Source organism: Gastrolobium bilobum, unplaced genomic scaffold (genome assembly GCF_033153095.1).
Source record: "Gastrolobium bilobum isolate Gb01-03AN ecotype WA unplaced genomic scaffold, APGP_CSIRO_Gbil_v1 utg7904, whole genome shotgun sequence".
Classification (NCBI taxonomy): Eukaryota; Viridiplantae; Streptophyta; class Magnoliopsida; order Fabales; family Fabaceae; genus Gastrolobium; species Gastrolobium bilobum.
The window spans coordinates 357,997-429,509 of NW_026899548.1; the positions used below are offsets into that span (position 1 = coordinate 357,997).

A 71,513-nucleotide genomic window follows, 5' to 3' on the forward strand; every position below is an offset into this window, starting at 1 on the left:
ACTCCGCAGACCCTGGACCTCAACTCACCCTGAACATAGCTGAGGTTATGGTAGAAGGCCTGCACCATCAGCTCTGAGTAGGGACACAACATCTCAGCCAAAACCCTCAGATGTGATGCCTCCAACAATCCCACAATCTGAAATCCCTCCCCCGCAAAAAATGTTGTATCCAATGACTTCGGAGGGCATAAGGGACGGTTCGCATGGTCACGTACAAATGCAGCGTGAACCGACGGGTCATCATCAAACAAGTATTCATACGGGAGGTCGACAGGAGCAGGCTCTTCGTCTTGTTGCCTTGACGAAAAGGGCCGGTCTTGACGTTGCTTTGTGCGTCTCTCAACTTCGGCATTTTCTAGTCTTCTACGGGGAGCCATTTCAACAAGCGTACCTACAATGGAAGTGGAAGCAATGGTCAAAATCAGCCAATTAGAATATCCAAAATTTTCAAAAATCAATACTCATGCATACTAAAAAAAAATTAATCATAGAGCACAAGTAATCCAAGCTATACAAATAAGCTATTAAACCAAGCTATTAATAACTAAACCAAACACAAGTAACCGGTGGCTATGGAAAATTTTAAAAATCAAAACCCAACCCCAAATGTCCTTCATTACATGAAACACAAGCAATAATTAAAGACAACAAAAATCAACCAACGTTCTGCCATATAACACAACAAAAAAAGCAGAAACGAATTCATGTAAAGGAGAAAGAAATAAAAAAAAAACTACACATAAAACACAATGCAAGGGTTTAATCGTTACCTACCAACTCAGATTCACAAGGTAGATGGTTGACTTGGTGTAATCGGACGGCCAATGAAAGGGGCTTCGATTGGTTCTTCAAGAGGTGGTGTCTTGGTGTCTCTTAATCGACTAGGGTTTCTAAATAAACCCCCTTCGCGAAATGGGGTTTTTTTAAAAAACTCAATCCGCGAAAAGTAGTCGACTAAATAATGGGTGTAGTCGATTAAATCTTCAAGACATTTAATCGATAAAGCTAAATAAGTAGTCGATTAAAACACGGGGTTCATAATTCCTGAGTTTGTGCAATGTGGTCGACTAAAACATCACCTGAATCGACTAAAGGGGGGCAGGATAATGGATAGTTCTGGGGGAGCGGCAAATTGGTTATTAATTAATTAATGAGGGGCAAAAAGGTCAAAAAGTCCCATTTTATCTATCCCTCTTAGTATTATTAGATTACAAGATAAAACAAATTCTTTGACATTATATTATGTTTCATACTTGCTTTAGAAATTATTATTATTTTAATTATTGAATAAGTGCAAAATGTGGCCTAAAATAAATGATGCATTAAAAAATATTTCAAAATAGCATGATACGATTCTCCTTATATATATTTTCCGCATAAAAGTTAATTATATTTTTGTTATGATTACAAGATCTTAGAAAGATTTTACAAAGGTATCAACAAGTAAATTTTATTATCTTATCATTTTTAAACGTGTTTCTATACCGGTAATTAAAGATTTGAAACATTTATATATATATATATATATATATATATATATATATATATATATATATATATATTAATGTTCTCCAAAAATTGCATATTCATATGAGATTTCCAAGATCTTTTTGGTGATTGAACGTGTAATAATTTACCCTGAATTTATTGACAAATTATATCATGTGTTCAGCTTCATTTATTTTATTTTATATTTTTTTTAATCATTGTTTGTAAATCTGTTTCGCAACTGTTTTATGATAACAAAGTCATATCATTCAATATAAGATTTAAATACTTATATATGGGCTGATTGATGCCTTTATCCTTATTTTTAATAAAAATATTATTTTACCGCTCTTCTTAAATGTATATACTAATTTGTCCTTTTTCAAAATTCCTTTTACAACAAGAGATTATTACCAACTCACTGTGTGTTGAATAGAGGTGTCAAAATGGTTTAAATCTTATGGATTAGCCCGTAAAGTTTTATATTTGGCTCTAATCCAATAGGATCCTTTTGTAGTAGGGTTTTATTTAGTCATAACTCTTAAAACCCTATAATTTAGTGGGCTGAGTTAGGGCTGTCCCGCGAGCCAAAAAATTTTCTTCTTCAAAATTTGCATTTTTTCAAAAACATAAAAATTATGTAAATTTAAGTATTTATAAATATAAGATAAGTTATAAACAAAATACAAGTGAAAATTATTGTGAATTTGATAGAAGATATAAGAGAGAGTGAAATATGAAAGAAAATAAAGTGAATAGTATAAAGAAAATAAAAAAATAAAAAAATAAGAACAAGTATGAGCTTTGAAAATATTATTATATTATGAATTCATCAAGTACCACTTTTTTATACAAGATATGTCCTTATATAGGACGATAAACATAATTAAGGGAATAACTACAATTCAGCACATCATCAATGTGATGATTATAGAATATATCAAAGATTATGAAAAATAAAGAGTCACGTGTTATGAACCATGTGAAAAGTCATCCATAATATTTTATAACATTCCTTCTTGGATGTATTTATAATTCAACACACTATTAGTGTGATGGTTATAAAATACATCAAATGTCGTGAAAAACAAAGAGTCACATGTTCTGAATGTCATCCATAATATTTTATAATACTTTCCTTTAGATGTATTTTGCGATTCAACACACCATTAGTGTGATGGTTATAAAATACATCAAAAGTCATGCAAAATAAAGAGTCTCACCTTATGAACCATGTGAAAGGTTATCCATAATATTTTACAACACTCCCCCTGGATGTATTCTACAATTCAACACACCATTAGTTTGATGATGGTTATAGATACATCAAAGGTCATGAAAAATAAAGAGTCACGTCTTACGAACCATGTGAAAGCTCATCCATAATTCATATGAAAGGTCATCCATAATATTTTACAACATTCCCCTTGTATTTATTCTACAGTTCAACACACAATTAGTGTGATGGTTATAGAATACATCAAAGGTCATGAAAAATAAGGAGTCACATGTTATGAACCATGTGAAATGTCAACAATAATATTTCACAACAAAAATGAAATATTTCAGCAGTGATATATATCAACAGAGAATTTCATTTGCACATCAATAAAAATAAATTTTTCTATTGACATCTAAGCATGTTATATATCCAAAAATATATTGAAATATATTGCATACAACACTCCTTAGTAATTTTGTGGATAATTATAACTAATATATGTTTGTAATGATAGCAATTCAAGAAAATCAATAGTTTTATTTTCAAATATATAGTTTACTAAGAGCATTTATTCAATATTAGTATTAAGATCATTTTTTTAGTTTTTCACTAGAGTTGTTGTATTCAGTTATGACACCTGATGAGAAAATATATATTTGATGACATCCTTTAATAATAAATTTAGTAAAGGTAATAATTAAAAGTTCACTTATATTAATATTTTGTTTACTTTTTTACTTGTATATTTTTGTACAAATATTATTTTATTTAAAAAATTATAATTTATGTAAATATGTTAAGAAAGTTTTAAATATTTATTTTTTAAAATATTTTTTAATGAATTGAATATCATTTTTTTTATGAAATTATAATTTTAGGTTATACACGGGTTAGCTTTAACCTATAATGATTTCGACCCGTATCAACTTTTATTCTTGAAATTCATTTGACTCTACAAATTTTTTGACCCTAATTCACTAGGACCAGAGCCGATAGGACCAACTAAATCATTTTGATAACTCTAGCACATGGAAGATACGCTCGATCGCAACATTGTAACTGGCAAGATAGCAATTTGCGCCAGGGGATATTAAAATATTGCGGTTTTGATTTCGTTGTGGCCTCGTACAGCATTATTAGCTAGAACTTACAAATTACAATGAGTTCAGTCAGATATTAAATTTGTTCACTGTTAAGATGGTTAATAATTCAATGATTTATTACTTGATAAACAACTTGGAGTGAAAAATATAATATAAAACCCTTAGACATTAACCTAATAGCTTAAATTTTTAGATTAAATTGATTTTTTATATATTATTAGAGTTTTATTAAATTGATCATGAGTTCAATAATCATCATTCTATCCTATTAATAAATATTATAAACATATTTAACATAAATAAGGCTGTGCGCTTCAACCCAAAAGTCCATTGATTCTTAAGTTGAATTGGTGATTTACAAATATTTATCTTAACTTAGCTATGCTTCCCGGCTAAATGTTATTCACTGACTTTTGCCAGATCATAGCAGAAAACAAACATTTGCATGTCCTATTAGATCAAAACTTGTGGTAATGCCCCTTGTGTTAATGCCCCAATTAATGACTGAGCTCGTAGGTGCGAAATGAGAAACTCCTCACCAAGTAACCTAAATGTGGAAATGGATCATCCGTGTCTCTTTTTAATAAGACAATATTAAAAATCCCCGTCAAGCTTACGAAAATAGAAAGAAAAAAAAATGATCATTTTAATTGCGGATCATGAATTTGCTAATAATTAGCGTGGTTTTCAATGATTATTTTATAATATGATATTATTATTTTTTATATTGTAAGAGATAATTTTATCTTCTATATATATATATATATATAAAAGTACGTGGAGCCTAGATTTTATTTTTTTCACTCTTCTCATATGAGCCTACATGAGTTCCATATACTTTTATAAATATATGAGATAAAATTATCTCATATAAAAAATACTAATCACTTTTGATATACTGATTCGATGAACATTTGTGGCTGATTGAAATTGGAGAAATGAAAGAAAATTTCTATTTATTGAAATGTCGCGGCTGATTATACTGACATGGGTAAATAAAATTGTTGAAATGTCTATTTATTTTCTTGTCTTAGTTAGAATGTTGAAGAATCAATTTTCTCTTTATTTTTTTACGTGAGTTATGAAGTTAAATTGCTATAATGTTTAATAGAGGTATAATAGCTTGTGTTATAAGTAGTGGTGTTACATATGGTGTATTTAGGCTCTTTATTAGCAGTGTAATAAGCCTCTTCATTTGTATTCTCAATTTTTGTGTTGCTTTTTAATAAGCATGGTGTATTAAAAAAGGATCAGGATCTGTTTACAATTTTTTTTTACAATTATACTAACGTAGGACCGATCATACACTGTGTGATTAATGTAGGACCAATCCTACATAGTGTAGTTTGTAAGAGTTTGTAAACAAAAAAGTTTGTAAATATAACCTGCCCCTTGAAAAAATGTGTAGCTTTTCCTTTTCAATATTTTGTACTTGTTTCAATTTTAAAGTCTTAATCTTCTATTAGTGGTATCAAAGTCAAAAATGTGGTTAGAGCCAAGTATACGAAGATGGTGAAACATTTAAAAAGACCTCCATAGAAAATTAGTGTGACCCTAATATTTGAAGAGAAAAAGACTTTCGCAAAAGTTACCCTTAAGAAGGAGCATGATGTTGGATCTCACACTTGAAGGAAGAATGTTAGAAATATTCAAGTGTGAGTCATAGTAAAGTTCCACATCTTTTAGAGACGAACAAAGCAAGAATCATATAAGTGCAAAAGACTCTGTAAAAAAAATAAACGCTTGATTCCTCACATATATTAAAAAATTGCGTATAGCATTAGAACTTAAAACTTCAGGCGCTGGTTATGAGCTTCAGAATGTCAGCAGCTTCCTTCAATCTTCTCTCTCTGTTTTCTCTAATAACTGGACTAGGACTAGGACCCCTAGCAATTCTGCATTTCAGCAAAAAAATTAATATAAAACGAATCCAAGCTTCCTGTTAGATTTATGGAGGAAGGATATTCTCACTACCAAAATTTTTCACTCAAAAACTTTTTAACATTCTCTCTCTTTGATCCAATGGTGATGTGATGGGTAGTAAGTTAGTAGTAAGAATTTTTTGTAGTAAGAATTTTTTGTAGTTAGAATATCCTTACTCTAGATTTATGTATACAAACTTAGCATAAAAATAGAATTATTTTTCAGTAGCCAAAGTGTGACCTTTTCTCATAAATTGCCTTCCTTGTAAGCTCCTCAACAAGAGTGTGCAATCGTTTTAGTAGGGCAGGGGACTTCAGTATGACCTCAACTCCTTTATGAGTGGAACATATCCTCTTCAAAAGTTCAGAAGCAATGAAGTAGCCGTCCTCCTTATTCCTGGAACAAGTTTTAAAAGTTACCATTTACAAGAACAGAAAAGAATCCTACATCAACTTTTAACGGCTAACCACTATTGAGTATTGAAACCTTAGTAACTCCAAGACGATTATCTGCACAGAATCGTGACTTTGGATCAGCACTTGTAGTAGATGAGGGTAGCGGGAGAGATTTCGGAGAGTTGACAAAGCATGCTTAAGAACCTCCTGATCAGGTATACTCCTGCTGACTGATCGAATAAGCCTCAGCAAGGTGTCTATAGCCCCTGCAGCCACAAGCTCTTCACAACATTTCTGAGAATGTCCGGTAGCCATATCTGTGAAAAGGCAGACATATAAATCAAAAAAAGAAAGAACAAGATCACGTGTCAGGACTCGTTGAAAGTTTAGCTAGATAATGGCGAGAGAAAAGCATGTTTAAAGTTAAACGGCATCCCTAGAACTCGCCTATATTTTCTTTTGTGAAAAGAACAACACTTGTATCACAGGGGAAGGGAAGGGAATCAGGACCATTACATCACAGGCACTGCAACTATCGGTTCTTATGTCCTTTGGGTCACCTAAATATCAACTTATATTCAAATCATGCAAATTAGAACTTGACCACATAATTGAAGGAACTGATCCGTGCTTGGTTTATTTTCTTTTCTTTTTTTTTCAAATAATATATTTTTACTAATAAATATAGAAACATTATCTGGTTTTCACTCTGTTTCATGATTTTAAGAGTTTGCAAAGGAAGCAGTGAAATTAAGAAAATTTTACTTTTGAAATTTCCTTCAAAACATGAAAATAGAAATCAACGTGACATCTTTGTAACCATAGACTCATAAACATCAATTGAAGCTAATAGTTAAAAAGTAACAATGATAAGAAAAAAATTAAATAAAAGATTGTAGCTCTCACCCAATGTTGAACAAGTATGAAGGATGTTACTAAGACTCTTCATATGAAGTAGCTCTGAAAGCGCTGCCAAGAGTCTGTTTATGAGACGCTTGCTGTCATCCACATTTCTGGCAGACTCCTGCACTCTCAAGCGCAAATCCAATAGATGTTCTCTTGACTCTTTACGTGCAAGGTAACCTTTCCAGTGGGACTACAAAAATTGTTTCAAAAAAGAGAAAAGGAAGATTAACAAATAGGAACAAACTAATAAAAAGGAAAACTAAACATAGATGAAAATTTAGCTCTAGTTAAGATCAGCATCAGTAACCATACAAAGGATTTGATTGATCCACCAAGTAACGAAATATATGCATCTGAAAGACGGCTTAGGATAATACCAAATATGAAGTGAAAGTGGATAAAAATGGAAAGAAGAAGATTTCCGGAGTTATTTCAACCCCAAGAAACACACATGTTGATGTTACCCAAAAGTAAAACACACAAAATTTACTCCGTCACTAATCTAGGATAAAAGATGGTATTATCTTAAAGAAATGTAAGATCAGCTTCTACTAAAATTTCCCCAAAAGCACAAAAAAACAACACTATAACTGATTCAAACTACCATGTTTGCACAAACAGCAAGCGAAACAAAATATAAAAGAACTACAGCGGAGTGTCTCATAAGTGGATAGAAGTTAAAATACTATACTTGAATGACAACGATATGATGTCTACAAACAGCAGCCTCCCGCCTGGCTATCCACCCACGAGTGCAAGACTGAATAATAATGGCAGACTTCGTGATCAAATTATTTAGTAAGAGACCCTTCCACCATCGTTGCAATTTCACAACTGAAAACAAGAATAGTTCGAGTTGGAAACTACAACAGCCAGCTGGTCTTGAAATGCAACCAACAGAAATGGCTGCAAGTAGCTTAGAAGCACCGCCTAAATCACGATAACGTGAAATAATAGTGTATTAGTATACTAAGAGTATGTGAAATTACAACTAAATCAAGCAATTACTAGGTTAATGAGATAAAGTATAAAACACTCAAAAAATGTGAACTGATCACCTAATATCCGATTTCGAGTTAAATGCCCCCTAATAAAGCGCTGGATCTCCAACGCAGCTACTTCCTGGAAATTGAGAGCCTTTAGTAACATATAGAAACCAACAAATACAAAAGAAAACTAAATTGTAACCCCAAAAAAAAGGAAAACTGAACACATGAAAATTGGGCTATAATTACCAGCAGCAACATAAATGATTTGATTGATCCAACATTAATGACCTATATACATCTATATCAAAACTAACATACTTTTATCTAAAGGTAAGACTAAATATTGACAGGTGTATGAATTTTTTAAAAAAATTGGTTTAGCAAGTTTCTTGAAGGTTTTCTCCAAACCAGGGTTTACAAGTTCCAAATAAGAAAGCAATCACAGCTATATGAGGCTGCGATACTTCAACCCCCGAAATACACAATTTGGTCCCTTTCAATTTCCTTTGGATTAACAGCAGCACATCTTATATAAATGTCATATCTGCTGCTAAAATTTCCCTTGCAATTGCAATACCTTTAAATCAATAATACTATATTAGCTGACTAAATCCTTCATGAGCGTATAAATGTCCACGTCAAACAAAGCACAAAAGAGCTACAGCATAGTATAGGCTTTTTATCGTATTACGGTTTTTCATAAAAAAAAAATTATTGAATTCATTTTTTAAAAGTTATTTCAAATTAATTCGTCAATCCCCACATTGATCGTGCGGTCAACGTGTAGATTAACCTGGAATATTTTTTGAGAAATAAATTAAATCAAATTTTTGTTTTTTTTCAAACGCATTGGTTTAGTAAAAAATCAGTGTAGTATATCATGATAACTAGTAGAACATCATACTTGGATGGCAACATCATGGTGTCTGTGAACAGTGGCCTTTCGCCTGGCTATCCTCCGACGAGTACAAGACTGAATAATGATGGCCGACTTATTCATCAATTTAAGCAACAAGAGACCCTTCCACCATCGTTGCAATTTCATAACGGAAAACAATAATTGTTCCAGTTGAAAACTATAAAAGCCAACAGGCCTTGAAATGCAACTAACAGGAACGACAGCGCGTAACTGGGATGCACTACCTGTATCACGAAAACATTTCGTAAAGATAACATGAAACTGCTACTACAGCAAGAAAGATAAGCTCCATAAAGTGTGCACAAATAACCTAATAGCCGATTTCGAGTTATATGCCCTCTGATAAAGCGCTGAATCTCCAAAGCAGCATCTTTCTGAAAATTAAGAGCTTTCTGGCATTCCAGGCTTCGAATGACACACTGAATTTTTACTACAGCGTCTCTTTGGAACAAGAAGTCCCGTTTCACAAGCCAACCACGACAATGTCTCTGGAATAATTCAAGCAAAGTAGCAAATTATATAATATTCAAAACTAAAACTTCACAAAATGAAAGGAATTTCTCTAACATTCCGAAAAATTAGCTAGAATAGCAGCTGGAATTAGTACTTTCACAGAAGAAACATAACATTAAGGACAACGCAACAAAGAGTTGAATGAGCTATTATGAAATGATCAAAATCCTACTTTCATTACTCGACCATTATGCATTCTGTCATATATAAGTAACACCAGTACACCACAATAATGTTACCGAAGAATTAATAGCAGAATAACTCATTAATTGTTTCGTGTCAAAATGGAAAGTGATACAAAGTAAATGCAAATAAATATGAAAAAAATACGCAAGCCAATGTCTTACTTGAATTTCAACAATGCTATTCTTACGTGCACAAACTGCCTTCCGTGCAATCCATCCACGTAATAAAGATCGAATGAAAATAGCTGCCTTATGCGCAATTTTGAAGTGCCGAAAAGCATTTACACATCTCCACATTCGAAAATAAGATTGAATTTTTATAACAGCTTGAATCTGACTTGAAAATCTTTTCCTCAATATCCACCTACGGAAATTACATTGAATTTTAGTTGCAAGAAAATGCTGCTTCCGTTTAGACTTGCAGCATATGAACTTTTTCCAAGCAAGTTGAATGCTAACGGCTGCATTTGTTTGAAGATCAAATGTAACTTTATGTTGGGCTAAATTCAAAGCTTTCTCCTTCTGATCTAGTTGACGAATATATCTATATCGAGCCATCCAACCACGAACAAATTTCTGAACAGTAGTGGCAGCAGTCACCCTATCTGAAATCATAAGATCAGGACTTATACTACATCCTTGCTGATGCCTCCGATGGAGCCAACTCCTCACTGCCTGTTGGATAAGCTGTGCTGACCTCTTCAACCTCAAAAAAGAATGCCTATGAACGAAAAGCATGGCATATCTCTTATATGTTTCTGATTTCTTCAATATTTCTGTAATTGAACAAGCATGGTATGCCAATAAGCAATGAACTATAATACCGATAAATGTTTGAGACAAGCTGATAAACTGCATACCACATGAAAAGTCATAGACTTGAACGGTAGTAAATGTCATGCAATCTGACTCCTGCCTCACTTTTAGCCAAGCTCTGAAAACAGTTTGCAAAAGGGTAACAGCATTTACCTTCTTCAGAAACTTGTGCCGCACAACCAATCCTCTGATATGTGATTGTATTGTTGTTGCAGCATTTTCTGTAAAAAATGAGTAACAGTTGTCAGCAATAAAACAAAGAACATCAACAACACAAGTGTTGCATGGAATTACAATGGATTAATAAGCTGTAATACGGAGTGAAAAACAATCATACCACACGCCTTTACTAAGCAGTGCCTTGGAGAAAGAAAAAGAAGAACTACAAAGACTATATGGGTTTGGTTGATTGTATTTTGGTTTTTTTATTCTTAAAACTGTTTTGCAAAATAGTTAACGAAATAGGTGTTTTCTATGTTTTTTTTATTTTGAAATTTTAAAGTCAAAACACAAAACAAAAATAACTCATATGTTCTTTAAATTTGATTCTAGAAACAAACAAAAAAAGTTACAATTTTTAAATTTTTTATACAAAACAGATCCTATCAAACAAGTTTTTTTGTTTTTTTATTTTGAAAATAAAAAAAAAAAACTATTTTTTGAAATAGATTTCAAACAGGCCCTATGTTTTCCATGTCAAACACTAGAGTGAAAGAAGTGGAAGGCCTGCTTCAATACTATTACAAATACGTTCATTAATCATTATCATTGCAAATACTCACTTATTTCTACTGTAAATAAACACGAATTAGGAATTGATCAGGAATGAACTAAGGACTGCATCTTATTTTCACTTACGAGTAATTTCAAGAATAATTATCTAGAAAGTAACAATGCAGCAGACATAGTATTTTTTTCACAGCTGTGGTAAATGTAATGTATGGAGACATAGTAGCAAAAAGGACAGTTCAAGTCGTATTAGTTACCACTTATAATATCGGTGCTGCGCTCAGTGGTCCTGGATCTCTGCAAATTAGAGCCAATTGGTTTCATGATACGGTTTCGTTCAGCCATATCTTGCCACCAAGCCTGGATGGCCTTGAATTTTCTTGCGGCATCTGTCTTAATAAATCACAAGATTATGATCAAGACTTATATGAAATGAAGAAAGAAATAAAAAATTATTTCTTGAAAAAGATCATACCATTCTTATCATTAATCCAAGATGTCTGTTTTCGGACTCTAATATTACTTTGAAAATATTGCCACAGAACATGTGAAATGAAAGATAGTACACTGTTGTCTACTCAGAACCAATTATCACGCAATGCAAGGAACTGCAAATGGGCTAACATTTATTCAAGTACAAAACCTATAATACAAGGACACATATTTTAAAGATAAAGCATATTTAAAGTTAGCCAATCTACTACTGTTTAAAAACAAAATGAACTTTTCACTTTTATTCGTTATACTTGTCATACGAATCAAACTGATACAACTATCATCACAATAAAGCCTTCATAAGTAGTTTTATATTAATGGAAAAATATAAAATAAGATATGTACTAAAAAATATACATATAAAATAAGATATCATCCTTATAAATGCAAAAGTTATTGCATGTATCAACATCAAATTCATCAATGTATACATAGAAGACAAACAAATGACGTGCATAAATAACTAAAGTTCACACCACTAGGGAATTAACTAGGAACCTTCATTGACATGCACATCTGAAGCATCAGGCTGTTGTACTGATTCAAAACTTTCTACCATCCTCAAATGTCTACGGTGCGGACTTTGACAGTCATAGCCCAAGAGCTTATGGAAATTTAATTGATCCTGGAATGGAAGAAAAGAAAGGTATATACTAAATAACACAAACTCTGGAATACGACAATAACAAGATATGATCATAACATAGTAGTTAATTTGCGACACAATAGCGCCGTGAGCCGTGCCGTAAGGGCGTTGCGGTGCCTCGCAGCAAGAAACCGCACCGGAACGCAATAGCTGCCATTGCTATTACATTTGTGGCCAAATCGCGGCAATATTGTTGTCATAAGGCAAACTGTCAATTTTGTCCTAAATTTAAATGTGTAACAGAAAATTTTTAAGGGTTTTTTAGTCTATCTCTGTCTTTCTCTGTCACTTTTGCTATCTCTACCTTTAAAAAATGTTTCTTTTTATCACTATTTTTGTCATATATCTATTCCGCTATTTCCACAACTACAACCCACTATAGCGCTATAGCATTTTCCGGGGTTGGTCGTGACATGCTGCAAGCATTTGATAACTTTGGATCATAATCTTTGTTTTGTTTACCATATTTTTCTTGACAAATAGTTGGCTTGCTAAGAAAACCAACAATATCACCACACTTCGATCACTGCAAGCACCATTATATTGAAGTAGCTCACTTATTTGAAGTACCTGTAGAATAAAATTCCATTATAGAACCAACGATATCAAATGAGATAACGCACAGGTAAAAAAAAAAATGTCCCTTGGTTCACCACACTTCGTATTTCAACCTTGAAACGAATTCAAACATGAACAAATGCAGCTCTCATGCAAGTATTAACCTCTGGACAATAATTCCAGCATGCATGCAAATAGACAACTACATAAATTAGGGTATTTACCTCTGGAAAATTCCCCAGTAACGTAGTTAACTTCTGGGACAAAATAAAATTGTACAGTGCATCTGAATATTCACTGACCGACATAATTGATCCCTTACCACTTTTCTTATTAACTTCCTGTACAAAATAAAAAATAAAGCTTATAAACAAGAATGTACTATCAGCATTCAGCAGGAATCTAAAGAAGTTCAAGACCTTCAATGAACAGGAATTATGAAGTTCCTTCTGAAAGTAATAATCAAGTAAGCACCAGATAGCTTTGCCATCAACAAGGGAATGAAAATTGTCAATTGCACAATCATAATTGTTACAAACAGCCTGCAAAAACGGAATGCCAAGATTAAAATGCAGATGAATCATACTTATTAATCTCGGATAGCAGCATGTAGCGGCTGACCCTCCATATTGCTATAGCGCTATAGCAGGTAGCGCTACAACGCTACTGTGCAAAGTGTACCTAAGTGATACACTAAATTGTACTCCACAAATATAAAACTTAAAATGTGAAAATGTGACATAAAAAACAAATTTGAAGGATCTCAAACTCAAAAATAATTGATTTCAAATATTAAAATTCAAATCATAAGAAAATTGAAGAAATTAATGTCTCAAATAATGTAACACAACAAAATAAAGTGGCAAAATTAGTCAAAGTTCAAACTGCCACTTAAGTGAAATGTCAAAATCAAAGAACTTAAGGAACTAATCATAATTGAAATCATGAACATCCAAATCTTCATCTTCACTTTAACTTGTATCTAAGTTGTAAATCTTTTCCTTTTACGACGAGAACACTTATGCAGAAACTACTGTAGCGGCGTAATAGCGCCGCGATTCAGCCGCACTAGCGGCCGCTACATCTGCTACACTTCACCTGACCATAGCGGCGCGGTCTGTGGCGGCCGGCCGCTGCACCGCAACGCAACTCCGCTATAGCGCGCTAAAGCGGGGCTATTTACAAGTACGAGACGAATAAGGAAATATTTTTGTATCTACCAAAATCCGACAAATTACAAATGCACCATCTGAAGCTCAAGCTTTAACAAAGTGTAGCAGACCAACAAGTATCAAAGAAAATCTAGCTATGGAACTATACACCGCTAAGCAAAACAAAATTCCATTTTGCTTAGGAAAAAACATTATGTTCAATGATCTTGTGGAATGCATCTCATGATACAGATCAGGCTAGCACTTTGTATAACAACTACTATATTAATATATAAGATTATTACTGATGAGCCTCCTGAAAAACAAGAAGTAAAACATCTAGGAAAATTACTATCCTTTTCTGGAATCAGCCCTTACTAGTTCTCATATCACTGTAAGATGTTAGCAATAGTGTGTGAATTGTGCACGGGTACTAGGCAGTTTAACACAGCATACAATCTGAAAAATGAATTAGATAGCATGAAGGATTCTCATTGTTGTCGGTTTCAAGGTTTCAATCTTCAGCATAGATGAAATTATCCTAGGAGTAGGTTCGTACCTGAATCCAATTCAAAAGCAATTCCAGAGAACTAGAATTTGTACTGTTTATCAGATCCTGTGAGATGGAAGAAAAATCAAATCTCAAGTACAGTATAAGATATGAACTTAAAGAAAATGAAGGCGAACAAGAAGTACATATATTCCTTTATAACTAAATCGAAACACAAAACTCATCTAACATGGAACATACTGCGCCAAGTCCTCGAATTATAGAAATTTCCCCAGCTAAAATTGTTTTATCAACCAAAAGAGGTAGCTGCAGGTCCAATAACAAAGGAAATTACAATGCTGTCCGGGTTATAAGTTAATAGCAATCAAATCCAAAGGCAATAATATTAAAGAAACTTAAAAAAATAAGGTAAAATAGAGCTGCTACCTGCAAATGAACAAACATATTCCAGAGCAAGGAAAGTGTAAGTTCTTTGTCTCCATTAACAATATCATCTGCCATAATCATCGTGTCATCCTCATCATGTAGTGACACACCCGCTTGCCTAAGATATTGTAGGGCAAGGCCACAGTTCGCCAAATTTTTCTTAGGAGTATCTGAGGGAACTACAATTTTCTGTCCATACAACGATGATGCATCACAATTCTTAACTAACTGGATTATACAGAAATATAATAGCGTTGAAAGTGTCAAATATGCTGATATCATTTCTAATATTATAAAATATATATATATATATAACCAACCATGAGGATAGAAGAATTATGTTGCAAGAGCTGAATAGCTCTACAGAGTTTTAGTCCATCTTGGAGATCTACAAATAAGTCTCTGACCCTAAAATCATACTCAACAAGAGGCCCCTACAAAATACAAAACAGTTTGCAAAACTTCATCATAAGACAAATCTTGACCTAGATACAGTGCCATTTTTCACAAATTTACTAGGACACAAACAGTGAAACGACTTCTGTTGTCATAAAATGCACCATGGCCCCCAAAAGCAGCTTGCATGTACTCACACTAACAGGCAACCTCACACAAGTAAATCAGCATGGCATAGCATATGGTAAGAATAACCAACCTGTTGATGAGATATTTTGTAACCTAAAATCATCAAATGTGCTAGAAGATTGCCTTCTCCATGCATTACATCGGATGACAGAAATTCTAATTTCCAACCAAAAAGAGAGAAAAGTCAACCTACAATGTAGAAGCTGCTGTTACAAAAATTATCAACAGAAAATAGGACGGAAGAATAAACAAAGACTTACCATGGATCACTTGACTACTTGATTTAATCCATGATTCTGCTTTGAATAATAAAGGGGAACCCCCATCTAATCCATCAATACCGTACTCAAGTGGGAGGCAACTTTGACATTTAGCTTTATCTAGGATAAGCACAAGTAACAAAATTCTCTTCAAAATCACATTCCCCAGATTCTCATAGTAACCCGACCTATATACACCTTCAACCATCTTGTTATATGCATATGCTTTTGCTAGACCCTCATGTGAAAAAAACAGCTTGTCAATGACCATTTTCAAAAATATGACATCATGGCCAGGATCAGCATCTCCATTCAATACCAAGGAGTCCCCACCAAAAATAATATACAATCCGATTCGCAGCCAAATTGGATTATAACACATGAGTATTCTTGTGGCCTTATCCTTCAACCCAACATCTGTTACTATCGGGCAGTGTGCCCTCAAATTTAGCCTTCCTTCGTCAATTGCCTGAAAAACAAAACAAAGGAAAGGCACACAAAATTCAATACCGTATGTGCCCTGGGCACAATAACTTTGGACATTGTAAAGAATCAATTCAATCCAAAATTAGCCTTTCTTCATTTAAAGAACCATTAAATGAAGGTTATTTTAATGATTTATATTTTATATTATACTCTAACACACTCTCGCACGGGAGCCTACCGGGCTTGAAAGATAAACAATGTATAGATCCACCGATCTATCCTAAAAAACTCCACGAGACATAATTAATTATTAATTAAACGAACCCGTGACACCGGACTCTTGTACATATAAAAAATCAATTCAACCAAAAGCTTAAGCCTTTTAATAGTTTACATTATACGCTAACAATATTATACTCTAACAGACAGAAATTTCAAATTTCAAGCCAAGTCTTTGGAATGGAAAACAAATGAAACAAACCTTCGAGACTTGATTCATCACTTGGAAGATATCTTTACAAGTTCCGAGGCTCAGATAAACCCTCATTCGCTGCTTCAAATCCTCGAAACTGCAGACATCCTTCAGAGAATCCTTCAAGTACGAGAACAAGGAATTTGGCAACTCCGCCGCAGAAGCAGCATTTTCATCACCCTCAGCACGTGACCACGTCTTCCTCTGCCGCTTCGGAGTTCGCCAGGTGGAATCAACCCCAACGGAAATTCCGGGGCGGCTGTCTCTCTTGCCCTTGGTGGCCGGAGTGGCATCGCCGATGTGGACTCCGGCGATGGACAAGTCGCAACCGCAGGAGGCAGGGTTTTCGAGCAAGAAATTAAGCCAAACAGTGATGGACTTGGCTAGGGATTTGAGGGACTGCTCCTTCTTGATTTGGGCCTTTCTGGAAGACTGGGACTGCTCTAGTTGGAAAGCCTTGAGTTTGCGAGCGGCGGCGGCACCTGACTTGTTGGTGCGGCGGCGGAATGCGGTGGTGGATTGTTTGGATTTAGAGGCGGTGAAGTATTGAGTGGAGGGAGATTGGGTGTTGAGAGATAGAGAAAGAGAAGGGCGTTTAGGGGTTCTGAAATTGGAGATGTCTTTGAGTAGCGAAGAAGAAGAAGAAGAAGAAGAATGGAGATACGGTGAAGGAGGTTCCTCAGTGTCCATTGTTGACGTATTGTCGGAAACTGGAAAGTGGAAGAGAAACAAAGAGTTTTTGTATTAATTTTGATTCATTGGTCAGTTAATTCAAAATTCCTAACGTTCAATGGAAAAGCTCTCTCTCTCTCTCTCTCTCTCCACTGTTTTTTATTTTTGAATTTGAAAGGTGTGGCATAGGGCGGGTAAATGATGGTGGTACTTACAACGTAGACACTTGATTTGAGAATCACAATCAGCCCAAACCCCAGAGTATTTGCTTTTTTGTTTTTCACTGCAGATGTAAATTTGTAACATATTTTAATTAAATAAGAATATAAAATAACAACGAATACAATTAGTTTATATTTTAACAATTTATCGACCCGTTATTACAGAGAGAAAGATTTTTCCTCTAGCAGATTGATTTATCCTTTTTTTAACGAATTTTTAATGCTAACATGACATGTTTGTTAAATTTTCGTTTGCAGGTGATTTTTTTCGAAGTATTGAAGTTAGCACCAACAGTTAATCCGTGAGTTATTCTTTGTAATCTATCCTCTCCCTTCCAACAGTTATAAGTTTTCTATATTTAGTAATGAAAAGTTTTCTATTTTATCTTCTTCTTTTTTGTAAAATATATTTTTATCTTGTTAGTAATACTTGGAGCAGAATTTTCAACTAAATTCTATGTAATTCCTAATTATTCCAAAAGTTCCAGTGCTTATAGAATCAGCTTTCCCCAAACTTACGTACAACGAGAGTGTTTGGTTGAGGAAAAAAATTTTGAATACTAAAAAAAATATGATTGATATGAAAATGGTTGAAAAATAAGTTTAGTAAGAAAATGTAAAAAAAATTATTTGATTGAAAAAAGTTTTACCAGAAAAATTGGGTTAAAAGAAATAACATTGGTAGACAAATTTTTAAAAATCCTCAACCAAACAAAGACAACATCAATTCTCAAACTCAAAGAGTGGGCATCTCCACCAAAAACTTCAACCAAACACTACCTGAAGGCTTCTTTTTGTTACCCAAAAAAAAAGATAAATATTTTTAATTTAATAGTATCACTAAAAATAAATAAATAAGTAAATCAAATGAAAGGATCCTATGAACAAATCAACATGAAAATCATACTCTTTAAGAAATTACACTCCTAAAAATGATTTACAACCATACTATTCGAACAAAATTTATAATGTCAAAATCACTTTTGATATATAATGTCAAAGAATGGATGCATCATTTCAAGCTTGTGCTGTAACCCTACAACATCCAGACTACATGATAAACTCAACCCTCCCATCCCTGGGGCGGGGGCCAATGGACAAATAACCGCAGAAAGGCACTCAAGCTCTTGTGACTTGCCATGGTTTGTATACCCTACAAAACGTGAATCTAAATTATCCTTATCAGGAAGCAACTGCTGAGTATCACAGGTGTACGAGCTGCTGCTATGAGACTATATCTGGATCCTTTTTCTTTATATGCTTCGCCATTAAAATTATAATGACTGGGCAAATTAATAAATTAAGACCCAAGATGCACTGCAGTTAACGGATAGGGTGATATTGGGCTGATATCCTCTTTGGGGGCAATTTGCGCAGGATGTAGAGGACTAAAGCTGAAGGCAGAACCTCAACCAGCTGTATTTTGAAAAGCGAAAAAAGTAAATTCCAGATGCCAACAAAGTGAGAAATCAAAATTCTAGTAACGAGCAATAAAAACGAATACTCAAGCAGCATACCATGTAGTAGATCAAGTCCAAAATAGGATGATCCAAAACATCAAGAGATGCATCTGAATCAAATGCAGACAGAAAACCCTGCATGTATATCAAAAGTGTGATTAAGAAAGAAGGTGTTTTGCATGAGGAATAATACCATACAAATCATTATTTAACTTTAACTCTAGCTTCAGTTCCCATGACAAAAACTTAAAGCCTCTGCCTTCCTTTTTCCCTAAAATTCGTCTCCAAATAGGACATACTTTGCATCTGATCACTCTTATCATGCTAACCAACAAGTGTTCTATTTTGACCTTTTTTTATTTCCATCATCTCCCTCTAACTTTTTGTTGAGATATATAGTCCCACATTGGTTGAAGAGCAACTAATGTGGGAGTTTATAAGACCTTAGGCACTCTCATCCTTTGAGCTAGCTTTTGGGGTGGTGACCTCAAGGTTCTTTACATGATATCAGAGCCTCGCCGCCCCCCACTTTCTCTTGTGGCGTTTCTTAGCACAGGTAGACTGAGCCTGTTGCATAATCCACGCTTCAAGCCAAGAGGGCTCTTGCGTGAAGGGGCGTGTTGAGATATATAGTCCCACATTGGTTGAATAGCAACTAAGGTAGGAGTTTATAAGACCTTAGGCACTCCCACCCTTTGAGCTAGCTTTTGGGGTGGTGACCTCAAAGTTCTTAACACTTTTCAAACTAAAACTGCTTAGAAGCACATCTAACAGTGTTGCACTTGAAACCCATATTATTGGAATCTCACATCGAACTAATCTAGTGTCACGTTTAGATTCTTGTGAACAAATTTAATGGCATTTAGACTACCATATTAATGGTGTAACAGAATAACACAGGATGATGAGCAGAAGACAAGCAGACCAGTGTTATAATTCTACACGTGTGACATTTTTACATAGACAAGCTTAAGAAAATGTTTAATTAAACATAAGATAAGTAGAATAAAAAGGAAGAAGTTACCATAATGCATCTTATCAGAAAACAGGTGAAACAGATGGCTGTGACAGATCCGACCTGCAATACACATCCCATGTAATGTGAATACAACTAACATTGTTATGAATAATACCTTTTGAATCTCATTATATGTTTGGAACATAACAGAAGATGAAAATCAAGAAAGGGTTCTTCTCAGTTCACAAAATAATGAGATTTAATTCAGGGGTACATACAGAACTTAAACCTTATTGTTAAAATGGTTAACATTATACACCACAAACTATAGAATTTAATAAAGGGCCCTAATGCACAAGGCTTCCCAACTTGCGAGGGTAGGGGTGAGGGTCGACTGTACACAACCTTACCCTTGTATTTTTGCGAAGAGGTTGTTTTTCGAACTCGAACCCAAAACCTTCCAGTCACAAGAAGCAACTATACCGCTGCTCCAAGGCTCATCCTCAAACTATAGAATTTAATACATAAATAAAAATTTCTAATGCCTAAAAAGGGAAAGTCTTGATTTGTTGTAGTTTAAGAAAGGGAAAATGAGCAAGTTAAAACCAATAACATTTGGAGGACAAATAATTGCAGGAAAATGCAAATATAGGACTCATTCCTTCCCATCATTCGTTTGAAGATTTTGCAGAGGAGCACAATTTGAATTTACAGAGGAAAAGCTAGACCTGAGATAGAGAACCAACAAAGGAGGTACAAGAGTTTACATGATTTATCCTTTAAATATGACAGTGGACAAAGGCAACAGAGAAACTCATCATGAGAAAGGAAAATTTAGATAATGATCTCCTCAGTCCTCATTCAAAGCCAACACCCTGTAGGTCTGTACATCCAAACACTTATAGAACATTTAAATAGTTGTTTTTCATTACTGATTTAGCTGGTAGACATTTAGGACTTTAGTAGATGCAAATGCAAGAAACCGAATCCTTTTCTACTATTAAAGTAATAGATAACAAGGCAAAAACTACACTCTGCCATGCCCCTTGCCAAAGAATCAGTCTCTTGTGTGTATGATTGGAAGATCCACTTAATAAAAGAATAGAAAAGAGACAAAAAAAAGTGACAATCATTTGCTATGAAGATACCTGCACATAGACCAAATTTGCAATGTACTAAAATATCACGGCAGATTAAATGAGATTTTCAGTAGAGTAGTGGCAGAACATGAGTTGCACAAAGACATACTATTCAATAGACACACTGAGAAGAAAAGGCGCAAACCTCGTGAAGTTTCTTCCTTCTCCCTTTAGATTCAATTGGGAAATGCCTCAGCATGAAAAACAATCTAGGAACATTTAATGTGTTAAAGGCAGAAATCCAAAAGGTCGCCCATAACAACCACGGATTTTCCAGTGAGAAATTGAAACAGAGGCTGTAGAGATATTTTATAGACCATAGCAAGGCAGACAAAATGCAAAAGCCTCACCTTCCTCCATATAGCAAGAAGCCTAGTGCAGCCATAAATGACACAACTGAAGAAAAGAAAAGAAATTTTTTTATAAAAAGAATTGTCTATGCATATAGCAATATATTATTTTAAGGTGGAAAAACTCATTCTTAAGCTCACAATATTTGATTAAAAAGCTAACCTGCAATAAATATCTTTCCAATGAGCTCGACAGAACTGTTGTCATCTATCCAGAGGTATATCCAAATACAAACCTAAATCCAAAACTACACTTTACTAATGACATCAGCTATAAAAGAAACTAAGAAAGTGTAACTTTTTGCTTTAGAAAAGGAGATTTATGCCTTACTTGACATGCATCTTGAAGGAACTAGATATAAGTAAAGGAGAATTACTATGCAAAAGTGAAATTAAATTGCCTGTTTTAAAAGCCAATAATTTCCAAATCAAATAACTCATGGCTGGATATTCAGTACACAATCAACACGTACAAGTCTCCTAGTGCTGTTTCTAGAGACCAGAAGACCTTGACTTAAAACTGTCTAAATTTTTTTTTAACATACTAGCCCCCACTACTGTTCCGATCCAGCAAAAGTGCTTGGAAGAGGGTGCCCAGATATTGATAATATAATAGGTAGTAAAATGAGGAGCTGCAGCATTAGGGCGTCTGGTCAAATTCATGCGATATAAAGAAACCAAAATAAAGAGCACTTGTTCATGAAAAAACATAGAATATAAAGGAAAAAATAAATAAAATGCTTCAAAGTTCAGAGAGAGAACATTTAGGGTGAAAGTGCAACAATATTGTAGTTGCAGAGATGTCATTATGCATTGGTGGAATGTATTGCGATGACGATGAGCACTCAGGAAATACGACATACCAAAATAGTGCAGACCCTGACCAGCTTAAATATAATGTTATGTGTTAGAAGAAAATGAGATAGATACCTGGATAATATACAAGGCAGCATTTATTGAAATATAAACTATCCTGAGCTTATCAGTTGGTAAACTCCTTGCCTGTTCTGTCATTGGAATAAAATAAGAATTTCCTAATTTAAAATAATAATAATAATAATTCCCTTGATCGTGCCAAATTGGATAATTATTTTTTTGAAAGTTTGTTTTATTTTATGGGTTTATTGTTTCTTATTGTAGGAGATAATTTTATCTTCTATGTACACATAAAAGGGTGTGGCACCATGTGAGAAGAAGAGAAAGAAAAATAAAATATGAGTCCCACACACTTTTATTATATGTGTGGAAGATAAAATTATCTCCTACAACGTCAGAATTAAACCCTTGTTTTATTCAATAAAATGAGGTACTCATTCATAAAAGTTAAAATAAATAAATTGAACGGGAAAAAGAGAACTTCCACTTGCCTGATGATAAATTTCTGCCCAAAAAAGGACTAGAAGTGTATATGTTGAGAAAAACAGTAGTCCTGGCAGATCCAATAGCACCAAAATAAATGCCTAATTGAACAAGAAGCCACTCTATGTCAGTATCCGGTCTTTACCATCCTAGTCAAATATCACCGGTAGAAAACTAACCTTGGGATGCAAAAGAAAAACCAGGTTGTGTAATCCAAACACCACTGCACGTACTGAAATATTAAAATTCCCAAAAAAAGAGAGAGTGAAATTCCGAAACAAGCACAAGACCTAAGAACAAAGATCCTGAAAGAAGCAAGAATGTGGAGTGTCACCTCACCTCCGTTGACAATGAAGTTCATGAGATGAAAAATTTTCTGCGTTGTCCAACCATACTCAGGTACTCTTACTTCAATTCTTACCAACTGAATCTGCAGCGTTACAACATCAGGAATTAACAACAGTGCAAACTAAAACAATAACAATAAAAAACAACTCTAGTCATCTGAAATCCGTTCAGTACCTACCCTACCATTATAGATTATTAAGCTGAAAAAGAAGAAGAAGAAAAAAACCTATTATTTCAAGAAGCAACATAGGTTTGGAAAGAGGATAAACTGGAAGGACAAAACATCAAACCGAAATTCCTCAGAATAAGTTGAAAAAACTTGGAAAGGAAGGACAATTTATGGTCAGGCAAGTGCAATCAGAACGTCGATGCGATCCTACAGTGTGTAGATAGCGAAAGCTAGAATTGAAGTCCAGTGGTGGTGAATCAGAAACATGAGCAAAAGCTGGAGACACGTATGATTGGAAGAATCGAGAAACTAAATAATACACATAAAATAAACTAGTAATCACAGAATGGAGAAGTGGTGAATGAGAGTGAGAAAAGCATAAAAATACCAGAGCGATGGAGGAGACAAGAGCATAAGCAGCGCAAAGGAAGTAGAAAATAGCGTTCTGGAAGGTAGTGGAGTTGTTGATTTGATCCCACCACCATAAATTGGGGGAGAGAGGTGGAATCTCCATGGTCGTGAAGCTCAGCAACACTTTCCTCATTTAAGTGAAAGGAATGGTTACAGTCTACCAGACAGTCCACAAACACAGATATATAGAGAGAGAGTATGTGTGTGTGGGCCTTTCTTACAATAAGAATAGAGATTAGAGATCTAATTCTAAGGTACCAACTTTCGCGCGCTCTTCTCTCTCTCTCTCTCTCTCTCTCAACTAAGCTTCTTCGAGTTGAGTTGAGAGTCGCACCTTGCAAACGTGGTTGTTGCATCACTGCGCTTTATCGCCTGCTTGCCGGTTAGTATATTTTTTTTCTGTTGCTTTTCATTTTTATTTCTTTTTTTAAAAAAATAATAATAATTATGAGAGGATAATATATTTGCACGTGACGTGAACGTGATACTCATCAGTCATCTGTCATTTTTCGTGCGGGTGAGCCAAATTGCAATCCGGCGCCAAAACAATTTTAATTGCCCAGCCGCCCAAAGTTCCATCAATTTTTTTTTTCCTTTTTTTTTTTGAAAGGATCGAAATTTGTCTTTTCAGATTTGAGAATATTTAAAAAAAAAAATTATGGTAGTAAGTATCATTGTTGTAAAACCCGACCCGACCCGGGACCCGATCATCAGACCGGTTCGGGTCAAGCATTGGACCGCTCATGCATAGACTCGGTTAAACTCGGTCAAAATCCAGACAAAATCGGCCAAACTCGGTCAAAACCGGTGACCCAGTGACCCGGACAGGTCGGGTTTTAAATAAAAAAAACAAATAACCAAAATTATTTCATCTTGACAGAGAAAATGTAGAACTCATTTTAAATTATTTTTGTAATTTTATCTGCTAATATAACAATGACCTCCAATTTCAGCTTCCAATACTGAAGCAATTTGCGAAATAATAAATTAAGAGATTATGACATAGTCGTTTTTAATGTAATTGAATTTGAAAAATATAAGTTCAATGTCATTGAGAGGTATGTTTATAAGGATTCTGAGTTGTAATTTAAATTGACATAGAAATAGTATACATTTTTTTATTTATGCTTCATGTTTTTCAGCTTATTTAATGAACCTTGTTTAATTTATTTTAGATATGGAGAATATAATTGAATTTATATGTTCATTTTTATATATCTATATAGATACGGGTCAACCGGTCCGACCAGTGACCCAATAACCCAGTACCCCGACCGGGTCGATGCCCGGGCCGGGTTTAATAACACTGGTAAGTATCACTATTTTTATTTTTATTTTGATAACAGGTAAGTATCACTATTACAGTTTTATGACATTTTCAGATGATATGCTGCCGGAGCTAGATGTACTTGCTGAGAAAATGTTTGACCGGATATCTCATTTTTTACATAGAGGATAAAAAATTTTTATCTGCCAACTATGATTATTAGAAATGTCATCGAAAAATATAATTTTTAAGAATGTGATCAAAAAATTATTTGATAGATCAAAATTTTACCAGAAATATTAGATGAAATTTATCAAATCTATATTTAGTTGATTATAAAATAATATTAGAAATTTGGTGTGATATAACAAACAGGGACAGGATATTCTTACACCAGTGTAAGAGTTAGAAGTCTTACACTAAATCTTGATCATTGATCCACTTGTATCCAATGGCTCACATTACTAAAAAATTATAGCCTTTAGATATAAGTGAGATCAATGAACAAGACTGAGAGTGTAACTTACACTGGTGTAAAATGATCTTGACACTAACAGATATACTCTCATTTTAGTATTTTCTTTTTGTCAAAAAGGGCTAAATCACTTTATTTAAGAATAGGGTTATTTTATCAAAAATTTCACGGAACAGTGACCAAAATGTTACTGTTCACACTTTTTTACCTAAATGTCACGCGAACAGTGTTATTTTCCAATATGTCACGCGAGCAAGTTAGCTACAGTGCCCAGCGAACTTGGTTTGCTGACGTGACACGTTTCTGGTGGACAACAAGTTCGCTACTCCCAATAGCGAACTATGTTGCAATAAATGCTGACACTGTTTGGTCCTAGAAAGATCGTATTGCTATACCGTATAACAATTACGATTAATTGTCATTTCCCTTTTTTTTCAGTTTTTTTATTGTGATTGAAATATTAATTTTGATCGGGCAATGAGATTGTGCCACCTAGCACACCAAGTTCGCTACCCCTAGTAGCAAACTTCGTCCAGTCAGCTTTTCCTGCAAAAGTGTGCCACGAGTCACGAAATCATTGGCTACCAAGTTCGTTACGACTGGTAGCGAACTTGGACACGTGGCAGTCATCTTTTCTTGTCAAAATATGCCACGTGTAACGAAATCATTGGCTACCAAGTTCGCTGGACATTGTAACGAACTTGCTCGCGTGGCATATTGAGAATTTGCACGGTTGGCGTGGCATTTAGAAAAATAAGTTGTGGAACAGTGACACTTTGGTCATTGTTACAAATTTCACACCACTTTTTTTTTTCAGCAATCCAACAATATTACCCTCTTGGGTGATATTCTTAGCAGTAACTTTCATCCTTTATTTACACATAAAATGGATTACCACCTAAATCATTTTGCTGGGTAAATTTTTTGAAAAATGATATCAAATATGATATTTTTAAAATTCACTCTTACTTTTTTGGGTATAAAAAAAAAACCTATCAAACACGCCTCGAATGAAAATGAAAAAAGGATTATACTTATCTATTGGTTGGAAGAAATTTTAAGATATTACAAGTATGTTACTCTCAGATACAAATATTTAGTAATGGAAAATATGTATTTCATGTAGAATAAGACAAAATTATGTCACGCAAATACAAAAAAATAAATGAGATTCATTTTTTCTCTCTTTTTTTTTTCTTAATAGGTTCTATTTACTCTCTTTTTTGTGTATGAGACAAAATTATCTTGTACAATATAAAAAATATATTACCTTTTAATAACCTAATAACTTCTATAATTATGTTTATGTATCTTAAGTTACAATTTTATCAAACTTAAAATAATGTTTTTAAAGAAAGTATATTTCTCATATTATATTAGACAAAATTGTCTCATGTACATATAAAAAATTGACGTGGTCCATTTACTTTTTTTCCTCCTTTTTTTTAGTGGGTCTCACCGACTCTTTTGTGTAATGCACAAGACAAAATTATTTCATGCAATATGAAAAATATATTCCCCTATTTCTAAAGTAGACAATGAAGAATGATTTAAATAAAGTTAAAGTCACTTTTCAAATTGGTTTAATTTAAATTAATACAAAATTACATAATATGATAATATTTCTCTAGTAATATGATTTGTTTTAAAATACATATAATATATAATTTTAATTTTTAAAATATTGTGATTCAATTGTACACAATATTTGAATTATATATATATACACATATATTTTTTGTTCAAATACCAGGTTAGCTTTGTCCAACTTTAGTGATTAACAGGGCATGACCAAATCAAGTCTTAGTTCAAAAAATTAATCAATCAAGTTATCGGGACAGACCTTTTTAAAAAAATTATAATAATAATCTGAAGGGCCCAACAGGGAACTTTTATGAACTACGCTTTTATTGAGAATATTTCTCTTTCATCTCTGGTTACTTTAGAAAAAATATATATATATATATATAAATATTTCTACAATCACTTTAGATAAGGTTATCTACAGCTACCCCCAAAACTACGTCGTTTTGATTATAAAGGGTGTTTCTGTAATTTTAGGTGAATTAATGAAGGATGTTTCAGTAAAATACATATGATAAAAAAGTAAATAAAATTACAGAAATACCCTTCATTAATTCACCTAAAATTATAGAAACATACTTCATTAATCAAAACGACGTAGTTTTAGGTGTAGCTGTAGATAACTTTATCTAAAGTGGTTGTAGAAATATTTACCTCATATATATATATATATATATATATATATATATATATATATATATATATATATAGACAGGATCCTTTGACACCGGTGTCAAAAAAAAAAATTGACACCTCATCTGAGAGCCGTTAGATTAAAAAAAAATCAACGATTCTGATTTGTAAGCATGTGACACCATTGATTTTTTTTAATCTAACGGCTCTCAGATAAGGTGTCAAACTTTTCCTTTGACACCGGTGTCAAAGGATCCTGCCTCATATATATATATATAGAGTTTTATAATTCTCATTCACCATGAGAATTCAAATTTTACTACCCATCCTTCGATTTCCGTGCTAACATGGATCCTACATATAATTTTTTCTAACACATGAGTCTCACATGCTTTTTATCTCTACAGCATAAGATTTCAATTCTCCTTCAACATGAGAATTATAAAACTCATATATATATATATATATATATATATATATATATATATATATATATATATATATCTCAGTAACATCAGATATAACTATGAAAAAAATATGTGTCATTTTTTATTTTTTTTTATAACAATATGTGTCATTTTAAAAGATGTAAAGTTATATTATTTTAAGAAAGAGAAAGAAATAGATAAAGAAAGAGAGAGAGAGTTGACAAAAAAAGTAAAGGCATGGGTTCCACCTCTTTGTGAGAGTGAAATAATATAAGTTATATCATTTAAAAGGATAAATATTTTTCCTTCTAACTATATTTAAAAGTATCGCTAATGATTCTATGCATGCATGTAACATAATTCTTAAATTAAGTTCAAAAGGGAACGAACGAGAGATAAAAACAAATTTTACTGATATTGCAGGACACACCTAAATTTTAATGTATTCGTAATGTTCATAAAAGAAAAAAGAAGAAGAAGATGTATTATCATTGTGTGATGCAATTATTAACCAAGAATTAAAATGTTCATTGTTATTCCAAAGAAAGATACATTCAATTTGAAGCATTAGGTGCATCACAAACTATGTTTACTAGCCTTTCAAATTAAAAATGGTTTACTAATTAAAATATGAAAAAAAATGTTTTAACTGATGGCAACACCAATCACCAACATGGGTACACTTCTGAATTTACGGGGGTGTAAATGGGCACGTCAGCTTAATAGGAGTCTATTGTTTTCGGCCTATTATATATAGTTAAATATAATATATTAGGCATAAAAAAAACTATTTAAAAAGAGGTCAAAAGATTACTTTTATATGCCGACCCTATAAGCCTATATGCTGGCTAATATTATATTATTTATTTTAAATAAAATAATTAAATTATTATTTTAATAATTTTAAATAATAAAGTAATTTATTATTTTTAAGTTATTAAATATTTAATAGGCTTAAATAGGTTAATAACTCTAAGCAAAGACTTTTATTTCTTAAATGTAAATTGGATCAGACTTATAATTTGGGGCTACATAGGCTAACAGACCTAAAATATTTTGCAGTTTAAATTATGGGAAATAATAATATCCTTTGTAGGTGATGTTTCTCCTTACATCCTGACACTTCGAAAATTGCTCTAGCAATTAAAAATAAAAATAAAATAGTGGGCCCAAAAATCTTCGGCAACAATAGATTATTATTTCCCTTAAATTATCTAAAGTTTGTTTGGATCATTTTTTTTAAGTTACAAGATATTTTTAAGTTAAAGCTAAAAAAAAATTATTTGATAATTACATAAAAAGTTTAGTTTAAAAGCATATATTTCAATAAAAGTTTCTCTTTCTCTGTGACTATTTATTTCAAAAAATAATTCACAATTCAATAAAAGCTTATAAGAGTTAAAAAAAAGCTCCTCCTAAATTCTTTTGTTTTTTTTATTATAAAAACAACAACTTTTCTTTATAAAAGCATCTCAAGACTTATTTGGTCTGGTTTCTATTTTTTTAAAGTAGTAGGCAAAGGTAGGTGTAACATCCCCGTCTCGAGCCGGTTCAATTAACATACATATGATACAAACAGAAACAGCGGAAAACTTAACTTACGAAAATACAAGCTAATTTTTTTTTTCTATTTTAATTCTTATTTGACGGAGACGAAAATCGAACAGAGTAACCTATGTAAACCGGACAACTGGGGATTTTCCAACCCCACTCTCACGAGTTCCTAATAGACAGTTTATACAGCATATACTTTCATAAGTACCATACATCTATATAAAATCATATACTCATCCATGGGCACACACATAACTTGGCTCTGTGCCACTATATCTAACAGCATACAATCCAACACGTAAACATAACTGAATACTACATCATCATATCAACATGCCTGAATACACAAGTGTACATGCATCAAACTGAAAGACATGTACAAAACATATACAGGCCTAATACGAAGTAAAGGATTAGACATCATGATCCGCAAAAATACTGAAATGTGAAACAACGTAAATATATACTCCAAAATAGCAGTAGCCTACAACTACTCAAAATCTGGTCCGTCACAGCACCTCTAGCCACGGGTCGTGTCCCTGCCTAGAGAGGGCTCACCGGGAATCTAAGAACCTGAAATGATGTCCCCAAAAAGGGGTGAGTTAACAAATCTCAATAAGCTCCAGGCTTATAGAGAATTATCCATACCCTGGGCTCATTCCTGCATGAGGGTCAGATACAGAGTATACGAATGCAACATATAACAAATATCATAACAGAAACAAAGCACATATACATATTTTATCAGAGGCGTATGCAGTCATTCCCAAGGGAGGATCCCAAGCGGAAATCAATGCACGTGTTCCAAAGAGAGGACCCGAAGCGGAACCAGACATATCAGAGGCGTACACCGTCAATCCCGAGGGAGGACCCCAAGTGGACATCAGTGTACAATGCAATCAATGGCCAAAGATCAATACAGAAATTACATCAGAACAAATCATATCATGTTATCAAATAGCTCTATATGAATGCATCTATACAAAGCATAAAAAGCAATCATACAATCCAACCATAGTTCACTAACCATGGTGGAGCACTTGAGTAGGAAAAGACTCCTTAAACATAGAGCTTACCTCTTGAAGCTTTACCAATCCGCTTACTTGTAGAACAGGTTACTTATATAACTTCAATAGGATCCAAACCCTTTTCAGTCCCTATGCATACCTAGAGAAAGAATCCAAAACAAAAATCAATAAAATGATACCATGTCGAGATTTTACATAAGGCATACATTTTATCGCTTACTTTCGTTTCTTTTCATTTTTGCCAATCCTATGCCAATACACAAGTCCAGACCATACTTTCATAAATTCTCTTATTAGACCATTTTACAACATTAATCACTCCATAACCCCAAAGACCCTAAATGGCCGAAACCAAGGTTAGGAATGGCTAGGAATTTGCATCAATTCAGTTGACAAAACTAATAGTTTCTAGAACCCTCACTTGGCTCCTAAATTAACTAGGTATCCGTTTGAAAATTTTAAACATAATTCATGCCATTTTTCTTCATATGGCCGTGGACATACCTAAAGGGAACCAAGATATCTTTCTACAATTTTCAAGCCATTTCACTTCTTAATCTTATCAATTACATGAATTGGAAGCTCAACACATTATCAAAACAAAATGTAACATAATTCTTCCTTAAATCACCCTATAGGCCGAAACATAGGTGTACAACACCATAGCATTTTTCCCACTTTGGTATTTTCATTTTCACCCTTAAATCTCCACTTACACCAACATACCACCTTCACAATCCATGTAATTAAATTTTTTGCACAATAAACCCTACTTAACCTATCATGGCCGAACCTAGGGGAGGGAGGTGCAATAGGATTTTTCAATTTTCCAACACATGTTAATGTTTAATTCTCATTATAACTTCCTAAACAACATAAACTCATCATCAATTTCAAATTTCAAACTCAATTATTTCCCACCAAAACATGCTTCAAACTTTTAAGACTTAAATCACAAAAATCCAACCATGGGAATAGAGATTTCTTACCTCCAATCGCTTATCCAAGGTCCAAAGAACAAAATATAAGCTTTTCTCACTCAAAATCCACACTTTTTCACTTGGGTGAATAGTGCCATGAATTGGGGATGGGGAAGAACTCTCTCCACAAGCAATTTTAGCTCAAACTAAGTGGCAGAATGGATTCATTGGGTGATTTACTATGAATTTCGTCTAATGAAATTTTGCATTTGGATGATTGTGTTATGAGAAATCAAGAAAAGAAAAGGAAAACATAGCTTTTGTTTTCCATAGAAAATGAAGACAGAAGCGTGCGTGAACGAGAGAATGAAGGAAGGAGAGTCACCGTGTGTTTTTTTTTTTTTTTTTTGATAACAGTCACCGTGTGTTTTAATAAGAAATAGGTTAAGTTACTTTAATTTGGTAATAACTTATCTATCTACACACCTTCATTCAATACTAAACTTTACCTAATGAACTAGAATATTTTTCCGGTCATATTTGTAACTTTACTTTTGCATTCCGGGTAGTTTTTCCTACACCCATTTTTATCCCAAAAATCTCACTGACTGTACTTTTTACATCAAAAGTAACCAATTTATTTAATTAGGTCTTTTACTTAATTTAACCCATTTATGCATGATTAAATATTTAGTCACATGCCATTTTTTAATTAAACGGGTTAGGGGTATTATATTCACTCCACCTTTTAAGAATTTTGCCCACAAAATCAAACATAAGATATAACACGTACCTGACGTCAAACTCAGGATACTGCTAGAGAATTTCATTCTCCCGCTCCCAAGTAGCGTCCTCAGGAGTCAAACCTTCCCATTGTACCTTGATTATGTGAATCGTCCTGTTCCTCAATATTTTCTCATCACGAGCTAGAACCCTCAATCGTCCCACAACAAACAATCTTTCTTCACCTCAATATCGTCCTGCTAGACAATGTGGGACGCATCAAGTACGTATTTACGAAGCTGACTAATGTGAAAAACACTATGCAGATTTGACAGATGTGGAGGTAAGGCAAGCTGGTATGCCACATGTCCGACTCTCTTTATAATTTGGTAAGGTCCAATGAACCTAGGACTCAACTTCCCCACTCATAGAGCACACCCAACATACGTAGTCGGAGACAAGCGGATAAACACATGATCCTCCAGAAAAAATGGTAGGTAGAATTATGGGATAAGTTATTCTACCTTCCATTTTTTCTGTCTACATTTGCCTACCACTCTAAAACACCATTAGATCATAATCTTAACTAACATTTATCTTTATATCTTTTCTTGAGATTCTAATCTAACGGCGTTGGAGGATAGTAGGCAAAAATAGGCAGAAAAAATAGTAGATAGAATAATCTATCCCATACAATCATCGGATACTTATATGCATTCCTGTATTTTTGTTTTTATTTTTAGTACACGATATTCCTGTATTTTTATACAGAGCCCCCGGCTCTCCATACAAAGCCCATTCAGATCCAGTCCATGTAATTCATTTGTTCCAATTTAAGACTGACCAATGCATTTGTATCCAAGTACGGTATTTATTTGGTTTTAACCATGGCACTTACGGATCCGTGGCGCAATGGTAGCGCGTCTGACTCCAGATCAGAAGGTTGCGTGTTCGATTCACGTCGGGTTCAAATCCCACCAGAGGCGTCCATGTTAACTTTTCCGTCAATTCCTATGATTTATGTTTCAAACGAGTGTCTCTTGTTAATCTGTATTCCCCGTAATAATATTTGTTGCCAAGCATATCCTCGTCTTTATATAGTAGTAAAAATATTAATATACTCATTATTGCTTGTAATCCAAATTATAATGCTAACGTGATTATTCAAAAAATAACAACAAAATTTACTCCATCAACATTTGATGAAAATTCAAGACGAGTGCAAAATGGAACAACGTCTATTGGATCTCTCGTGAATGTCTTCAACTCTTAACTTGGTTGTTTTTCTTGTGATAAACATTTGCCAGTCACTTCTTACAAGCAATCTTTGAAAACACTCTTAATTTGGATGTTTTACTCATATGCTAATCTTTTAAAACAAAATTCGTATAATAAAACCATATTTTACTTTGCACGCTTGCTCGTGCCCATCTAACATCCCTCTGCATCTCAAAGGAAACTCAACTAGGCCGAGTTTGATAATACTGTAGATCTCCTAAAATATTTTGCTCCATATGCTGCAGTAGAAGCCATTGTTGTTGAAGCCACTAAATAGCTGCACCAGAAAATGGGTCAAGTTAAACATCTGGGAAGACTTGCTAGAAGGGCAATAAAAAAATTCTAGTCTGATTACCTCAAATACGTAATATATGTTTGAGTTTCTTGGGTTCCAAACTCTGGTTGAAGAAGAGCTGCAGCAACTAATACTAATTGGAACACTGTATTCACCTGTTCAAATTTGTATTCCTCCTCAGAAAGTAGGATAGATAAACGGAAATCTATCGACAGGTTCACTATGCGCATACTCTATTTCACTAATCTATGATTCTATATATAGTTTTCGTTTTTCTTTTTACTTTTCTTAATCAGAAGAACTTTTTTGTTTGTCTGTGTCTCTCTGTGTGATTTTTTATATTTTCAACAAGGGGGGAGGTTGTTGTGGGTTGGGAATATAATATGAGACCACAACAAGCTGAGGATACCCCAAACAGAGATGCAATGGTTCTTCCTGCGGTCCTATAGCTGATGCTAAACAATTTCCTAATTCCTCCAATTACTTTAATAGGCATGCTTGCCCTAATGAATCAATTACGCTCTGAAATCAAACTCCAACACTCGGTTCAAAAGCAGTGTTTACTTGTCTGCTAGACCAAGTAAATTAATCAACATTCATGTATTTAATACATTTTGTATACTGGAGGTTAGTTTTCTGGGTTGTTTATTTTGTCTTTTATAGGTCAGTCAGTATAAAGTAGATGGGCTTGAACGAGCTAGGGACAGCCTGACTGAAGCGGCTAATTTGAGGGATAGATATGTGCTCAGTACAAGTGTTAGCCATAGAGTGCTATGTTTGAATTATCTGTTTTTGATATTGTAGTAAAAAACATGACACAGTTAATCCAACATATCAAAGATATTATGTTCACATATGAAGGCAGAGGCTGATGGTGAAAGCAGTTTCAGATCTTTCATGGTTACTGTACAACGTTCTGGCAGCAATGTCGCTATTATTCAACAAGTTAATGGAAAGCCTTGATCTTTTATAATTTTTTATTAAGAAAACTCAAGAACTAAATAAATGCTTTCTCACATGATAGGACTTTTGGTTTAAGGGAAGTGTGGACAACACGATAAACAAAGGATACAAGTTAATGTGCACATCTCAATCTTAATGCTAAACATTCATTAACGAAGGCAACACAATAAGGAGATACAATTGGTACACGTAAGTTAGTCTGCACTTAAAACACCCATAAAGTTTACCTTGCTAATAAAGAGTGGTTCAACCTTTTGACGGCAGGTCCCATCAACGTTTAAAAAATCAAACCAGCTTTTCCACTGAGAGAGGCAAACACAGTCAAGGTTTCATCTTGACGACTACACAATTTTCAAGCAAAATAGAAAAACTTGAGAACCACATTGTTCATACCTTCCAACCCAAGCTACTTGCTCTTAAAAATACTGCACCGCCAACGAGGAAGACATCTCGGAACACAACGAGACCAACAAGTCCGGCTTCAAAACGAGAAACCAAAATGGATAGTTTTACACAGCATAGATGGAATACAAACTAATATCTGTTTTCTCGAAACATAAATACTAAATGATGCAACAAATATTTGAATAAAAAAATTGATCACATCCTTTCAGCCACTAAAATCATTAAGCCAAAGCAACATATGATTAAAAGAAAGTACGACCTAATGCTGCATCTGATTGCCAGCCCAGAACATTGAAAGATCTTACAATAAAATCTACTACCGAGTACTGACAAAGGAAGGAAACACAAAGTTCCAGCCTTGCTAACACGGTAAGACGGTAAAAGAAAACTGATTATTACAATACAAACAACTCAATCACAATATATGACCTTGTAGGTTGTAGCTAAGCACAGAACATATCAGGCTGAAATGGCTTCCATGGCATATTGATAAATTATAAACAACACATAATACGTAAGCTACTATTCCAGAGAGAGAGAGAGATAGAGAGATGCATATTGTAGCGATGGCCTAATACTATTTTGGTAAAATGAAGATGCGATTTACCTCTATCATGTTGGCTTTGTTCCTCATTTTTCTTTTAATCTTCATAAAATTATAAATGCTCAAGCAATTATTGTTTTTTAAGTTAAACAACCCACAAGCCACAAATATACACAAAATAAAGGCAGCAGAAGTGTAGAACTACTTACGATGCAGCAGATCATTATGCACCATTGCAAGAGCAACACAACCAATAAGAACCTGCATCACGAATCCAAAACAGATGATGAAACAAAACACAAGCCATGGATGACACTGCGCATGAAAGTAAGGAAGGAAGGAGAGGGTTTACCTTGTCAGCAAGGGGATCAAGGTAGGAACCCACTACAGAATCGATCTTCATCTTCCTAGCCACGTATCCATCCAGCTACAATACAATCAATCAATTATTTATATCAGAAGAAGATAAAGATAAAAGCATGTCATTGTTTTGTTGTGTTGTGTAGTGAGACACAACATAATTCAACAGGAATAATTAATAAACCAATAAATATATATATATAATTTGTTTTCATACCCAATCAGTCGCACCAGAGATGGCCAAACCTATGATTGCAGGAGTATACAACTCGTTCGTGATCATACTGCACGAAATTCTCCATCAAACCAAACCACAACATTATTTTAAAAAAAATAAAATAGAAATATATATACAAAAATGAAGGTACCATCCAAGAAAAGGACCGGAAATTAATCTTGCAAACGATATGAAATTGGGAAGATTGACGAAGCTGTGGAAAAGAGCGTTACGGGAAGAATTATTGGAATCAGAGTCAACGCGATCCAACAAATGGATAGGTAAAGGAGGGGTTGTGGGGCGGCGAAGCAAATTGAATGGGTGAACCTTGGGAAAAACGACGACGTTTCCCTGCAGATAGAGAGGGGTGGCGGACTGAGAGAGTTTCCATGGGGGCCAAGTGAGGAAGAGAGGGCAAGAGCGGCGATGAAAGGGAGAGAGGAATCTGAATCTGAATCCGTTATTAGATTGGGAGCGGTAAGGTGCGTACAATGGGGAGAATGGGAAGATGGTTGTTGAGGTGAGAAACGTTCGAGCTTTGCTTTTGGTGGTGTTGTTGTTGTTGACGAGTGCTGTTTTAAGGAACCTGAAGAGAACCATTATTGAATCATTTTATTTTTATTTTCGAGCAATTGGGCGAGTTTTTGGGTTTAAGAGACACTGAAGAATAAGAATAGGTAGAAGAAGAAGAAAACGATACGTGCGTTTTCCTGGTGGAAACAAATGTCCCTGGCGGCATTCAAAGTGACACCGTTTCTTCGGCGTTGAACTAAGACGGCTACTTGTTCAAATTAAAAAACGCATAGTCGTTTAGCCATTAGGGTGGTAAATATAGACTGTGGTCAAACTGACAATGGATAAGCATTGGAATTTTTTTTTTTTCTGTCTTAACGTTGGCCATGGCGGCGTTGTTGTTTCCATTCATGGCTTTTGTTATTGATTAGGTCATTGTGAAAAAAACAAAACAAAAAAAAAACACAACGCATAGAACAATAGAATAGAAAAGTCTAACTGTGGGGGCAAGACGGGAATTTCCCCACGTAAATTTCCAAAGTCCAAAAATCATTCAAATCATTGCATTATGGATAACATATATTAGTCTCTTCTTATCCCATCAAACTGTTAATATCAACAATTCCTTCCTCATTATACCTCGTAAAGTTTATTTGTTATTTAATCTCGGGCTAGGATATTGTGACACCCAAATTATGTTACACCCAGTTAATCTCACCGTTAGATCGCTTATGTTGATCCAACAATTATATTTATTTCCATTTTTGTATGGTCTGATTGAATGGATATTAGTTTTTTTTTTTTAAAATTGATCAAAGGCTAGTTCAACTTTTGAGTCAATTTCTGCTATGGTCTAGAGTTTTGGAAAAAACGAGAGCACAGAAAGAAATTTCATCAACTGGTTGGTTCTTTCCTCAAATATCATAACATTCTAATTATGAATTCTTTTTACTGATTTTCTGGATCGGTTGACCCAGAAGAACATATATTAAATCTTTAATTCATCTGTTTGTTTTACTTTTATCTGCATTTTCCGTTACTATTTTATTTCACACATAAAAACCTGATGCTCAAGTCGAAAAATATTAACTATAGGCACAATTACAAATATGTTGAAAAATACAAACGAACACATGTGCTTGATCCTTGTGTTCAGAAATACAAAGAGGTAACAGATCTGAATATGATATATACATTGAGCATGGCATTCATTTACTCTCTGATCCTGCACCATATTTCCACTGAGTTGCCTTGTGTCAAATCTGCTTATTCAAGCGATAGAAACACTAAATTTATATTTAATCTGACAGCTATAAAAGGCAGCACTACCAAACTGCATCAGAAACAGAAGACCTGGCACTGGCAGAGAGAACTTGAAATCAAAATGAACCCCAAAAGTAAAAATAATTTTTTTTGCATAAACTCTTTGCAACAACAACATGAAAAGTAACATGAGTGTGCTGAAAGTTTTGGTCACTCAAGAAACAAGCGCACACTAATTCAATAAACTCGAGATATTCGCTTAGAGCTGAAGGTTGTTGATGTCATCCTTGAGGATCCTGTAGCTATAACCAGGAATCCTTTTCAATTGATTGTTTTCTGCTACTTCTGCAACAGAACATATTTTTGGGAGAAACCCATTTGTACCTCTTGGCTTCCTCTTCTTCCCTGTCATTAACAAGAACCAGAAACCTGGCCTGGACGTGGAATAGCCTCTGCTAGAAACCATGTCCACAAAGTGTGGCTGAGGCTTCTGTGAATTCCCTCGTTTTTCTAACTCAAACTTGGCGAAGTATTCAATTTCCTTCCTGACTAGAGATCCAATTGTGCCCCTTGTGCCTATAGCAACTGGAGCAGGAGCAGCCATTCTGTCTGGGAATTTGTTTTTAATGGCAGTGGCACTGTCTCTTATAGTGCTGCTAAAAACTGAAAACATGAAAGAGGCTTCTAGATGAAGATAGTTGTGGTCATGATCTTAAATTTAATTTTCAATTTGAAGCATCTCCTTTTGGTCTTTACTAAATTGTAGATAATAAAATGCTTTATGAAAAGCATGAACTTCCATAATTGAAACTTTAAAAAGTGAACACAAACATCATATTCTTCCAATGAATGCAATAAAAACTCGCTTGTTTTACCGGGGCATCAATCACACTTAACCCTTTTGACTTCTCAGACTATATAATAGCTTTCTTGTTATGCCCACCAACAGTCAGTAGTAAAATTATTGATCATATTACATATAAAATGGGCGCCTTCTGTATTATGTACCCTTAAATTCATCCACATTTGCTATATTGACAAATGTATAATTTCTACAGGTGCTCAACTCGACTCAATGCTTCACTTTTTAGTTTTTTTGCTCTGATGAGTCAAAGTTACTCTCCACCTTTCAAGCCTTGGCCGAAGGAAAGAGGTTGATCTTTCGTTGTCTTGGTTGTGTGCTTTTTGGTTATGAGGGTCCTATTAACTTGCTGTCTTGCTGGTATTTTCTCTATTTGAGGATTCTTTTAATTTTAAATTATTGCCAATTCTTAAATTTATTTGAAAGTGAAATGATTCATTATTTTGCAAAAAGTCTTTGCGCGCATTTTTTCACCCCTTTGACTGAAATAGTAAAGATAAGCAAAGCAAGAAATTTCATTAATTACAGGTAATTCGATTAAGTTATTATGTATGAAAAAAATTGCCTACACATTATAATCTAGCTTATATTCACTATCTGTTTCACTATTAATTGTTTTATTCCACAATCAACCACCATTTATGCACGGACTCATGATGCCCGTAGAAGCACACCATAACCTCTAGCATCTGATAAAGGTTCCTTGGTTTCTTACCTTTTCTCCTTGATTTCAGCAATAGAATTAGAAGGAAGAACTTTAGGTGGAAAAAGGAATTGAGTCTAAAAATTACTACTCCGTTTCAGAACAAAATTCAAAAATTTTACGAGGTCCTAATGAACTTTGGGTGCAATGCATCAAACAAAAACATCTTAAAGTCTAAACTATGCTCAAGTGAAAATAAAAGGAGGAGAATCTCTGTAAAAGAAACATCTAGTTCAAATATATATATATATATGAAAAATGATCAATTTACAATTTTTTTTTACAAATTACACTAAGTATGACCGGTCATACAGTCTTGATTGAAGTATGACTTGTCATACTTAGTGTAGTTTGTAAGATATATATATATATATATATAAAATTGTCTTTTAGGTTTTGAATTTTAGTCGTTTTTCTAAAAGCTTAACTCACTTACCATTGGATCCAACTTTATTGGTGTAATAGTACTTCTTAACTCCAAGTATGCACAATTTTAAAAGAAAATACAAGGAAAGTTGTGGTCGTAAAAATAAAAAGAATGTTCTTGAGTAAATTAATGTGTACAAGGGATTCTTGGCAACCATGTGAGTTTCAAGGCATGTAAATCTATGATACTAAGTCCTGATCCAATGTTACTCGAGTCGCATAGGAACAAAGAAAAAAAATAAAACATATCAAAACGAAGGGCTATCGTAAACAATTGACAATGCACATCTTTATAAGCCTCAAAATTGGTTATGGACAGTAATTTTACAAGAACATGTTCTCACATTGACAGACTCTGTGCTTCCCATCTTCTTCTCTCTCTCTCTCTCTCTCTCTCTCACTATATATATATATATATCTTTTGTTTTCACATTTGTTTTATTAATAATAATATTATTTCATTTGTGTTGTTGTATAACATTAAGTGAACAAATTATTGTACGCCGGGGAGATGACACACATACCCCATTCTTCGATATGAGGCAAGAGCATGTTGCAAAGCAACATTGATACTAGCACCCTCCCTGAATAATGAATCATACAACTGACAAATAAATTGTGACAGTTCCTCTTCGTCATCGTCCCAAAAAGAAAAAGTGCGGTCCCCATTTTTCTCAGGGTCACTATCTTCCCAGTCACTTACTGGACTAGCAGGTCTGGCCTCATCATCTGCTTCATCCTCTCCAATTTCAAACTTTCCATTTTCCATCACATTCAAGTCTTTAGAACCATCAAAGGTCGTCAACTGAGACTCTGGGGGTTCACTAGAAGGACATATAACTGCTTTGGCACCGGAGTCCAGAAAGGCCTTAATAAGAGCAGGTGTAGGTCCATATGTACCTGTGCATATTATGATCCTGTCTCTCCAAGCTCCAACCTAGGTTATTCAAGATACCAATAAAAGGAGAAAACAGAAATGAGTCAGAACATTTGTTTGTCTACGACAGAGGATCTAAGCTTCAAATGGCTAGCAACTTCTCTCCCCTATAACTCCTACCCCAGGGAAAATGTGGTGGTAATGGAGAACAGCGATGTCATACAACACAAACTCCCCTGCATCTTAAATTGAAACTACCAAAAAGGAAAGCATGGTTCACATTGATATTAAGAACAAGTTATTACTGTCATTCTTCTTCAAACCAAAGATCATTATTCTCTTGATATGATATAAAAAAAAACTCCTCATGAAACCTCAACTTGTGATGCGAGAGTAGAGCTGAAGGGAAATCTTTATGCAGCTTTACACTTGCATTTTTTTTTTGCAAAGAAACTATTTCTAGAATTCGAATATGTGACCTCTACAAAGAAACAATTTTATCATTGCTCTAAATTTGCCCTCGTAAAATGATATAAAAATACTAAAATGTTTATCCTCATTTCCTAGAAAAGTATGCCAAAAAAATATATTTGACTAATAAAAACAGAAACCATAATTGTCAAAATGAAAGCTGTAGATGATCTTTAAATACTAAAGTACCCACACAGTCCAGATGCTTTACAAAATCAGCCATAGCTAGTGTCACAGTAAAATTGTATTCCAAATACAAAATAAATAAATAAATAAATAAATCAAAATTCTAATTTTTCTTTTAACAAAAATAAATCAAATAAACTCTAGATTTCCAAGTTCCGTACCAATGTATTGACCATAAAAAGCTAGTGTCATCTTGTATTGCACTAAGTCCACTTTTATATGGCTTAATTTGTCTCTGTTATTAACTTCTTTCATTTTAGGGGGATTCTTTAATCTGGTTGCATATAACTTCCAACTTTTTGCAGAGTATAAAAGTGACTCATGGAAAGTGATTAACATCCAACCATCAATATGTATCTTACATCAGATCAGATGATGAAAGTGGACAATGGATAGCAGCCAATAAGAAAATCCTTAATAGTTAGACTGAAGCTGCATAAAATGTATATCCAGAGGGACAAGAAGAAAATTCAAAGTGGGAGCAAAGCACATACCATCCATCGTACATCGTCAGGCGATAAGCGCATAGAAGGGACAGTCCTACGAAACATATATGAACCAATTTCTTGATCATCTTCCATAACCTACATAAAAGATATCGAAACTCAAGTTTCTAATAATATACTTCAAAAAGGTATAAAGAAGCACAAGGGGAAGAAGATATACCAGAGTTTGGCGGCCTAGATAACGGTGAACAATGCCTCCTATTTGGAAATAAGGTTTAAAGGCAACTAAATCAGAAATAGTAGAAATATTGGCTAGAAGAGATGCACCCTTTCTGCGATGGCTCCTCATTGTTGACAACAAACTGACTTTAACACTTTGTAGAAATTTCTCAGCAAGCTCACCAGGTTCAGCCACCACAAATACATCATTGTGCCAACTAAATAAAAGGCCAGCAACATCAGGCTTCCATCCGTATAGAGAAAAAGGACTGGTGACAATGAATAGGAATTCAGAAAACATAATATCAAAAAAAAAAAAAAAAATACCTCACAACTAAGCCATCTGAGTCATTTTGAAGAGCCAAATGTATAACACCCACTTGTGGAGAATTCTGCAATTTCTCATGCAATGATCTGACAGGAAAAGAGAGCTGTCTAAGTCCTCGAGGAGACATAGGAGGTGATGCAGCTGTTTTTCCCAATTGACCGTCTAAACTTAAAGGTGGGACTAGATCAATCCGTCCAATCCTCTGACCAATATCAGGACTATACACAAGTGGACTAGAAGGGAAGCTTCCTGGGAACAGAGGTGATGTAAATGGAGTTGGGAATGTTGTTGATGGCACTGTTTTTACAGTCCCAGACAAACCCTGCATAAGGGATAATCGTATGCCATTACGAGCACAAAATGACTCAAGCGTCCGGGCATGGTGGATCATTCTTCCTGAGTCTGGATTATGTGAAGCTTCAACAAGTAGTACATTACGTCTCCACCCTAAAGTGGGGCCACTACCACCTGATAAAAAGAACAAAAGGAATCTTAATATTTAAGCGGATTAATTAATGTGAAATTTTACAGTATAGACAACATGTAATCCACAATACCCTCAATTGACCCCTTTGTCTTGGGTAATTTAGATCTCAGGTTCTCTGACAACTTCTCCTCATGCTGCAAAGGAAGAAGCAATCTCTCACAGGCATCGTCAAATGCCTGATGATTCTTTTGTATATATTCTTCAACAGCAGATTCCAACTTTAGCCAGTTAGTTGGGTCTGTCTCATCAAGTTCCATATCGCAACGTTCATCAACTGTGAGGAAAAACACACACAACACTTACTGAAAATTAAAGTTCTTTACAAGAATAGCTACTCTGTAAGGACACTTCTCTATCAAACACAGAAAAGAAATAGAGTTAAAATTGAAAAAGAATAGAAATTACTGAAAATTGATTCAAATAGAATAAGAAGAAAGCAAAGAAAGATTCTTCCATTCCCACACTCCAAAACACAAGCACGTTACCTGGATTGAAACGGATATACTGTATCTCAGGAAGCATAGGTAGCAATGTACTTAAAGCTTCCTCCACCCGATCAACAGAGCATGCACTCTCAATCAACACCTGCCCTGTATCTAGATACCGCCAACCACCTTTTCGCATCTACAGCAGTATAATGTACAATAAAAAAAAATAAGTAACTCAAGAAATTCAGAAGTCAATGACAATCTCCTAAAATAAAAATTACTAACACATTATTTCCAAAACTATAGAAGCAAGTGTGACATTGGAAGAACTATCAAAGGCTTTCATTTTTTTACAAGTACAGAATATTGTTGCAAACCAAAACAGAGAAGAGTAGTTATACCCTAGTTCGAACAGAACCACACCCTATTGAAACCAGACAGTCAATTTTTGTGTCAGGCCACAGAAGTTGTGCTTCTCTTATGGCAAAAATTGTAGGATTGTTTGCCACTATCGCACCATCTTGCCAGCGGTTGACATCTTTAAGACCCATTGCAGGATGAAAAGATATACATGTCAAAAAAAATACAGAAAGGGAAATAACTAAAACTTAAATACAGCCAACTTAGTGCAAACGATAGCTGAGCAATCAGTACCGTCTGAGAAATCATCAAGATAATAAGGAGCAGCAGATGATGCTCTGATAGCCTGCCATACTTGATGCTTACAACTTCCAATGAATGCACTGCGCTTATAACCAACTTGTGCACCTATAGGTGATGATAATACAGTGATCCCCGAACTATCTGATGTTGCAAGAGGCACCTCTGGTGTTCCAGAAGGGTACTGCAATTTAGATAGTAAGAGTAAAGGAGAGAGAGCAAGAGAAATAAAGATTATTAAGAAATAATACATTAACAACCACGAACAAGTGTAATTTAATAGCCATCATAATGATTACCAAAAAAAAAAATAGCCATCATAAAAACCAATAAATAATATCAGTCTCATACCTGATAATTGCGAAATATGAAGGGCTGTGCTGGCATCATGCTCACCAAGGTTGATACAACAAAAACTTTGGGCACATTTTTCACGGCAGAATCTATCATTAAATCCCCATCCTCATCAGTACACATTTCCTTCAATAACCTCTCAAACTGATCTGCACTGTGCTGCAAGACAATAAGTCATAATTCTCCTTTTAGGGCATAGAAATACACAGATGATAGATATAGATGCCTAAATAGCTAATAGCTTCGGAGAAAGGAATACATTATGCATTCTTGCTTCAAACGAAAAATATATTGCACAATAAAAACATCGATATTGGTAAGTATCTCATTTCCACTCACTTTTAAGATATATATATATATATATATATATATATATATATATATATATATATATATATATTTAATGTTTTCATGTTGTAGGAGTTAAAATTATCTCCTATATCGTATCTACACATAAAAGTGTGTGAGATCTATGTTTTCTTTTTCTCTTTATTCTTTTCACATGGCCCCACATACTTTTATGTGTATGTAGCATATAATTTTGTCTCTTACAACATGAGAAACACTAATCCCATATATATATATATATCCTGAGGAAATTAGAGAAGTTATATAAACAAATTGTCAATACAACAACAAAAAGGAAAGTCATACTTTTGAGCCATGAACAACAACTCTAAAACTCTGTGATGAACTCTTATAAAGTTGATCTAATTTTTCTCTCCAAGTTGCAGCTTCGTTGTCCTTGGGAACAGGCTCAGCAAAAACAAGCTTTCCTGATTCAAAATGCCATTGTATCAGTTTGCCTAGAGTTGTAGCAAATAAACAAAAAAGGCAAATCCCTGGGCACAAGGTTTCCTAATTTGTGAGGGTGGAGGAGAGGCCCTTGCATTTTTTGCAAATAAGTTGTTTCCTAGACACCAGGAGCAACCTTACCATAGCTACAAGGCTCACCTTCTGGAAAATAAACAAATCAACAAAAAAAATATGTGCCATTCTTAGCAACACCCTCACCAAGATTTTTGTAAATATCTTCACATTCTTCCAAAGTCATTAACTTAATCCCAAGGGCAACAGCTAGCATTCCACCCGTTGATGTGCCACATATTAAATCAAACAACTCATGTATTCGTTTTCCAGTTCCCTTTTCAATTTCCTTTAGCATTTGCACAGTTGCGAGACCTTTCATCCCACCTCCATCCATTGAGAGTATGCGAAGTCCTTGCTTTGCCACTTGTCTCCCTCTTATTGCACGCCTCAGGTTTTCATTTTCTCCTGCGGAAGAAAAAAAATGAAGAAGCCAATTCAATATTAGGATAAAACATCATGAAAAACAAATAAATTTCATATCCAGACACAAACCAAGAATTGCCAAAGCACGAGCTGCAGCTTTATAAACTCGTGGTTCAGTTGCAGCAGCCAGGCGCAAGAGAAGTTCTCGCAAGCTTTCAGAAGTAACAAGTATACGACGATTCTCCAGACAGAAGGCCAAATTCCCAACAGCTAACAGGGCTAGCCTTTGTACCTATAAAAAGATAAACCTTAAAATTAAAGGACTGTGCAATCAATATAAGGAATCAATTAAATCATTATCTATGAAAAGAAACCAAATTACCTCGGGATCTTTGTGGGCACATACGATTTTCAATGATTTCAAAACATCCTTGGTCAACATCTTCTCAGCCACAGTGTCAGATGTGAAAGCCAACTTTACCACAACTTGCAGTACTGATATTACCTCTTCCCGACCTGCAGATTTCAGAACTATTCCAATTGGTTGCATGATGTCCGCTTTCATCAGATGCAGTGCGAGAGAATCATCAGAGGCAAGGGCTGAAAGAGCAAAGCAAGCTTGTTCAACCTGTGAAATATTAAGAATGATCACAACCAAAAAAAGTAGTAGCAGAATAAACAAAAAAACTTGTGATGTCTAGATCCAATGAAACATACCACATGACAGTTGTCACTACTTATCATACTTATAAGCTGCCGCACTGCATTTTCATCTTTACCTACAAAAACTCTATTTCCTTGGTCTTGCATTATCTTTCCAAGTGCAGATGCTAGTAAAGGGTGATGACAAGAAGAAAAACGGAATATAAGAGAGAAGACAGCACTGAGTTTATGCCTAGATGCAACAAAATAAGAACTGTTTTCCATCTGCAATGACCAGAAAAAGTATATTTAACTGAATATGTAATATGCTTTTAAAGAATAATGTCAGAAAATAGTCTAGTTAGTTTGTGAAATGCTACCTCTATTTGCACATTCACTGATCTCAAATTTTCATCTGCCACAATCCTAATATTTGCAAGAGAAAGGTGGCGAAGTTTGTGGAGGGGCAAAATTTCAGGGAGAAACTCAAGAGGATTTCCAAATAGCCTAAGAACCCGTAATTCAGCCATAGCCCTGCGATATGTGGTAACAATAAGACCAGAAGAATAAATGGAGTATAAACTAATTTATAGCAAAATGTCTAATCCAAAAACCTGAAGTCAAGAAGAGGACGAACAAGCTTGTTGTGTTCCAATGACAACTCCACCAGCTGCACACACTGTCTCAGCTCCACTGCTCAAAAAACTAAAAAAAATCAGATAAAAGGGTTTTTTTTTTTTTTTTGCAAGAAGCACTAATCTTACGACCTCAGTTACTTGAGGAAATATCAAAAAAGTAAATACTACCAGGATGGACACTCCCTGAACCCACATGGTTTTTTAAAAGCATTTCTTCAGTTAAGTAAGTGGGGCCTAGAATTTTCATTACCCAATGCAAGCATGCTTTCCATGTTTGTGTTCAGTTGGAAGCTTCATGTAATCTAACAATGCTCATTACTTTGAGGTAGTGTGGTCTGCTATGTTTACTCAGTACCTAATGGAGGATGTAAAAATATTTCCACTTCTGCTAGGCACACATAAAACAACTAGTATTACACTATTACTATCCTTACATGGTAGTAATTCAGACAATGAAAAGCTACCTGGCACCGAGACAAGCATGTTGTAGTCCACTCTGAGCACTGTTAAGCTTCTTAGCTCACCAAGCTCAGGTGGCAAAACTGTCAGCTTGTTGTAATCGAGATAAAGTTTCTCAAGGTGTGGCAATTGAGTAAGCTCTACTGGAAATACCTGTAGAGAACAGTGTTAAATGCATCCCTGATCCAACTAAATTACGTTTGAATTCCAACTAAATTATAAATTTCAATGCGCTTCCTGAGCACTAGGCGGGAAATAAAAAAGGCAAGCGAAACATAATCATAATATTCAAATCTTTCGTATGTTACTATAGAAATAGAGCAGAGAACAAACAAAACCACTAACTAACTCCTTCAATTTTGGAAATTATACACCAACAACCAGAAGAAATAGCACAAACAAAAGCAACACAAAACGAACAGAGCAAGAAGGTCACCAGAAAATGAACATCAAAACTGAGACTTCATGACAAAGTAACACTCACCGACAAGCCACAGCCGCAAATACTGAGCACAGCAATACTCATCCAATGGTGGCCGCAACCCGCAACGGCGTCTCCAACGTGCGGCGGTGTTGAGGAAGCCAACTCGGAGCGTAATAAGCGTATCAAAACCCCAGTGCCATCACTTTGCTGGCCAGAGCCAATAGCCTTAGCCACCGTAACAGCCCTGAGAGGTTCCCTTCTCTTAACAACATTCATACCTAAATCCACCACCTCCTCATTGTCCCGAGGCCTCAGCTCAACCACCACGGTGTCCTGCGGCATCGGCAGAGCCACCATAAGCTGCGACTGCAGTTTCAGAGCAACCTGATCCTCGTCCTCCGACGCCGACCAATCCAATTCAATCCGAAACCCGAGGTCCTGATCCTGTGCGAGGATCGAGGAAGAGGAGGAGGAAGAAGACGATGACGAAGAAGACGACGAACGGGAGGATGTTGAGGTGCGGTCGAGATTCTCCGGCGGATCGTCGGTGCCATAGCTGAGTGTGAGGTGGAAGATCTCGGAGGGTCTCTTCCAGCCCAATCCCCAAGACATTGTCAATTTGCGATCGAGATTCAGTTACGCCATCGGAATTGACCTCTAGGTTGTTGCATTTGGATCCGAATCCGAATACGAATTCGATCGTTGCAAGATGCTGAATGATAATTGATGGTTCAAAAACTCAAGAATCTCGTAATGCAGATCCCAGACAGTGAGACTGATGCACGAAACAGAAATGTGCTCGAGTTTTGCACACATGAAAAAGGAGAGAACGAACCAAAGCAGTTGGTGTTGTCACCCATCAACGTATCCCATAAATTTAACATTCAGTGATGTTCGGTATTTTATTATTTTAACCATGATTTTCGATAAACTAACCAACTTGCAAAGTTTTGAACTCAGGGTTGTTGTATTTTAATTAATTCGGATTAGGTTTGTTATTATTTTTTAAGTACATTTAAAGGAAGAAAGCCATTCCCGGCTATCGCGCAAAAGTGCAAACATTGGTACAAATACAAAACTGGAAATAAACCTGATAGTTTATTTAGAGCCGACGATAGTTTATTTACAACCAATTTGCGGGAAAAATTATACTTAATATTAATACCATTTTAGGTTTAACATTCTTACAACCCGTTTGATTATTATTTGATCAATTTGAAATAAAAGGTAATTATTTTTTTTCCTTTTTTCTACTATTAATTTCAATTGATCCAACGATAATTAAAATAATTATAAAAATAGTAAATCTAAAATGATGATAAATAAATATAACCGATCCCATTAAATTTTGCAAACTTCGATTTTGTTAAAATTTATGTGTTTAAACTTGATTTTGTTAAAAAAATGAGTTTATGGATAGTGATTTTTATTTAAAAAGTAATTATGATAAAAATAATATTATTTATTCTTTAATTTTGATGTAATATTAATATAAAATATTATATACTTTTATTCAATAATACATTTTCACATCACTTAATAAATTTCGCAACACGAGGTTGATTCATTCACATTATTATTTTTTTCTTTATTGAATAAGTTCAGCAATTATAAATACGAATACGAAAGTTGTCGTCGCATTGACGGGGAAGCGAAGACTTTGACCAACCTTATGTAATCTTCCGCTAATGACGGGGAAAGTTGTCGTCGTATGATTAGTCACAATTCTCTCCGTGAGGTTTTGCACGTTTGCTTGTGTTCATTGCTACGAAATTACGAATTATATATTCTCACACTTAAAACATTATTAACATGTAATGAGTTATAAATTTAACTTTGATACACAGCCAGTTATTCTTTCATCCAATAATGTGTTCTCATATTGATTTGGACCCTTCTAAACGTGAGATTGAAGCTCAGCCCAAGAAAGACCCAAAATTATTGCTTAACTCAAAAGTAAACACGTTCATCCCACAACTGGACATCTCGCATTATTATCTGTGACATAGCCTGGCAAGCAACCACTAGGCTACCACTCCTTGCCAATGAGGCTGGAAACCGCCATATAAAAGGCGGGCATAAACGGATACACCCTTCTACTATAAATACCATAGCATTTTGCCTCAATCATCTTTCTCTCATGACTGAAGCTAGTAAAAACACAAAACCATGGTGAACCACTGGTTCCTTGATTCTCGTTCACTCCAATCTAATCAATTGAATAGCCTCCTTGTCATCTCGCATTTATCCTTCTCATCTCGCTAAACACCCTTTTGTCCCATTTTCTCCGCCAACATCAGGTTCAACCGTATATCATTTAATGAGTGAGATCTTATCTGTTATTGAAGTTATTAAATAATGTGACAATACATTGTTAGACACACAATTTTATCAAAATTAAGCTCATATTATTAACTACTATCACAAGCTTTTGTTAAAAGGATGTAAGTTCTTCACATTGAATCTTGTATATAGTACATACTATAAACCTCACATAATTAAATGCAAAATTAATAGTAGATATAATTAATTCCTAAGGGTGTGTTTGGTACAGGAGAAATTTTTTGGTGATCGGGAATCATGATTAATGGGAATTCAGTAGAAATTGAGTTTACTTGGAATCTTACGAAAGATGTGTTTGGTTCGCCAAAATATTACCGGGAATACTGGGTAAAAATTACTGATTCCATATTTGGTTTAGAACGAAATATGACTTGGAATATGAGGTTATTTTACAAAAATAACCCCAAACTATTTTTACTTTTGTAATTGATAGATTGGGTCTAGATTTTTATGTGTATTGGGGTATTTTTGTCTCAAAATTTATTGTTGCGCTTTCCCTTTACTTGGTATTCTGATTGGTATTCCGAATTACCATATTATTTTTGGTAATCTGAATAGTGACTTTTCTTTATAAATCAAATTACCGGTAATCCTTGGATATCCGGGAATCGTAATTTATTCCTTCTACCAAACGTGGTAATTACATTTACCAAAGAAGGATTACCGGTAATCCTCTCCAAAAACTTGAACCAAACACCCTCTAAGTGTCATGATTAAAGATGGCGGTTGTTGGACAGTTCCGCCTTAGGGTGAAAATTCACCGGATAAATAATTAGGGGTTTGCAAAATAACTGAACGGAACGGGTTACTGCTCCCGTGTTATTATCAATATGCTACTGCATAGGCATGCTTTCGCCCACTTAAATGCAATCTAAATTTTTGTTGTTGTATTGTATGGCCTAATGAACACGAGACTTTTCAGTGTTCTTTGTCCTCGCTCGCACACTTTCTGGGAAAACTTCTCAGGAAGTCACCCATCCCAGAATTGCTCCAAGTCAAGCACACTTAACTGTGGAGTTCTTCCGATCCGGGCTACCGAAAAGTAGATGCATCTTGTTAGTATAGGTAGTACCAATTAATTCTTATAAACTATTCCTAACTGTACCGTCCCATACCAGCACAGTCTCTGAAATCCCTCTCTTTCGGGTGTTGATTCGATTCATTCATGAACCCCCAAGCTGCAAGATTTGGCATGAGCCGCTCATTGTTCATGCCCTTTCGCACCGGCGATCACTCCCTACCCTTGCCAGCTCTTGGGATGTTACATGCCCACCAGCTTCCGCCTGGTTCGTCCTCGAACCACACCGTACTAGAAGAGAGGCCCTGCTCTGATACCACTTGTAACGTCCGGCCACTTGCAAGGATTAACGACTGTCCCCACACACTAACACGAGACTTTTCAGTGTGCTTTGTCCTTTGTAACGTAACTCGCAAAGTGCTCGCAAAACTGTTCCAAAATCAGCATGTAACAAAACGTCAAAATTTAATTTCGCAAAACGTTTCTAAAATTTATTTCCAAGTACTTGCTGATCCTAAAAGTCTTAAAACAATAGTAAAATCATAGCTCAACAGTAATACAACTTCTCAAATTAATACAATCATCCCTCAAATAAACAACAGCAGCAAAAGTCCAAACAACAGCACATAATAGCAAATATCCATATAATCATGTCTTCATATGCTCTTCCGTCCTCCTGCCATTTTATAAAAATAACAGCCCCAAAGGGGTGAGAAAAATCCCAGTAGTGTGGCAATAAAACCAATACAGCAACAATATTAGACTAGGTACAAAATTCCAAAACAGTTGCATCAACATTTAATTTTCCGAACAGATGCTAATATATAATCAGAGTGCGTTATAACATGTTGGCAGTTGTATTATTGTAAGTTCTCTGTTTCCGAACATTTCCTGAAAGTAGACGACAAGTTTTAAATCTTAATGCAGGCATATCTCGTCGTCGTTGAATCAGTCTGATTCGCCACATCGCGTATAACGGGAATCGAACCCCCTCTGCTGCGAGTTCTCATCTTTCCTAAGCTGGTTTAACAGCTTAAAAAGCCTCGCCCTAAATGGAATGGCTCTCTTAGTTACACTGCGCCCCGGTTTAAGTCCCCTTCCCCCGCTTCTTGAAGGAATTGGGCTTGGGCCCAGAGTTGTTGCTGGAGGGAATTCAGAACTTCTGCAAGGGCCTGCCTTCGAGCAGCAAGCCGGGCCTCCGTTTGCAAAAAAGGTCCAATTAGTGTAACACTCTCGCTTGTATGCATCCAAGAGAGTTGTTTGCTAAGCGGAATTCGAGTTCTTTCGTCATATTTTAAATATTGGAAAATCATTTTGATGTTGCTAATTAAAATTTATAATTGAGATTAGATTACTTACAAAAATCAGAGTATACTTTCAAAATTTCTTAAGTTGCTGAAAATATAATTTTCCTGGCAGACCTTGCTGTCTTTAAAAATTCGTATAAAATCAAGTTTTCAAAACTCTTTTGTAACATTTATATAATCAAAAACTAGACACGCGGGGCTTCGCGTGCATATAAAATAGTAGTAAATCGGAGGTCGTTTGACCTTTGTAACGTAACTCGCAAAGTGCTCGCAAAACTGTTTCAAAATCAGCATGTAACAAAACGTCAAGATTTATTTTCGCAAAACGTTTCTAAAATTTATTTCCAAGTACTTGCTGATCCTAAAAGTCTTAAAACAGTAATAAAATCATAGTTCAACAGTAATACTACTTCTCAAATTAATACAATCATCCCTCAAATAAACAGCAACAACAAAAGTCCAAACAGTAGCACATAATAGCAAATATCCATATAATCATGTCTTCATATGCTCTTCCGTCCTCCTGTCATTTTGTAAAAATAGCAGCCCCAAAGGGGTGAGAAAAATCCCAGTAGTGTGGCAATAAAACCAATACAGCAACAATATTAGACTAGGTACAAAATTCCAAAACAGTCGCATCAACATTTAATTTTCCGAACAAATGCTAATATATAATCAGAGTGCGTTATAACGCCAAAGTACTAATCAGATTGCGTATATAACGCCAGAATACTAATCAAGATGCGTATATAACGCCAAAGAGTACGTTCATAGCACCGTCGTGCACGTACTAACAAGAACAGTGGAGGTCCCTCCCTTAATGGCTCCTCAGAGGGTTCCAACTGCAACCTATGCAGACTGAAGCCAAGTGTCCCATACCCTGGTACCGTAGGGATGCCTATATGATGCGTGCTCAATCACATGTGTATATATATATATATATAAATGCTTCAGTTTCTAAATGGATAATCAATGCTGTATGCCATGCTATGCTTTCACACCCAAAGCAGAAAAATAAATGCGGTATGATGTAATTGTGCATGACTAAATCATATTCATATAGCATATATCTCTTGCCCATATAATACCAAGCTGCCGAATAACAAACACTTCCATAGGCAGAATTTTCCATCAAGACAAGTCCAAGGGCAGATTCCATATATCATATAACATATAGCAGAATACTAATCATAAGGCACATGTGAGCATCAGTTCAAAATTCCATACACTAGCTAATAGTCACAGTAGGTCTCACTACCAAACACATACCTCGGGTCTTTAACATTTTATTTTATCAAAGCATCACCAATCAACCCACACTTTTAGAAGTTAGCACACCTAAACATTGGGTACCAACAATCAGAATTCGCATCTACTATTCCAATAAAATGCATGTACTTTCCGTGCTTTCAATACAAGACTTCTAACCAATTTACCATGCATACATGTTATTTAATTTTCTGTTTTAACTTTAGTTTTGCCAAAGATTAACAATTAACACTAATATAAATCCCTAAGCATTTAATTTGGTTGTCTTCACCATTAATTAGGTGCTACCAATTTTCCTTTACATAGCCTTGATTCTCTATGCCTGTGGTTTCGATTTCTTGTCCATTAACAAGGCTTCCAATCTTTATATTTTGATCAATTATCATGCTTCTAATGTTAATAGTTTTCTACCTTGAATTTTATCCTTCCAATTGATAGAATTTAACAAAATCCCATAGTTCCCATGAACACAGATTCGGTTTCAAGTCCATCATCTAAAGTCCTATATTATTTATTTTATTTCTTTTTTCTTTTTCTAGCAAAACAGTGCCTTTGTCACTTAGGTGTGATCTAGTTAGTTTTCAGCATGCTATCTATACACTTCTAAACACATGCAAAGCTTAAGTAATTTTCTAATTCAAGGTGCAGTTCAACGATTTAATGGGAGCTATTTTTCAAGCTCCTAGACCAGAATTTTTTTGTGTTTACAGTCATTAATTCCCAAGGCAGTCCAAGGCAGAAAACAGGGAATAAAGTAGCAACATGATTCTCTGAATTTAAGTGCAGCAGCCGAAAGAGCAATCAGGAAGGAATGACAAAAGAGACTTGACAAAATACATCTTCTTATAAAATTCCTACAACCGAACAGATAGGATTACAGTAGGCTTAGGTTTGGTTTGTACCTCCTTGCCCGCAACAAAGTCCTTTCAAGTTGGTTTCAGAAAACAGCCAGCATAACCATGGGAAGCACCCTCGCCTCTCCCCATACAAAGAATTAGAACAGAAACATAATGGGAACAGTTCTTAATTTCCATGCGCTAAAATCAGAAACAAGGAAGATAGAAGATGCTCACTTGCGCTTAAATGTTATGAAAACGTGATTTGACTCAAGCATAAGGCTCTTCCTCGCAAGAAATTGGGTATACAGCTTTAAGGATGTATGTCTGCGGCCATACATGGAAGAAGAGGAGATGCACTGCCTCTACCGTTGCTGCGCTAGGTTGAATCAATGAAGAAGAGAAAGAGAGAGGAAGATATAATTTAGCGTATAAGGGCCTTGAAATTAACTTGATATACTTGGAAAATAACCCACCTATATTACTAGACTGTTTGTTGTATTAGAAAAGAAATTATTACACTTATGCATGTTAAAATTTAGAGGACAGCATCTGTAGAGTTTGTTACATACTACATAAGTCACGCAAGTAATAGTATTCAAATGAATATTGGGGTCTTTAATTGATGGTCCTAAAAACCGAGTGTGTGTGAATTAAACCTGGAATTTTATGGTTGTTGACAAGTTAGAATAAGGAATTGAAGTCAGAAAAAGTAAGGAGTAAAAGACTCATGGAAATAGTGTAAAGTACGAAGGTTAATAGGCATGTCTAGAGTTTGTAAAAATTATATGAATCAACGTTGGAATTTTATGGTTGTTGACAAGTTAGAATAAGGAATTGAAGTCAGAAAAAGTAAGGAGTAAAAGACTCATGGAAATAGTGTAAAATACGAAGGTTAATAGGCATGTCTAGAGTTTGTAAAAATTATATGAATCAACGTTAAAATTCTGCTTGGTTTCTCTTGCTTGATTAGGTGCACATAACCGTTGAATGTGGGCTGAGTTGCTACTGTCTAATTTATATTTGGACACGCGAGGTATGTGTTTGGTAGTGAGACCTACTGTGACTATTAGCTAGTGTATGAAATTTTGAACTGATGCTCACATGTGCCTTATGATTAGTATTCTGCTATATGTTACATGATATATGGAATCTGCCCTTGGACTTGTCTTGATGGAAAATTCTGCCTATGGAAGTGTTTGTTATTCGGCAGCTTGGTATTATATGGGCAAGAGATATATGCTATATGATTATGATTTAGTCATGCACAATTACATCATACCGCATTTATTTTTCTGCTTTGTGTGTGAAAGCATAGCATGGCATACAGCATTGATTATCCATTTAGAAACAGAAGCATATATATATATATATATATATATATATATATATATATATATATATATACATGTGATTGAGCACGCATCATATAGGCATCCCTACGGTACCAGGGTATGGGACACTTGGCTTCAGTCCGCATAGGTTGCAGTTGGAACCCTCTGAGGAGCCATTAAGGGAGGGACCTCCACTGTGCTTGTTAGTACGTGCACGACGGTGCTATGAACGTACTCTTTGGCGTTATATACGCATCTTGATTAGTATTTTGGCGTTATATACGCAATATGGTTAGTACTTTGGCGTTATAACGCACTCTGATTATATATTAGCATCTGTTCGGAAAATTAAATGTTGATGCGACTGTTTTGGAATTTTGTACCTAGTTTAATATTGTTGCTATATTGGTTTTATTGCCACACTACTGGGATTTTTCTCACCCCTTTGGGGCTGCTATTTTTATAAAATGACAGGAGGACGGAAGAGCATATGAAGACATGATTATATGGATATTTGCTATTATGTGCTGCTGTTTGGACTTTTGTTGTTGCTGTTTATTTGAGGGTAGCCCCCTATCTGTAGCGTCAAATCTAAAATTGGCTAATTGCAGTCACTTGATCAACATATATACCTAATGACTTGACCCTCTCCAATTTCACTGCATGGCTCATCACCTGAAACTTCCTAGAAGAATCACTTGAATACCTGATTTATAAGCAATTTTTTCCAAGGACAAATTTCAATCTTCTACGAGGCACGAGCCCCACCAAAGCTTGTTAACTCATTCTTTAATGTAACAGCTATAAGTCGTTTCCAACATTGGAATACCCAGTAAAAGTCATAATGAAATATGATTAAATGCATATACACCTTTGGATGAATTGTACTTACAGTTCCAGATTCTTTGCTGCTGAATTAAAAGTTGTTCTTAAATCCTCCTTTACTAGACTATCTGCAAATATAAAGTCGACAGCATTCTTTGATAGGTCAAACATTTCCTTCCTTCCAAGGCCTAGATAATAGCCAAACCAAGAAGTAGTCAGCAAAGTCTAGCCACTAGTTTAAATTCCACAGGCTGCGAGAGTAAAGTAAAACCTACCAAGTGAAGAAGCAGCAATTTTGTATTCGTTGGAGAGACTGGTAGAGAACACACCTGAGTCGTCGGTACACAGGATCAAAGGATGCTTTGTGTTATACAAATCCACTGCATTAACAAGAGCATGATATTAAGAAAGGCTGCCTGAATTTGATTCCTTGGTCAAAGTCTAGTATACAGCTGTATGGAATGCCTTCAGAGAGGATCAGCTTAACTTGAAATAATAATAAAAAAAGCAGCAGTACTTTTCTGGTTCCATGAGGCTGTTTTAGGAATGCTAGCTTCAAAGGGGAAAAAGTAATGCTGAAAGCGGGTATTTTGTACTTCTGTTCTTAAGCTAAAACTTCTAACAAATTCTCTCTTTTATTAAACAAAAAAATATCCTTTTTTCAAAAGAAAAACAAAGCTAATCAAAATGCAGAATCACTTTCATGCCTATAAAATCTCTCTGAAGTTGAACAAACAGTGAAGTTCTTTTATTAATTCTATATTTATGATCATCGACTTCGAAAATAAACAAAAGAACCTACCAAAATGATGAGCATCTATGGATGGAACGGACAATGTCCTAATGTTTGATGTCAAACAAATTTCAACCTGAAAATGGTGAAGGTGATATAAATGATAAGTATCTTGGCTGTTTATAAATTGGGAAGAGACTAATATTATATGAAGCATTAAAACTAAGCAACAATCAGAAGCCCAAATGGGATGATCCCTAAAAACAAGAAATCACAGGGTTCCACTTTTTCCAGATCAAATTAAACTTTGAATTCGACAGAAAATTTGTAGAGTATGCATAACCTTTTAATTGATTGATTATCAACAGGGAACATCTGCTTATTGCCACAAAAATCATAATATACTACCATTGTTTTGCTTTATCATCAATGTCATTAAAGGCCTTGCAAAATCTAACCGGAATGTTAGAGGACTTCAGTTTTCTCCAGTGTTCCTCCTCAAAGCAACAAGCATGTCCAATCCTGTGGGGAAGAAAGTCGAGCATATCATGTATCTCCTTTGAATTAGGCACCTAAAAACAATAAGTTAGAAAAAAAACCAACCAGGGAAAAACCATTAGTAACAGGTACTGGAAAAGATTAACGCACCTCTCCACAGTGAAGAGTTATATAAAGACCTTGTTCTTGAGCAAATTTCAATGCTGGCAAATATGTTATCCTGCAGAACATAAAATGAGATTTTGGGCTTAAGCATCAATTTTTTAAATTTTTAAAAAATTATTACATTAGATTCCTAGTTGGAGTTTATGTACCATTCACCAACAGCCGGATTCCCAGAGAGATCAATTCCAACAACGCCAAGATACCTCATTTCCAGAGCAAGCATGACCTGCAAGAAAGAAGCAGAGTGTTCAAAGGCAGTAACAGACTTAAGTTTTCCCTGATTACTTGTGCATTATAGCTTACAGTTTCCATTGCCGCTTCTGTTGTCTCCCTACGGTCAATGCTCAAGAGAAGCCTAACAAAGATTTTTTTTCTAGAATTTCCATTACATTTATCATTGGCCAAGAGTACAGGTTTTGAGTGACTCCCAGTCCTAGACTCCTCACTGCAAGGAATGAAAGCCACATCAACATTACTGACAGCTCTTAGACCTTTCAATACAGCTTCAATGTAAGAGCGTTTGCTCATTCCTAGGGAATCATTTTTCTGCATGGGATTAAGCAAACATTTTCTTCATCAAATCAATGAAAACAAGAACACATAAAATTACCAACTAAGCTCATTTAATTACCTTTGGAGTAGTTCTCAACTCCAGATACACAACATTCTCTGACGCAAAATCTTCAACAACCTGCGTTTAGAAGTTGCTTGCATAATTGCCAAGGCAATAAAATTGGAATAATAAAATACAGATAGTAGACACTAAGAAAGCAGACATACTTCTTTGGTAATTCTTGTAACACTCGTGTGATCAGTGGTAAGAATGTGGATTAGGTCAAACAACTTGAATACCTCAGTCAATGAACGATCATCTGTACTTGCAAAGCCATAACTAATATTAAGCTTTAAAACACAGAAATGGTTCATTAAAAGTGAATTCAGGAAACAAATAAACAGCAAGGGGATTAAGGCTTGCTTGGCAGCAGATTTAAAAATTATGAATTTTAGGAACAGTTCTACCAGGAGTTTCTATATTAATTATGAATTTAAAAGTTGCAGGTATAAAACAACTAAATAATCATGTCATATATTAATCTAAAAGCAAATTCAAAAACTTAAATGTTGCTGTGTTTCCCCCCTCCCCTTTTATTGTGATGAATTTCCTGCTGTTCTTTGCAAAACGAAATCTAACAGTCCCACATAGCAGAAACTGAAACGGTAAAGGGAACGCATTGAAAGACAAGAAAAAAACATTAGGTAATGGGCATACTTTTAAGGATAACATGTTCCACTTGGGAGAAATCTATGACACCTTTGTCACCCAAAGCTTTAGCAAGTTCTCTGCGGAGGAAAAATATTATAAAATTTCAGAGTGGTGAGAGAATGGGAAAAAGAATAGAGATTAGAATTAGAGGTCATGGGAATTGGATGAAAAGAACTAACAGAAGTGTGGAATCTCTGATGGATCCGTTCAGGTGAGCATGCAGTTCTACCTTTGGCATTGACATCCACCACTCCATCTCCATTCTGCGACTCCTCTCACTGTTAGGAGACTCTGCGCTTATAATATTTTTTATTAAAATGATATAATTTTTTGTACTTTAAAAAGATAAAAAAAAAAATTAATTTAAATGAATGTGTATCATGATTTTTAAGTATTAACTCATTAAACAATTTAAAAACAAATACAAAACTTACTTACACAGTTTGTAAAATATTATCTAATTTTACGCGTAAGTTAAATAACAAAATAGGGATAATTGCAGGTGTGAAAATTAAAAGTGTGCATGATAATGTTTCTAAAAATATTACTTTTTAAGTTATGAGTTGAATTCCTATCATTGTATTTAACAAATATATTATTTTTTGCTTTTAATCTATGAAATAGGAATAGTTATAAATGAAATTTGATAAAATCAATTTTTTTATTTATTTAAGAAAATGTAACTTAGCCCTAGAACACAGATTGATAGAAATAATAAATAATTTTCTTTTTCCTTTCGTGTTTTCTCTCACGTTTTTATTAAATACATACGTCATAGAATAGAATGTACTATTATAATTAAATAAATATTATTTATTAAATACGTGTTTTTTAAATTTTATAATCGACTTAAAGAATCAAAATTTATGAGAATATTAAAAAAATTAATCCCATATCAAAACAAAAAAAAAATTAATTCACTTTAAATAAATAGTTAGGATTATATTAACTCAAAAAAAAAAAAAGTTTGGAGATGCTGTACACGGGATTGAACATATGAATGAAAATAATTAAAAAAGTGAAAGAGTAAAAGTGTTATTTTTTAGGATTTATCATTTCTCCTGATAAAATTATTTTTAACAATTTCAAAATTACATTATTTTTAAGGTTGTAAAAATTAATGAATAGTATTTTGATAAATTTTATATAATAAATAAATTTTTTAAAATATTACAATAAAAATATTTTTTTTCCAATTTTTTTATTATATTTAATAAATAATATACTGAGCATTCGGTACAGCATCATAAAAATATGTTCGAACAAGAGATATTGTTGTGTTTTCGTCCTTTATCTTTTGAGAACGGGAAAGAGTAGTTATGCAGACCAATAAATTCCTATCTCAATTCACACACCTACTCTGTCAGTGTTCGTTGCATCTTTATCATCTTCAACCTCTACCATGCCCATCAAGGCAGATACGTACCTGTCCATATTGAATCTATTATCGCTTTTTCTTTTTCTATAAATTATATATATCTTTTATGGAAGATAATCTTACTCAGAATGAGTATAAAATTAAAATTTTAAATTTCTCTCAAAAATAATAATAAAAAAATCAAATACATATTATCATCTTCATTTACTCAGCTCTCGTAAACCAAATTACCGAACTACCATTGTTTGCTATTTTCGCTTTCTTTCTTTTTTTTTGGTAGACTATTTTCGCTTTCTTTAACAACAAATGAATGGGTCGTCCTTAATTTAGCTACGATGCCTAAAGTGTGTAAGAAATTAACTTGATTTTAGATTTATATATGATTGATTATTCTATTCTAATTATATAGATATTTAATGAGAAACATATTAATTTAAGGGATTAATATTTTTTATGTTATAGAATATAAGAGATAATTTTATTTCTTATACATATATAAAAATATATGAAGTCTATATTTTTATGTATTTGTAGAGATAATTTCTACAATATGAGAAATATTAAATTTTTAGTTTAAATATTTATACTTTTTAATAAATATAAAACAACGAAATTTTACTTTCTGAACCAAATCAAATTAATTATTTCTTATCTTTAAACATTATAAACACGATGTAAATGCTTCTTCTTTTTTTTGAATGATCATCTCTTGTGACATAAAATTATTTGGAATAATTTTATTTATTAACATACAAATTAATGGTGATAAAATATATATTAAAATAAATATTAAGAAAAGAATAATTACTAATTTATATTTAAACGACTAACAGGATCAAGGTCCAGTTCACCGATTCTGATCATATAAATTAACAAATGAAATGTCTTCGGCTACATTTCTGAGTCACATGTGCTAACTCGTTGCTACTTGCTAGTATGGGAGCTCATCTTTAATAAAGTAATAGTATGTAATATTGTCATTGAAAATTAAACAATGTTTTTAATATACTGTTTTTTTTTTTCTCTCATCAATCAATATAAGTATTTAATTTTTATTGGAAAGATATATAAAAAAATAGATAAGACAATAGTAACGTAGAAATTTTCAAAATACGAGTGGGTGCCAATACCACAACATTTTAATGATATGCAAATTGAAGACAGCCCTTCATGTTTGACAGCAATTCACTGTTCAAAGTACTACTCCTTTCTGCTAGCAGGTAAGTAATAATATCACCTGCAACTAGGTACCTACCGTTCGAAGTATTTTAACCCTTTTTCTTTTTTTTTTGATAAACAAGTATTTTAATCTTTTCCTGTTAGTAAGAGTGACATCACTGATGATTACATAATTTTTTTTTGGTGAAAATGATTACATAATTTTATTTATATTCTTATGATATTTTTTATTTTTTATATTATAAAAAATAAATTTAATTTCTACGTATACATAAAAAAATATATATGATTTATTTTTTTTTATTTTTTTTCATGATTTCATATGGATCTCATATAATATTTTTTTTATTGACAAAATATTATACTTTTGAAAGTGGTTGGGAATTGAACACAGTCTATGGAAATGAGGTAGTATTATCACTTACCATTACATTACCTCACATATTTTTATATAGATAAAAGATTTTTTCAGTTAATAGAAATAAGTTATTTTCAGTGAGTTCAAAATGATGTCATTTTGGGGCAGAAATCAATGTGTTTTTGTAATTATAATATATTATAGGATTATTTCAGTCTTTAACATTATAATTTTTTAATCTTATAATCCCAAAACGACGTCGTCTTGAGCTCACCGGAGATAACTTTATTTCTAGAGAAATACATTTTTCCTTTTATATATGTAGAAGATAAATTTATCTCATAAAATATTAAACCCAATATAAACCATCAAATCCTACTATATTTGAATAAAATCATCTAGGAGAATTTCTTGGATGCTCTGATTGCATTGAATTTTCAGTGTTTTTTACTTATGATATGATATGATATGTGTCTTATTTTTGCATATTATTAATAAATAATTTATTTTAATATCAAGTGACTAGGTGAGAGAATAATTTTACAAAAAATAAGACATGTCATATATAAGTGGAAGTGGCACTGAAAATTCAATGCAACCGTAACATCGAAAAAATTCTCCTAATTCAGATATATATACTAAATAAACACCAAAGCCATATTTTAAATACTAGCTTACGCAATTATTAGGTTCAATAAATATCATAATAATAAGGTGATCAGAATATAAATATTTTACTAAAAAATGAATAAAGAAATATATTATCATACTAAAATATGAAACAAATCTCAGATATATATATCTGCCTTCATATTATCTCTCGTGTGGTTAAATTTTGTATGCATGTTGCAACATCATAAGAAGGTGCACGGTGAACCTTTTCCTTATTTTTAAAAACTTTTTTCATTAGGTCAAGTTTATTCTTATTTACACTATATTAGTCATATTTGTTGAGACGGGTCCCTCAAATAATTTGTATGGAAGCAATTTATTGCCTATCACAACGAGCTGGTCTTTGCCACACACGTTACCTTCTGGTACAAATTGTTGGGCTTCCTCCTTAAATACTAAGCTCAAGCCTATTTGAGGGATTTTCTAAAAACTCTAACCCTAATTTCCACCTCCTCTGTATATACTCATTAGTTGTGGGTGGAGGCTAGGTCAAATTTGAGAGAACAAATTTGAGAGAATTATTTAATTGTTTCACAAAGCTTTATGCTCTGCATTTGAGAGATCTCTAGAGAGAGTTTGAGTGAAACATCTCTAGGGTAGTTTGATTATCACATTTGTTGAAGAGGTTGAGTTAACCAGTATTTGATTATTTGTAACCATTATTTTCATAGTGGATTTTTGATCTGGACTAGGTCCTGTGGGTTTTTTACTTCTTCATTAAAGAAGGTTTTCTCACGTTAAATCTGGTTGTGTTCTTCTTCTCTCTCTCCTGTTTACGTTTTTTATTTTTCGCTGCGCTGCCCGACCTGGTGAAGTTCAGGCCGAGGTATTGCCGTGATCCGAGATCGAGATCTTGCTAACTGACTTTCGCAAAAGGCCCCTGAGCCGATCTGAGGGAACCGAGTTCCCAACACAAACACAAATTGTCGATCTCAAGACTTCAAGCTTACCTCAGACCAATTCAATCTTACCGATCACCAATTCAGTATTATCAGTATGTCAGCACACAAATGATTTGATCTAAAACGTAGCAGAAATAAGCAAATGTAAAAGATCAGAGATGGAGAGAAAGACATAACAATTGAAAAACCTCTCCTAAGGTAGATGAGTAAAACTCATGAGATACTAGTGTAGAAAATCTTTCGCTATAAAATAGTAGCATTACAAAAAGATCAAATTTCTCTTCTTCTTCTTTTGAAAATATTTCCTTTTTTTTTTAAATTAAGATCAAATTTCTCTAGTTACACTAGAGATATACTCAAATTTTACCAAGAATGGTAGTTATAAAGATCTTCTCTAAAGAGGTCTCCCATGCAAATTGATCTTCGAGGATTCTCACACTTATCCTAAAACTACTTACACAAAGCTATTAGGGTTAGCTAGTGGTGAGGGGTGTGGGTAGTTATGAAATTGGTTGTGTGTTCAATTCTTCAATGTATAAAAAAAAAACTACTTACACAAATATTTTCATCTGCTTATATATTGATAAGGAGAATCCCAATATCTTCTTTTTGAGTCTTCTACAATTATTGTTGTCAAAAACTAATCTAAAAACGTAAAAAAAACACAAGTAAAAATGGTCCTCAGTAAAAATGGGTAGAAACGTCGCGTAAAAGCGTAAAAGTGGTAGAAACGTAAGTTTTTACGTTTTTACTTAAACTCAATATTTTTTATTTTTTTTAAAAAAAATATTTTCATTTTTTTAAACTCAATTTTCTCTTTTTGTGCTTTTAGACTTATGTCTTATGTAATCGTGTGACTTATATATTTTAAATATGAAGTTATTCATTAAATTTTGAGTCGTGACTTATGTGATATATATATATATATATATATATATATATATATATATATATATATAATTTTATATCTTGACCTTAAGTAGTAAATACTTTGTGTTTCGTATCATTTATATGATTTACGTTTCTATCATTCTCATCCGTTTCTACATAGAAACTCGATTTTGACAACAATTTGTCTGCAATAATGAGATGAGTATTGTTTATTGAGGTGATTGTGTTCAAACATTGAGTCATACACTATAAGTAAAGTGAATGCTTAGCCATCAAGTATCAAAGGAGGAATACACCCCAATAATATTGGTCTCTTTTTAATTATTTTTACAAAATTGTTTTATATAACATAAATAATAAAAATATACTAAAAATTAAAATAATTTTACACAGATTATTTGGACTGGAATTACGTTTTGTATTTTTTGTTGAATGAAATGACGAGTTCATTAAGATGGACAAAGGATAGCAACCCAACAGTGTGAAAGTAGAAAATGATAGTCAGTGATACAAGTCGGAAGTCTAATAGGAGAATTAAGAAGCCAACGTGGATGCGGGATTATGAAGCTTAGATCAGTTATGTAGGCTGAATGTACATAATATAAATAAGGGAAAAGTTAAAATAATCTCATGTGTTTGTTTTTGAATCACTTATTTTCTATGCTTTTTGTTACGATGAATGTTATATTTATAAATTTTTTTGTTTATAAATTATATTAAGTATGACCAGTTATACTTTAATCAAGAGTGCATGACCAGTCATACATAGTGTAATTTATAAAAAAAAATTGTAAACGGATTTTTTTTTTATTATTTATTTTCTATGTTTTTTTTTTCATTCAAGTCCCTCCATAATGATATTAGAGTTTCTAACAAATATGATTATTTTACTCTCCTTTATTTATAGATTGTTTGTAATTCATTCCCAATCAGAATTTGATTTGCTTTGTAATCCTTCTTCAACCCCGGTTCCCCTTCTAAACTATGCAATTATATCATAGTCCATATTGAATCTTGTTACCGTCAAACGAATGTAAAGAATGGATGTAAGCTGATTTTATAGTTTGCTGTGGTAGTTGTAATGTCATTTTAGTTAAAATAATGAACATGGTTAAGTAGCAGTCAAATTTTATGATATTGGTCATATCAGCTTAGTTTAGGTCATGCAAATGAGTAAGATAAACAATTAAACATGGATTATGGATTAGATCTTAGTAAAAGAGAAACTGGCCATTCATTTCGAACATAACATAGTTTATGAATGAATGGCCAGTTGAGATCAATATAATTACGATACGCAATTATAACATAACTTACCAGCAAAATATCGTTCAATACATGGCCGGTTAATTTTTGGCTCGAATTGGTTAGATCACCAGTTCATAGAATTTTGAATCAACTTTGCTGATTCGAGTCGGATTTGATAACATTAATATTAAAAAATGGCCAAGTTGATTGGCGCGTCATGCCATCATCATCATTAATTCGGTAATCTTCTGGTCCTGTATGGCTTGATTAATCACGTACAAGATTTTCAAGACTGGAGCCACATTGCATGGTTAATTACGGATTTTACCACGCGTACACAAATATATTGGGAGGAAAACAAATATTTTAAAGTGTTTCAATAACAGTTATTCCTTTATTAAAAAAGAAGACTTATTCCTTTACTTAAAAATAATAAAAAATAATACTCACGATCATAAAAGAGGAATGAGATCAATAATATTAGGTGACTTTTTTTTAGTAAGTGATATATGGAATATTCAGTACTACCGATATTACGGAGCATGGAAATTATTTTACTAAATAAATGCTCTTTACAAAAAAGAGTAGTAAATTTGATGTGTAGAATATAAGTAATCAGCAATTTGGGAAGATGAGAGATCCATGGATGAGTACAGGGCTAATAAAATATACATAAATCAAATCACACCGATATAGCTATAATTTGTACTGCCCAGTGCCCATTTGTATAAGGAAATTTTATCTTCTGAACGGATAGCCAAAAATTAAGGCCTTCCTTTAGATTTTCATGACTATCACACGGAACGCATACACATAAATTTGTATGGTATTGGCAATCAGCTTCACTCGTAAAGACACATTGCAAGTACAACTAGATAGCAAACCAAGCTTCAAAAGTACCGTATATATAAATATTAAATAATGATGCTACTTCATACAGCCTTCCGGTTAATACTTATACCCGCTAATATTATATATTTGATTCTCGAATCAATTCGTTCATTATCAGTAACTAGCACTATAACCAAGGCTAATGATAAACTATATAGTCTTGCTTAAATAGATCTAGGCAGAATAACAGCCTTGAGAGGATTCTTCATAACAACAGTGAAAGCAAAAGTCTCAGTCGGGTCGGGCGGGGCATTTGGAAGGGGCAACCACTGGAAAGCAAGAACCATTTTAGCAAGCAACATGTTAATATGCAAGATACCCAGAGTCCACGCTGGACAAATCCTCCTTCCCACACCAAAGGGCATCATCCTAACCCCTTTTGTTCCTGTCACGTCCACGTCAACCCCATCCCCACTCAGGAACCTCTCGGGTCGGAACTCATTCGGATCCTCCCACATATTCGGATTCTCCGTCAACCACGCAGTGTAAAACTCCACACTCGCATCCTTCGGGATAGTGTACCCACCGAGCTCGGTCTCCTCCGTGGCAGCGTGCGAAAGTATAAAGTGGCTCGGCGGGTGTCGCCGGAAAGTCTCCTTCACCACCGCGCCGAGATAAGGCATTTTGTCCACGTCACTCTCCATAACAACCCCATCCTTCCCCACGCGCTCAACAATCTCCCTATACAACCTCTCCTGAATCTCCTGATCCATCACCAAGTGAAGCAACGCCCACTCCACCGCCGTGGCGCTCGTGTCCGTCCCGGCGCTGATCACCTCCGAAACGAGCGTCACCAGCTCCTCCTCTCCCAACCGTCCTCGACCGGGAACCTCCAACCCAAACAGCGAGTCCACGTAAGCAGCACCGACAGGACTCGCCATGTCAGCACCACCTGACCTCCCGTTGCTGTCCACGTAAGCTTTCCTGCTCCTTATCAATGGCGCCAACAGCTCAACCTGTTTCTCCCTCAGCTTCCTGGCTTCTCTCACTTGTCGTCGGAAAAGCGGCGTCAGAACAGGCAAGAAGTCTGGAAGCTTCGGAAGTGTGATGAGCATGACGTCTTTCAAGATGCTCTCAATGCTTTTGATTCTGTCCTCAGTGATCTTTGCACCGAAACAGAGACATATGAGGATGCTACAAATGGTGAGCCTGCAATTGCTCATGACTTGTACAAAGCCATTCTCATGAGCCTCCTGTTGAATCCTTCTCATGTGAGCTTCCATAGCCCACTTTCTTATCCAACCGCACTGCTTTATTCTCAGAGGAGAGATCATCTCTGAGACGAAGTTCCGTCGCAGGGTGCGCCAGAGAGGGCCGTACTCGGCGGAGTTGATGGCGCATTTGCCCATGCTGAATATGAGTCGTATGGGTGAGTCCTTGGGCCTGCTCGCGAACAATGGGCCTCTCTGGATGAGAGCTTCGTGGATGAGGTCAGCGCTTGTCACGATGATCAAGGTTCGCTGACCCATTTGCATGGTGAAGATTGGACCGTACTTCTTCCGTAAATCGCGGATCACGTAGATGAAGTGACGGCGTTGGAGGATCACTTGGAAGAGGTTTCCGACGACTGGCCATCCCGGTGGCCCCGGTGGTAGGTTCTTAGGCCCTCCGCCGGTGGTTGACCAGTGGCGCCACCACCAACGGAGGAACACCAAGGCCAAACAGAGCATAATAACGTCTATTAGCTCCATTTAGCTAACTAGAGTTGAAGAGTGAAGAAGAGAGTATGGGTACGGCAAAGATTATATAGCACGAGAGATGATATGATACATATTTTAATGATTGAATTGAGTTTGGTCCGCCAAAGTTAATTGTATTCAATATTTCGAACAGACACAATTACTGTTAAGTACGGATTGCTCAGGGTCACGACAGATATTCAACACAGCTGTTATTATTTTGAGGGGCCATTTCCCTTTTTTACTCCTACATCTAATTAATCTTTGTCCAAAACACTCTGATTCTTGAAATTGCAAGAAATCTTTAATTAAAATAATGAGATATATAAAATTATTAATGTAATTTCACGGATTAAATTTTTAAGTTGAATTAGTTCTTTACATGATATCAGGTATAAGTGAGCCTGTGCTCGTCCATCCTTCAAGCCTTGTGGATTCTCGTATGAAAGAACGTGTTGAGATATATAAAATCATTAATATAACCTCATCCAACAACTTACCTTTTAGGTAGTGTTTGGTTGAAGGTTTATTTTAGGATTGATGGGAAAGTGTAGATGGATATTAGAAAATACCACGTTTGGTTCAGGTTTTTTCAAGAAATACCAGGCAAATAGGATAGATGGGAAAATGACTTTTGTGTTGATTTTTGGATGAAATTCACTGTTACAGAATATCATTTGAGATGTGGTATTTTGAGATGACTGGGGAAGTGAAAAAACAGGTGCAAAGTTTCTCTCGAACATAGATTTTGCATATTTAAATAAATTTTCCTGGTAATATTTGGGTCAACCAAACAACTTTTTTTACATTTTCCTATCAAACTCACTTTCCAACCATTTTTCTATCAATTACATTTCCCTAGTAAAAAAAAAATTTTCCCTAACCAAACACTACCTTAGTTAAATTTGTTCTTTACAATAACATTAAACCACAACAGATGAAATAATATGCTTGAATTTTAATTTCCTTTAGAATATTGAACAGAACAGAGCATGTTTAAAGTAATAAATTTATATAAGTGGACGTGTCCCCAGTTGTCCTCTTTAAAGTGAAAATTTCTTTTGATGTGCTGAGTTTTTGGTATATTTTTCACTTATAAGTTAACAGGTATTTTATTTTTTGTCAAATTGTTCTCTTACCTAATATTAAAAAATTATTTATTAATAATTGAATAAAAATAAAACACATATTATATTATAAATAAAAAAATGCATCGAAAATTCATCACATCATTTGCATTGAATAAATTTTCCTTTAAAGTAGAAAACAAGTGGGGAACTTTTCTATGACTTTTTATCTGTGTAATAGTAATGGACAGGTGGGAGTTGATCTATTGGGTGGGACTGCAGAGCAGCAATCAATAAGCCAATAACAAAATTCATGGATTGCCCTTTCACATTACACCGTTGCAATTTTCGTGGGTTTCTCACCATTGCTTTTTTCAGCATGTATTTATGTACTAGATTCCACTTGTAGGGGTAGCTGGACGGTTAGGCTGTGTATTCTATTGTTAAATATTTTCTGTGAGACCGAAATATATGTTGTTGCCCCATTTACAGAAGTTAATTATAAGGCTCCAACTTCTCATCTCCTCCTACAATCAATTAACATTACTATTATTAATAATATATAATTATAATATTAAAATTAGTTTTTTTCTCTCTGTCACGTCAGTCAACAATTTCTAAAAAGAAAAAAAAATTAAAATTATAATTATATACTATCCATAATACATAATATTAATTCGTTGTAGAAAAAAAAACTTCTCCAATAAGAGTTATATTTCCCTAATTATAATTGTTAACCATTATAAAATCGAGCGAACTAAAAAGGGGCATGAGTAGGGGTGTAAATGGGTCAGGCTAGTCCGGTCCGACCTACATTGAGCTCGACCCAGACCCGACCTTTCAGAAAAAATAAAGTAGACTTAGACTTATAAAAAAGTTTTTTTAACAATATGACATAGGCTAATTTTGTCAAGCTCAGCCTACAGCCTTGTAGGCTGGCCTATTTAATTTATTAAAATAAATTAAAATCGATGTTGTGAATGAAGTTTGCTCCTCATAAAATTGGATATTATGAATATTGGTTCGATTCTTGTAGGTAATAATAAATCACACGTAACATTCACTCCTAAACTTTGTACCAAAAACCCAAGAGGAAAAATATAGTAATCGAGGCGAATTATAGAAAAGATTTCATTTCAGCTACATAATCTCCCTCGTAGCTTTCAACTATTTTAATTGTAACAGTTCCTTCACGAATTGATGTTTAACATCCTATGTAATTTCTGCTTTGCCAGTTGCTACACATGACTTCTTTTACGTAGCATTAGCTTCGTTCTGAGAAAAATGCAAAAACCACCAAATTCAACAGTGGGAGGCCTACAATGCCCGTAGGCCATGTCAGGCTTTCTTATTTTTAAAAATGGGTCAGGTTTGGTCTACAAATAAAGTCTTTAATAAGTCAGTAGGCCAGATAGGCTAAATTTTTTTTGATATAAGTTTGGGCCAGGAAAGCTAAAGGTCGGCCCAGCCCAACCCATTTACACCCTTAAGTATGCGGTACCATTAGGTTTTGGTTGCTACAGTTTCTTAATATAAGAGGGTCTTCAACCCCATAATA

General features: G+C 34.4%; 7 protein-coding genes and 1 non-coding gene across 9 annotated transcripts; 1 reads left to right on the forward strand and 7 right to left on the reverse strand.

The window, feature by feature from the left end:
* Positions 1-5,608: 5,608 nt before the first annotated feature.
* Positions 5,609-17,408, reverse strand: LOC133291335 (uncharacterized). Its single transcript, XM_061489589.1, has 22 exons — positions 16,728-17,408; positions 15,821-16,289; positions 15,631-15,716; positions 15,296-15,409; positions 14,976-15,164; positions 14,790-14,855; positions 14,598-14,654; positions 13,307-13,429; positions 13,112-13,228; positions 12,792-12,899; positions 12,182-12,308; positions 11,446-11,577; positions 10,504-10,680; positions 9,806-10,419; positions 9,256-9,433; positions 8,931-9,169; positions 8,096-8,174; positions 7,729-7,967; positions 7,038-7,227; positions 6,223-6,448; positions 5,977-6,132; positions 5,609-5,708 (listed from the first exon to the last, which is right to left on the reverse strand). The coding sequence occupies exons 1-22, from the start codon at positions 17,406-17,408 to the stop codon at positions 5,609-5,611; spliced, it is 4,467 nt and encodes a 1,488-aa protein (XP_061345573.1).
* Positions 17,409-18,538: 1,130 nt separating this feature from the next.
* On the reverse strand, positions 18,539-24,153 carry LOC133291320 (tobamovirus multiplication protein 1-like). Of its 2 annotated transcripts, XM_061489572.1 has the most exons (11): positions 23,783-24,153; positions 23,217-23,307; positions 23,057-23,109; positions 22,886-22,978; positions 22,449-22,520; positions 21,682-21,754; positions 21,519-21,564; positions 21,314-21,377; positions 20,096-20,149; positions 19,129-19,206; positions 18,539-19,027 (listed from the first exon to the last, which is right to left on the reverse strand). In XM_061489572.1, the coding sequence occupies exons 1-11, from the start codon at positions 23,936-23,938 to the stop codon at positions 18,935-18,937; spliced, it is 873 nt and encodes a 290-aa protein (XP_061345556.1). In that variant the 5' UTR covers positions 23,939-24,153; the 3' UTR covers positions 18,539-18,934. The 2 variants fall into 2 exon arrangements, with proteins under 2 accessions (XP_061345556.1, XP_061345557.1); XM_061489573.1 differs by lacking the exon at positions 23,783-24,153 and having other exon boundaries at positions 22,886-22,947; positions 23,217-23,271.
* A 9,162-nt stretch (positions 24,154-33,315) lies between these two features.
* TRNAW-CCA (transfer RNA tryptophan (anticodon CCA)) lies at positions 33,316-33,387 on the forward strand. Its single transcript has one exon. It is a non-coding gene; the product is annotated as a tRNA-Trp (tRNA).
* A 274-nt stretch (positions 33,388-33,661) lies between these two features.
* LOC133291293 (cardiolipin synthase (CMP-forming), mitochondrial) lies at positions 33,662-37,203 on the reverse strand. Its single transcript, XM_061489533.1, has 8 exons — positions 36,631-37,203; positions 36,480-36,546; positions 36,255-36,329; positions 36,112-36,163; positions 35,347-35,432; positions 35,181-35,255; positions 34,051-34,145; positions 33,662-33,972 (listed from the first exon to the last, which is right to left on the reverse strand). The coding sequence occupies exons 1-8, from the start codon at positions 37,077-37,079 to the stop codon at positions 33,882-33,884; spliced, it is 990 nt and encodes a 329-aa protein (XP_061345517.1). The 5' UTR covers positions 37,080-37,203; the 3' UTR covers positions 33,662-33,881.
* Positions 37,204-38,514: 1,311 nt separating this feature from the next.
* LOC133291261 (uncharacterized) lies at positions 38,515-38,859 on the reverse strand. The gene has a single exon (XM_061489485.1). It carries the CDS (start codon positions 38,857-38,859, stop codon positions 38,515-38,517), a length of 345 nt encoding a protein of 114 aa, XP_061345469.1.
* A 1,675-nt stretch (positions 38,860-40,534) lies between these two features.
* Positions 40,535-48,753, reverse strand: LOC133291279 (phospholipase A I-like). The gene is made up of 18 exons (XM_061489513.1): positions 48,159-48,753; positions 47,680-47,827; positions 47,192-47,270; positions 46,958-47,111; positions 46,653-46,862; positions 46,318-46,563; positions 46,065-46,227; positions 45,717-45,977; positions 45,357-45,478; positions 44,700-44,861; positions 44,343-44,532; positions 44,090-44,226; positions 43,746-43,884; positions 43,331-43,534; positions 42,773-43,241; positions 42,447-42,663; positions 42,275-42,364; positions 40,535-41,183 (listed from the first exon to the last, which is right to left on the reverse strand). The coding sequence occupies exons 1-18, from the start codon at positions 48,708-48,710 to the stop codon at positions 40,740-40,742; spliced, it is 3,987 nt and encodes a 1,328-aa protein (XP_061345497.1). The 5' UTR covers positions 48,711-48,753; the 3' UTR covers positions 40,535-40,739.
* Positions 48,754-53,114: 4,361 nt separating this feature from the next.
* LOC133291288 (N6-mAMP deaminase) lies at positions 53,115-59,965 on the reverse strand. Its single transcript, XM_061489525.1, has 14 exons — positions 59,870-59,965; positions 59,697-59,767; positions 59,207-59,298; positions 59,058-59,117; positions 58,730-58,972; positions 58,576-58,652; positions 58,412-58,481; positions 58,222-58,335; positions 57,833-57,899; positions 57,306-57,410; positions 57,098-57,218; positions 54,938-55,245; positions 54,036-54,104; positions 53,115-53,289 (listed from the first exon to the last, which is right to left on the reverse strand). Exons 1-12 carry the CDS (start codon positions 59,950-59,952, stop codon positions 55,185-55,187), a joined length of 1,164 nt encoding a protein of 387 aa, XP_061345509.1. The 5' UTR covers positions 59,953-59,965; the 3' UTR covers positions 53,115-53,289; positions 54,036-54,104; positions 54,938-55,184.
* A 7,408-nt stretch (positions 59,966-67,373) lies between these two features.
* On the reverse strand, positions 67,374-68,900 carry LOC133291319 (cytochrome P450 77A1). Its single transcript, XM_061489571.1, has one exon. It carries the CDS (start codon positions 68,898-68,900, stop codon positions 67,374-67,376), a length of 1,527 nt encoding a protein of 508 aa, XP_061345555.1.
* Positions 68,901-71,513: the final 2,613 nt, after the last annotated feature.

Coding starts and splice junctions, on each gene's coding strand:
- LOC133291279 (XM_061489513.1), bottom strand. CDS start 48,710: ATGTCTTGGGGATTGGGCTGGAAGAGACCCTCCGAGATCTTCCACCTC. Junction 42,664..42,772: donor TCAGATGGCTTAGTTGTGAG/GTATTTTTTTTT, acceptor CCTTTTATTTAG/TTGGCACAATGATGTATTTG. Junction 42,365..42,446: donor ATCTAGGCCGCCAAACTCTG/GTATATCTTCTT, acceptor TCTTTTATGTAG/GTTATGGAAGATGATCAAGA.
- LOC133291261 (XM_061489485.1), bottom strand. CDS start 38,859: ATGGCTGCTCCTGCTCCAGTTGCTATAGGCACAAGGGGCACAATTGGA.
- LOC133291319 (XM_061489571.1), bottom strand. CDS start 68,900: ATGGAGCTAATAGACGTTATTATGCTCTGTTTGGCCTTGGTGTTCCTC.
- LOC133291293 (XM_061489533.1), bottom strand. CDS start 37,079: ATGGTTCTCTTCAGGTTCCTTAAAACAGCACTCGTCAACAACAACAAC. Junction 35,433..36,111: donor GCATAATGATCTGCTGCATC/GTAAGTAGTTCT, acceptor CTCGTTTTGAAG/CCGGACTTGTTGGTCTCGTT. Junction 34,146..35,180: donor AACCACTCTTTATTAGCAAG/GTAAACTTTATG, acceptor AAATTTGAACAG/GTGAATACAGTGTTCCAATT.
- LOC133291288 (XM_061489525.1), bottom strand. CDS start 59,952: ATGGAGATGGAGTGGTGGATGTCAATGCCAAAGGTAGAACTGCATGCT. Junction 59,299..59,696: donor GGAACATGTTATCCTTAAAA/GTATGCCCATTA, acceptor TTGCAAGTACAG/ATGATCGTTCATTGACTGAG. Junction 58,482..58,575: donor AATCCGGCTGTTGGTGAATG/GTACATAAACTC, acceptor TATGTTCTGCAG/GATAACATATTTGCCAGCAT.
- LOC133291320 (XM_061489572.1), bottom strand. CDS start 23,938: ATGAGGAAAGTGTTGCTGAGCTTCACGACCATGGAGATTCCACCTCTC. Junction 23,110..23,216: donor GAACTTCATTGTCAACGGAG/GTGAGGTGACAC, acceptor TTAATATTTCAG/TACGTGCAGTGGTGTTTGGA. Junction 21,378..21,518: donor TTCTTGCTATATGGAGGAAG/GTGAGGCTTTTG, acceptor AAATGTTCCTAG/ATTGTTTTTCATGCTGAGGC.
- LOC133291335 (XM_061489589.1), bottom strand. CDS start 17,408: ATGGACACTGAGGAACCTCCTTCACCGTATCTCCATTCTTCTTCTTCT. Junction 15,165..15,295: donor ATAATTCTTCTATCCTCATG/GTTGGTTATATA, acceptor TTGTATGGACAG/AAAATTGTAGTTCCCTCAGA. Junction 10,420..10,503: donor AGTCTATGACTTTTCATGTG/GTATGCAGTTTA, acceptor GTTCAATTACAG/AAATATTGAAGAAATCAGAA.